This window comes from Telopea speciosissima, chromosome 3 (genome assembly GCF_018873765.1).
Source record: "Telopea speciosissima isolate NSW1024214 ecotype Mountain lineage chromosome 3, Tspe_v1, whole genome shotgun sequence".
Taxonomy (NCBI): domain Eukaryota; kingdom Viridiplantae; phylum Streptophyta; class Magnoliopsida; order Proteales; family Proteaceae; genus Telopea; species Telopea speciosissima.
The window spans coordinates 64,067,857-64,139,945 of record NC_057918.1 but is presented as its reverse complement, the minus strand read 5'-3'; the positions used below and the strand labels follow the sequence as shown (position 1 = coordinate 64,139,945).

General features: G+C 39.6%; 5 protein-coding genes and 1 long non-coding RNA gene across 6 annotated transcripts; 2 read left to right on the top strand and 4 right to left on the bottom strand.

Annotated features, from left to right (window-relative positions):
- Positions 1-8,238: 8,238 nt before the first annotated feature.
- Positions 8,239-16,413, bottom strand: LOC122653961 (F-box/LRR-repeat protein 3-like). The gene is made up of 8 exons (XM_043847924.1): positions 15,677-16,413; positions 14,530-14,655; positions 13,218-13,322; positions 12,731-13,124; positions 12,524-12,653; positions 9,036-9,330; positions 8,694-8,945; positions 8,239-8,547 (listed from the first exon to the last, which is right to left on the bottom strand). The coding sequence occupies exons 1-8, from the start codon at positions 16,319-16,321 to the stop codon at positions 8,530-8,532; spliced, it is 1,965 nt and encodes a 654-aa protein (XP_043703859.1). The 5' UTR covers positions 16,322-16,413; the 3' UTR covers positions 8,239-8,529.
- A 14,759-nt stretch (positions 16,414-31,172) lies between these two features.
- On the bottom strand, positions 31,173-31,630 carry LOC122656683. The gene is made up of 3 exons (XR_006332140.1): positions 31,606-31,630; positions 31,430-31,505; positions 31,173-31,291 (listed from the first exon to the last, which is right to left on the bottom strand). It is a non-coding gene; the product is annotated as an uncharacterized LOC122656683 (long non-coding RNA).
- A 3,475-nt stretch (positions 31,631-35,105) lies between these two features.
- Positions 35,106-52,143, bottom strand: LOC122656682 (solute carrier family 40 member 2). Its single transcript, XM_043851297.1, has 8 exons — positions 51,941-52,143; positions 51,207-51,357; positions 50,909-51,105; positions 49,613-50,095; positions 49,105-49,276; positions 48,085-48,222; positions 47,696-47,806; positions 35,106-35,278 (listed from the first exon to the last, which is right to left on the bottom strand). The coding sequence occupies exons 1-8, from the start codon at positions 52,063-52,065 to the stop codon at positions 35,162-35,164; spliced, it is 1,494 nt and encodes a 497-aa protein (XP_043707232.1). The 5' UTR covers positions 52,066-52,143; the 3' UTR covers positions 35,106-35,161.
- A 1,239-nt stretch (positions 52,144-53,382) lies between these two features.
- LOC122655406 (protein TRANSPARENT TESTA GLABRA 1-like) lies at positions 53,383-53,934 on the top strand. Its single transcript, XM_043849602.1, has one exon. The coding sequence runs from the start codon at positions 53,383-53,385 to the stop codon at positions 53,932-53,934; it is 552 nt and encodes a 183-aa protein (XP_043705537.1).
- A 2,217-nt stretch (positions 53,935-56,151) lies between these two features.
- Positions 56,152-56,448, top strand: LOC122656437. The gene has a single exon (XM_043850957.1). The coding sequence runs from the start codon at positions 56,200-56,202 to the stop codon at positions 56,407-56,409; it is 210 nt and encodes a 69-aa protein (XP_043706892.1). The 5' UTR covers positions 56,152-56,199; the 3' UTR covers positions 56,410-56,448.
- A 6,010-nt stretch (positions 56,449-62,458) lies between these two features.
- On the bottom strand, positions 62,459-63,259 carry LOC122655405. Its single transcript, XM_043849601.1, has one exon. It carries the CDS (start codon positions 63,257-63,259, stop codon positions 62,459-62,461), a length of 801 nt encoding a protein of 266 aa, XP_043705536.1.
- Between the last annotated feature and the right edge of the window lie 8,830 nt (positions 63,260-72,089).

Sequence of the window (72,089 nt, the reverse complement as noted above, 5' to 3'; positions counted from 1 at the left end):
GCCATGATTTGTCGCATTTCGACCATGTCTACTTGCAGCCTATCCACTCGATCTTCGACGTGACTTTCAGACAAGTGATCCTCTGGAGGATTCATGTTACTCACAAGTGATATCTCAGAAGATAAACTAGAGGAATGAGAAGGAATCAGGGATCTTGAGAAGAATGGTGGGTTGGCTCGAGTCAACCTTCCACCGCGTCGGATCCAGATGGGCAAAGACGGAATTGTGCTTCTACGAAAAAGAGAAGAATAGTCTAGTTCAGGTCCTAAGAAGGAATAAATCTTATTCAACAATCCTTTTTTTTTTTTTTTTTTTTTTCCTTTTGTTTAATATAATTTTTTGTATTTCATCATTTTTTTTCATCATTCTTTATTTTTATGACATTTTTTTTATTTTGTTTGGCTCAAGTAATTGAAACCATCATCAGAGTTTCGGTTGGGCTTGTCTGAATGCGGGCTTCAAATGCCGTCATTACCCAAGCATGTTTGAACAAAAAAAAAAAAAAAACAAACAAAAGAAAGATCCTAGTTACCGAGTTATTGACGATTATGTCTGGAGTCAAAATGAGATGCCCTTATTTTGAGGGACATGTAAGGTTCCATCATATGGAAGTGAGCTTCCATTCTTCTTCGAGGGACCATCGCGGGACTATGGAATTCCTTACCTTCGGTGGCATCTCATATCAAAGCCAGGTTAATCATCAAATGACCCTAAAACTTGGTCTCTCTTACAGCTAACAAAGGTTAGTTTGTGTCGTACCCTAGTTATATATGGTCTATTTTCTGACATGATGCATGTAATGGGTAGGCTTTCATAGGATAGAACAAGGTCACCCTTGACAGAACCGATATACCTATCGCTCGTGGTCGCGAATTGTGGGCATGTGGTTCTTTTGATATACCTGGAGAATAGGTCACACAAACTCAGAGTAATCGAGCTAGTGCCTTTTTTGAGTGGCAAAGCACTCCACAACACACTAGTGAATACCCTCGCTGGTGATTCTAAACTTGTACAGTAAATATCAAGGGCTGTAGCTTCGCCGCGAATTACCCATGACTACTCATGGGGTCCAATGACTAACTACGGGGGTAAGAGGGGTTCCCATGACAGGGAGTACCCTCGCCGTTTGATTTCACTTCAAGCACTATGCATCATGCGGTTAGTACACACAGGGGTTGGTCAGACAAACATATTATGGTATTTATTTCTTTTTGTATTTTATTTTGTACATTTTTTTTATTATATATATATATATATTTTATGTTTTTTTTTTTACATAAAAGTTTGGAGAGAACATTCTGTCATTTATTGATAGCACCTATTTAGAAAGCTTGACCTCGAGTGGACGTTTGTCCACCTCTCCCCAGTGAAGTCGCCACTGTAAGTACCGTGGTCCTCGAGACGAGGGTTCCCCAGCCTTATGGCGACAAGGGTTTGAGTATGGATATATATATATATATATATATATATATATGGATAATATTGTCAATGTATAATTTGGATAAATGGGGGGTTGGGATCATGCATTAAAATATGCTAACATAATGTGAAGTAGCCACCTAGGGTTAGGGCCTAGGACCCATTAAGTGTAGCCCTATCCGTTGTGAGCGGAATCGGGCTACGTGACTCCATATGGTCTGACCAAAGGTTTAGGTAAGGGGTCAGGTTAGGAGTGTGGGAAGGTGTAAGGCACCCACCTCGCCCGGCCGAAGCCGGTCTCTCTGTAGTAGATGCTATATAAAGACAAATGTTCTCTCTCTTTTATTACGGGGATGGGGGATATTATGAACTACATTCAGATGCTATAAATTGAACTAAAGCATAAACTACCTTACATATATGAAAACTACGGACTCAAACGATGAAATATGAAAGGACTACATTGAATCAACAAGAATGCAGTAATTATACATGTATGGTTGTATTCCCCTGGCTCAGGGGAGATAGACGAATGGACGGACGCCGATTCTTTCTGGGCAGAGTAACGACTCTTTCAAATGATTTAGAGAGGAGAAAAACAGACAAAATAACGTCTAAAATAAAAGGGTTTTGATGGTTATCCGTGCACTAACAGGATAACAACGCCTAGGAGCAGGAGCGCTCTATGCTCGAAGGGATAATCGAAGGATCTATCCACGACCAAGAAAATTTCACTCACTCACACTCTTATAAGAGAAAGGAGAGAAATGAGGGTGTAAAAATGAGACAAAGAGGATGGAAATCACTTGGGGAGGGTCTCTCTACCCAAAATTTTCTTGGAAAATGTGGGAGGGGACCCTCCTATTTATAGGGAGGGACCCCCTCTCTCTCCTGGCCAGATAAGTCCTCCACGGCATCGAGGGGACTTTTCCATGGCGCCGTGGGTGACATCAGCAAGCTGATGTCACACCCCCTCATGGCACCGTGGAAATCCGGTACACATCCCCACGGTGCCTTGGGAAGGAGTCTACGGCGCCGTGGGAAGGAGTCCACGGCGTGGGGGCACAGTGTCATTTTCTTGTTTTTGGGCCTAAAAATGGGTTTTTTTTGTGTTCAACGGGTCACGTATCTTGGGTCTAGAAAGAGGGAGAGTGCGTCGTCCATCATCCATGTCCCGTTATCATCATCGCCAATTAGGGGGTGACAAAAATCAGTGTCTACATATTGTTTTAGGTAATCCCCGATAATATCCGAGACAAATACTCTCACTTAATCTAATCAAGATTTTGGATGAACATAACTAATTGGTTCTTAACATCGAAATAGAAATCCTTGAACTTTTCATGTATTACCATTCTCCGATACATTAAATAAATGTATCCAAAATGTAGTTATCCATTGATGAAAAAAACTTTAGCACTCATACCCTCGATGGGTTTGAGTACTTACTAGATCTAAGGGTGTTAATTCGGTACCAAAACCGTTTATTGAACTGATACCATATCAAATTACCTATATCATATCAAATACAATTTGGTACGGTACTAGTATGGGAAAATGGTATCGTACTCGGTACGATATAGTATCGGTATGGAGGTTGATATCAGCGGTACATACCGATATCGTACCGAATTACCGAATATCGGTACTGTACCATATTACCGACATATATATATGTGTGTGTGTGTATATATTGAAATTGTATAACAAATTCCGTATACCATATTGAATACATACCGAATAAAATTGTATACCAAATCAATACTATACGGTATAATGGTACAGTACTTGGTATGATACAATATCGGTATGGTGTGTTTGGCTTCGGTACCATATGGTTATATCCGCACCCAAAACCGTACTAATTTAAACTTTGTGAATGTAGCGTAGCTTGGGCAGCCGCCTACATCATCAACGTATGGACCGCCACCATCAAACCAACATTCAAGATCATCGACCGGACGTCAGGAGATGTTGAGGAGAGATTCATAAATAGAACATGGGGTAGGTTTGTAGACTGTGGAAGATTCGTCGACTATCCACCCCATGTTTGTGAGTGGATAGAAGCAAGTATGAGGAGATACCCAAGACCTGCTTTTGAGAATGACCCCCTTGTATGCATGTGTGAAGACTACGTGGAAGAGAGAGGATTGTTTTTGGCATTGTCTCCAGATGCGTGAGGCGGGTTACTATTCTCATAGACCATATTTTATTATGATTAATGAGTGTGTATCTAGGTGTAATCAAGCTTGTTATGGGCGTTAGATACCCATTTCTTACCTAGTCATACTATGGGCTTGTAAGTTTAAAGGATTAGAAATGGGATTGTGGGCCTAAAAGGGTAGGAGGCCCAATAAGTTAAACCAAGACTAAAGTGGTGCTTAACCAAACAAGACCTAGTCAATTGAACCTAAGGACTCATCCTTCATCCAAAAACACCCCAATAGCCAAATGGGTAAAGTAAATAGGAATCCAAAGATTCACTATTCACTTCACCTAAGAAACCTAAATTGATTTGGAGAGGAAAGGAGAAGAAGAAGGATACAAGAGAAAGAAGGAGAGAAGAGAAAGAAGGAAGGAAGAAGGGGAGGAGGAATCACTCATCTCTCCACGCCCATTTGGTCAGCCCCTGCCCTAACCACTAGTACTCCTTCTCTTCTCCATTAATCTCTTCACCCTTGGGTTTTATGGTAGTGACCTACCATTAATGTTTCACCAACCTATTGAAGGAACCATTAATGGAAGGTATTAATGCCTCTTTGATGGATTAAGTGAACCTTGGATGCTTCCATTTTCACTCCATTGAATGACCTAGATCAATAATGCCAGATCTAGAATGAGAATGGGTAGGCTGGGGTTTATCTTTGGGGTTGCTAGCAAACCCTACTTGATTATGTCTTAAGCCAAGCTTGTAGACCTTACAAAAATCCTTAAACCTTTTTATACAACTCCATGTACTCATCTTTTGATGTTGTGTTGTGGATTCCATAAAAAAATAACCTAGGGTTTGGAAACCAAACTAAGGGATGAGCATGTAACCCAAGTTAGAGGGGGGAGCTCCATGATGTAAAATGCTTAGAAGATCCTTAGGTAGGCCCTATTTGAGCTAAAAGTTCAAGCTCCAAAGTCCTTGGGAGAAATGTGCAAGAAATGAAAAAATGGAAGATGTTGTCAGGTAAAAACGGAAGATGTAACCCAGAAGTTGCATTTCCTGTTTCTACTCTGCCCAAAAACGGTAGATAGATACGGTAGATACAGCCCAGAATTGCATCTACCGTTTTATCAGTTTGCATCTACCGTTCTTCTAGTTTAATCTTTAGAACCCTTAATTGGTTCTCCTTCTTTTGGGGGACCAAATTAGTTTGATGTTTGACGATTAAACCTACACTAGGGCACCCTATTACATGCAAGGACATGCCAGTGCCTTAGGTTTCTGACCGAGAGCCGGACATTTGATTGAAAACACAAGGTGAAGAAATCAGATACCCCAATCTATCTTAAAAATGTTATGCCTTGTTGTGTGATTGCTGCATAAGTACTTATCTGTTGAATGGTCGTGATGGTTTGGTAGAAGTTCTTCTATGTTGAGTGTAGATGCTAGGATGTATTTTATTTTTGAATTTCTATTGTGATGAGATTGTGAAATTGATTATGATCATGAGATAAGGATGAGAATGTGAATGTGATTAAATGATGAGATATGCATGTGTGATGGAAATAATTATAGTAACATGTATTGCGATTGAATATGGTTGTGTGTGTGTGGGAATATGGACATGATTGATGTTATGAGATATGCGAGAATGATGGGACCCAAGTGTCGTAGTATGCGTCGAACTTGGGATCGATAACTAAATTATGATCGAGTGTGTACGTGTAGGCTAGGGGGGGCAAGATGATAGCGAGCCCGGTGGAGGGACTATGGACTCGACGTTTGGCCTAAACGTGTGCATTCCCTATTAGGCATTAGATGTTGTTGGTTAGGTTGATACCCTACCCAGTGCTACGATCCTTGTCAATAAGGGTTTACTTGTGGGGGAAAACCAACAATTTCGATTGAGGACTAAGAGCGTTGAATCCGATGAAGGACCGGAACCATGGCAATGGGATTAACTCGGGGGTTTGCTGGGTAAACCAATGATTCCGATTGAGGTACTGGGACCGGCGAGTCTGATGAAGGACCGGGATCGGCAGGCTCTCTGCGCAACTCGGGTTTGACATCGCCGAATAGGCCATCCGGGTGGGAGTGATGAAGGGTCAGGGATGTTACCTTCGGTGTTGTAGTAGCACCATACCTGACTTAGAATTAGAGTTAGGTGAACAGTAATTATTGCATTCATGCATCATGATATTTGTCATCCATGCATGTTGTAACTAATAGCATGATTCGATTTGCTCATTGGGCTCAGTGGAGCTCATTCCTCATGTAAACATCTTTTTAGATGATGGTGCAAGTATGGTGGAGTCGAGTGGCTCATAGTACGTGGCCCCTAAGGGCGGTAGTGGCGAGGACTGGTAGACCTTTGAGGAAGGGGAACATGGACCAGACTGTTGTTGTGAGGTGTGCTACCAGGGAGAATAGCGATATTGGATATTGGGCCGGGTGATCCCATTTTAATACATTTAGTATTCCTTTTTGATTCCTATCATAAATGATGTATGAATTAAATATTATTTAATACATAAGTCCTTATAGGAATGTAAAGACTTTGATCAAACATTAAACAGTTCTGGTAATTACAGTATAACTTAACTTTCCGCTACTCTGTTATTGGTATTATACTATATATTTTCCTCTGATTAAAGATGTGTGGCGTGGATGAGTTAATTTAAATACTGCATCTGTGATCCAAGGAGTATGTTGAGCATATGTGTATGCTTTGATCACGTATTTCGGTGGTACATGAATCGGGTCGTGACACATACCGAATTGACACCTAAACTAGATCACTCGTATTAGTATAAATCAACTCTAAAACACGAATGGCTCTCCATCCTTTAGGTAAAAAGTTTATTGGTCATATTTCCTCGTAAACAAGACTTACTGATCAACAAAGGATTTTTCTTCAGATAATCTAAAGTTTTATCCCTCACCAATTTATAAGTTCCATTAACTCTATATAACCTTATTTTTCAAGTGGCATTAGTGTTTGAAGTCAACAAAAGCACATAAACTTTTCAAACCCTTTTGAAAATAATTGTGCAAAAACTGACGTGATTTGAAGAAGCAAATTTTAGAAACCACTTTTTAAAATATTGAAAAAAACATAATTATGTGTTTCAATCATGGAAAAACATTTCATTTATAAAATCTTGTAAATCGAAACCTCAGTTAAAAAAATTTCATTACCATCAACATGATAAGAACTCCCATCCCAATAAAAGACAAATTAGCTTCCACGAAAACATCATTGTCGCATTAAAACATTGCAATTAATTTGCAATCATGCATGATGGAACTAGAATCTACATATCATGTGGTGGTTAGTCACACCAACACATTAAGTTCAAATAGGGCAAATGTTTCGTGGCTACCTTCATTCAACTACTTTCTCAAAGTGGCTAGGTAAAATTGACAATTTCTTTCATTTTTTTTTCTTTAAAATTTGAATTAATTGGTCCCACCAACGCTTTCATTCTTCTTCTTGTTCCTACACTTTGGCCTAGTACATGAAGAGAAAACTACAGATACCATTACTACACCATTACTACTGCCTAATCTTTTCAAGATACATTTCCGCCATTTACATTAGATGTAACCGATGGCATGACTAAGACATAAAATTGTACGTCCGTGACTGACGTGAGAGATCCCAATTCCATGGTATCTATCATTATCATGGCATGATCACAATCTGGAGAACCTTCAGTCATCTGAGGTAAAATGAGAGACGTTAGTTAATGATCAATGAGCATTAAAAGTTTACTTATCTGTAGAGATGTAAACGGATATTCGAAAATCCGTATTCGATCATCGTTCGCATCCGTTTAGGAGAATCCGAATCCATCCGAAACTAATTGGATACGAATATGATAATCCCCCTATCCGATCGATTATTATCTGATAAATTTAGCAATCTGAGGGTAATAAAATATCTGAAATATATATTTGTGTTCGTTTATCCTTTAAGTTACCTAATTGAATTTTGTTATCTTATTTTTATAATTTTATAAGTTAAGATAATGTGATTCTTTTTCTATATTTTCTATTTGATTATATATACTATTTTATGCAATGTGATACATGGAATCAAATATATCTATGTGAGGAAATCAAAAACTAAGAAGAGTAGAAGAAAGGATAATGGTTGAACTCTCAAGTCTCAACTCTAACCCTCATCATCAAAACGGTAAAGATGTCAATGGATAATTAAAAATTCGTATTCAATCTACGTTCATATTCATTTAGGAGAATCCATATTCAAAAAATCACTATTCGAAAACTATCCAAATCCGTCCGAAAACCGATAGGATATTATCCGAATCTATCCAAATATAAACGAATACGAATATGATAATGCCACTATCTGACCGAATTCGATATCGAACATCTCCATTAGTATCATCTCATCATGTCTATAGCTCTTGACAGTTTCAAAATGACATCATAGTGTGAGCTACTAGAGAAAGGTTGATAACAGGTGAAATTTGGACTCTAAACTGACTTATCACATGGAAGATATGAAGTTGAAAATACATACAAAATAAATTAGACAATTGGCAAATCCACTAGGAAGTCTATCCTACGAATAATTTGAATGGGCCACGTGATCCCTCTACGTGGGTTAAAAATGGGGGTATTCGTTCTGATTGTTTCTCTACTCCACGGATGAAGGAAAACTTAATCCTAAAATTAGACAGAAGGCAACTTTCCTTCTTGGTAAAATCTTTTCTCAGATTCTTGAGATGATAACCAGCTGTTGAAAGGACCACCATGGCAAATAAAATGAAGCCAGCCGTCCACAATTTTGAATGAAGAGGGAATATAACCCAAAGAGACACCTTACAAACTTGCTTTATATGTACAGCTTGGGACCAACTCCCTTTAAGGAGTTCCTATCCTTCCCACGCCAAAACTCCTCAGACCACTTCTGCCAGCAGTTTTCATCCCTACTCATCTTCTTCACACTGCCAAGCACACATGGCTCAACTCAGTACCAGTTAAGGTTCCACATAAGAACATTGTGTGTGTGTGCGAGAAAGAGAGAGAGAGTTTCTAGAAGGTGGAGGCAAAGGGGGTTTGTTGGGCTTGTAATGGAGAAGCAAACATTTACCTGGAATGGCTTATCCCTCCATTGGAAATCACAACCACGGGCTTCAATGTGTTTGAGAAAAGGTTTGGAGAGCAAGGGTCTGAAGGATGCGTGGAGCTTCACTTTTGTTAGCCCACCACATGCCAGTAGTGCTGCTGCCAAGCCATTTGTAGTCAAACCCCTTAGGTACAAGATGGTCATGCTCTGCAAACAACTGATGCTGGCTACTGCTAAAAGTCCAACATCCGTTATGGAACAATATGAAAAGTTTATCTGCAAAGCATCATGAATTACCATGGTCAATGGTTAAAGTTTAGTACCAACATCATGTGATCAAGGTAACAGAAGTTAATTGGAAATTACCACTCTGAGGTTTTTGGAAAAGTGAGCTAGAGGAAGCATTCCCGCATCATCAATATTGTAGCACTTCTTTATGTCTAGCTTTTTCAGTTGCTTACAGCCCACGGCAATGGCTGAAAGACCCAATGATGAAATACGAAGGCATCCTCGAATTTCAAGCGTATTTAACCTTACACATTTTGACAATGATCTTAAGGAATGATCGGTTATATCTTTACAATAGGCTATGTTAATAATCTCCAGCCTAGAGCAACCAGAAGCAATTGCTGCAATGCCTAAATCAGTTACTCCCAGAGACCTGAACAAAAGAAATATGATGGGGTTATTTAGGAACAGAATTTTGTGGCAATACATGAGTTGAACTAGTGTGATGCTTAAAAGATGAGAAGCTAGTGCGATGCCTAAAAGAGAAGGAACAGCAGCGACGGAGAGACCATCCAACCCAAACATCGCAAAGGAAATGAACTATAAACTATTGAACAAGATCAGCAATTTTAGAACACTTCCCATAACATACTGATGGTAAATAGAGCACACCATATAGGAGATCTAGATCTCAGAAGTATATATAGTCATGGCAAGGACATTGAAAAGTAAGACACAAAATGCACTAGCTCCAGTAAAAGTTCGGTATCAAATTGTTCATTGTCCAATGCTGACCATGGAAAGCAATTCTTGCAAAACATAACATGAAGACTTCTAAGTTAGATGCCAACACCTATCATCACTTCAGAGACTTTTTTTTTTTTCTTTCCCATACTAGTATCCTGAAGTAAAAGTGAGAGAAAGCCATGGACACAAAAGGAATAGGTTTTGCCAACACTTCTCATAGTAATGACATATGACTGACTGTGCATAACGGATAAGGGTGACCATTCATATTCAATACAGTGTTCTAAAAGGGCAATGAAGGCCCAATGTAAGACTAGGTTACTAGTCCCAAAAACCCACAAAATAAAAAAATTGGAATAAACTCAGAATTAGTAACTTAGGGTTTCAAACCAAACCAGCCATGTGATGGTGATCAAACTTGGATCGAGTGTAGAGGTTGGTAAGAGAATCCTTGGCTCCAAATCTCATCCAATAGTGATGATTGGATGTTGAGATATAAGAGAAACACCAAATTAGAAGGTTATGGAAAACCCCCAAAACAATGTTGATCTTGGACTCCAATGATAACCGAGTGTAGGCCTTGATGGTAATGGGTTTGCCTGCAAGTTTGGTTCAATCTTGATGGGCAGAAGTGGATATAGAGGGTGGAGAATGAAAATAGAAGGTTTGTGAATATGGAGGTTCCAGCCTGTGGAATGGAGTGGGGATGAGGATCAAGTGGAGGGAATGAAAGGGGGATGATGTGCTTCAAAACCCAGCAGGGTTTGTTGATGGAATAGAGTGGGGGTGAGGATCGAGTGGAGGGAATGAAAGGGGGATGATGTGCTTCAAAACCCAGCAGGTTTTGTTGATGGAATGGGTGGGGAGTTATGAAATTAGAAGCTTGCAGCCAAAGGGGTTTTGCAGGGGTGCAGCAACAGCTTCAATCAGAGGATCAATTAGCAGCAGCAACAGTTGAGGTGGAGGATGTCTTCAGCCTTTGGGTGGTGATCTTCAGTAGCAGCAAGAGTCACAGGCAGAAGCAGGTACTCAAACAGGGAGGAGGAAGAAGAAATAAAGAGAAAGGATAATGGGATTTGGCTCTCCCAGCCATTCTCCTAGCAGCCCTTCAAGTCATGCTCATACTTGATAAAAGGAAACTATTTGCAGCAAGCAAATTTTCATTCAACAATAAATCGCGCGGGAGGCATTAACAGCCTTTACAATATAAAGAGGGCTATACTTGCACCTCAAGTAAGAAGAGAAATAGAAACTACTCTAATTAACTAGGACTGAAATAAAATAGAAACATAATAAAATCTTCACTCCTCCAAGGTGATAGCTGAAATCGTCATGTGTCCCCACCAAGGGTAATATCGGCCAGCAATTGAAGCCCCAAAATATGTCAATAAAGATTGGCAATAATGCCCCCACAATCTAGGTTTGAGAGACCCAGCAACTCCCAGCCCTATTGGGCTGGCCCAACACAAAGTTGGTTGACACTATGGCTCATTGGGTTGGTCCACCAATTGGTGAAGTGACCCAGCCCTTCTCCCACGAGTTCCTTTAGTGTATTTCTTGCCAAACAGCTTGGCATCTGCATCAAGGCCCTAAGGCTTACCTCGAGCTGAGGCTTAAAGAAAGCACCGGAGGCACAGCCATAGTTCTAAAACTCGTCTCGACTCAGCGAGATCTCGGCGAGTTTCTCGGTTTTCTGAGAAACCGAGACGAGATGGTATACGGTACATAAAAGTGCAATATCTCGCCGAGATCTCCGATCTCGGGTCGAGATCTCGGGTTAACCCATGGAAATGACCCTTCTACTATGTATTTACTTACCTAACTCGACAGAATTCGACATATCTTGGCGAGATCTCGGATCTCGGGTTGACCCATGGAAATGACCCATCTACTATGTATTTACTTACCTAACTCGACAGAACTCTTATATGCTTGCTGTGGAGCACTATATGCAACATTACAACAATACTATGTCATGGGAAGACTATGTGACACTAGCGGGGACTGAATACTTGATTCAAAGTCATTTTATGTGATGATAGTTGTAACACTATTAAACAGTTTGATGTATCACTTTAACATTTCTAATTCTTATTTAAGTTGTTTAGCTATTAATTCAGTGTTTTGCCTGCTTTTTATTACTAAATTATGTGTAGAGTAGGGAATTTTAGTACGTCATCGCCTACCAACCTATGGTAGAATTGAAACTCATATTTGGACTTTGTTTTTGCAAAATCTGATAGTGTCATTGTGTTTAAATGGCCTAAAATAGGCTAAATACCAAGTTTCAGACCCAACCTAGGTCTAAAACCCACCAAGTTGAGGCTTCCAGTCAAAAAAAAAGAAAATGCACTGACTCGGCGAGATCTCGACTCGACTCGGTTTTTCCAAGGGCCGAGTTGGTACCAAGACCCGAGTTTTAGTACCTTGGGCACAGCCTCATAAGCTCAATCCCCAAACTATGAGGTTCAAAACATATCCAAGGGCATGTATTTTTGTCTTGTTACAGGTTTAAGACAACAGTATCCTCTTTTCTTAGACTAAGAAGTAAAAACATTTATTATTTAAATTGCTAGCACATGTATATATTTTTAGATCTATTCCATGTTAAGAATTTTTCAGTTGAAGGCTTTTGGAACCACCAGTAGTGGAATGTGATTATCTCAATATGAAGGTTGAATCACTTGTGTGCTTCTAGTTTATAGACCATCCTTTTCTCAATTTTCTGGACATATCTCTTGTTTTATATTAGAAAATGCACAATTATGAAGATCAAGAATGAAATGTTGGGGCATATAAACCACGCACCTGTAGATTTCTTCGAGCAATAAACTAGAAATAATATGGAGACAAAAATTAGATGGCAAAAATTCACAAACCTGTACAAATCGAGTTCTTTAAGTTTTGGACAAGACATGCCAACACGAGTAAGTCCCTCATCGGTAATGTTTGGGCAAATCCCTATTTTTAAACTACAGAGATTTGAACACCTTGAGATGGAATTTAGACCTGCAAATATGAATAATATGAATTGGTCATATTCATCACTTATTAAGCTACAAGTAAAGGTAGGTTCTAACACATACCTTCATCATCAATTCTGTTGTCTGTCACATCTAGTGCCTCCAATAAAGGGCAATGCTGTCCAATCAAAACAAAGGCTTCCTTTGAAACAAAGCTACAAGATTCCATCCTGAGGGAAGTGAGAGAGGTGCATGAAGTTGTGATGCTGGAAATGAAGGCACAAGTTATCTGGCGGCAGCACGTTATGTCCAGCTTCCTCAACTCTTTGTGTTTTGTCACGATGGAAGATAGACCTTCATCTGTCACTCCTAAGCACCTACTTAAGCTCAATTCACTCAGTGAGATGCAAGAATCTCCAATGGCTTTTAGCCCATCAGTAGTGACTAGGCAACCATCAAATTTGATGGACTGCAATTTTGAGAACTTTTGCAAGGTTCCAGCCAGAGCAAGCGTAACCTGAAGAAAACAAAAACACCGGTTCTAAATAATGAGCCATCAGAGACACGATTCAGATATTAGGAGAAATCAGCAGAAGATCTGCAGACTTACAGGAGAGCCATATGCTAAGATAAGTTGACGCAGACTTCCGGCTCCATTTGTTAGGGAAAACAAACCTTCATGTGTCACATTTTGACAGCATGACATGTTGAGTGTCTGTTGCAATCAGAATAAAGGGAATTCTATCAACATGAATGAATCGGTAAACAGAGACAGGATATAACGTTTCTCTTGAGCAAATATAACTCTCTGTAGCTCCCCTTTAGTGGGCCATTTCATTTGTATACTGATGATTAAACATTGTGCAGGCTAACAATATAATCCCATGCATGTATCCACCATTGATGGTATACAGTATGAGACTGATATATACCACACCAATCTGTGTTTTTCTTTTCTTGGGTATCAGTTCATGCTATATACTACATACTACATATTAGTGATATGCGTGGTTTCGAAACATTTAAGAGCACCATCCACTTTCTTCCATGATCCATCAACAGGTAGAAGAAAATCTTATGTATATCAGCTCACGGTTAAATATGGATTCAGCTGGAGATCAGAAAGCTGGATAACAGTTTGAATTAACCAAGAATATGTTATACTGTACCAATGATCCAGCTGTCTCATTAGCATAGTTAGAAATTGATAGGTTTATGACTTAACCTTTCTAGAAACTTTTTGAATCTTAGATACAGTATTGCGTATGAGTTATGGCCTACATATATATTTCCCAAGAAGCATGAAAATTGCAAATAACTGCTATGCATCTGCTTTCGTTAATTTACTTTTAACATTCAGATATTATAACCATCCTATAGTTGAATGCTCTCGAAAGCCTGTATTAAGACGCCTCATCGTCCAGTCGTCCACATATGAGATCACTGACTTGGTAATAACTGTTATTACATATGCTATATCTAGTCAGTTATTGAGAAAGGCTGTAAACAGGTTGAACTCAGAGCAGACCACAGTGGATCCATATTGAATTCCGTTTTCTAATCAGATTATCCAAAATCCAATTAATTGTCAGAGATGAATCTACACCATGCAATTCATGTAAAGGGTCCAACAATTGATCAAGTTAAGTTATAATTCCTTACAGAGTATCACGCATATATGTCCACATTATATCTTTAAATAATAAAAATGTATGTATCATATCATAATATAATATTATTTTATTTTGCCTTAAGTGGGGTGGAACAAGGTATATTTGCATCGAGTCTGGCCATTATATGAATCTGCCATAATCAGGCCGGATCTTAATTGGACTGGATTATATGAATAGATCTTTTGTCTTAATATGAGAAAGGTAGATGTATAACAGAGAAGCCAAAATAAATTCACTAGTTACAAGTACCTGTAGTGAGGTACATCCTTGTTTGAGGGTTGCAAGGTCAGCATCATCAATACCAAGGCATCCCATAAGAACCAAATCTTTAAGCTTTTGTAGTTTCAAGATAGAGGGAAGGCATTTTTTTGTGATCTGCACAATATAACAACATTATGATTCAACCTGACAAATGCTTTCTTTGAAGCAGAAAAAAAAGGAAGAAAGAAGATAAACAAGATTTTTTTTTCTCACTTGGTAAAACAAACAGTTTAACCCTAGTGACTCAGTAAGCATAATGCAATGTCAGAGAACAGGTTAAAGAACAAGGGATCAAGAATTTCCTGTTACCTAAATAAAAGGCCAATTCTATTGATTCCACAAGTTCAACTATGTTTCAAATCTAAATTTAGCTCATAACTTAATCAATGAATTTGGTGCAGACACAGTTCTAACAAAGTCCTGACCCACACACAGGAGACTCGGGAAAAAAATTAAAATAGAATGAAAATAAAGTGTTCATAAAACACTTCTTTGCAGACACATCTGTTTTATTCCCAGTCTATTCAGGTCTATCAGAGTAACCCTGTTTCAAGTTTTAACTTTCAAAAAGCAGGTCTTCAGATGTACAACTAAATTAAAGAGGTTAAGCAACCATAATACATATTCACTTGTGTAAAAGATTCCATGCACTACTTACAACTCACTCTGCCTTTCAGACAAATTATTTCTTCAACTAAACACTATTTGGCCATTTCAACACAACACATAAGATTATTTAGTAAAAGTTACACCAAGAAATTAAAATCGATTCACATATGTAAATACTAACCACAACTAAGGATAGTGATCATACACAAGCATCCATCCAACTCCAGGTATGACCCTAGCAAGCAACCCATTTGATCTTAGTAAAGACAAAGCTACAGGAATCACATCAAGCTAAAAAGATATTCCAGCGGAAAGAAAAAGAAAATGCATTAAGGATCAACATAATTTACCATATGTGAAATAAATTAAACATCAAATCAAGTTGGAACCTTAAACTCGCATAGAAGAAGATAGGGACTCCTCAGTCCTCAAAAATGGCGCATCAAAGAATCTGAAAAGGTAGGGAAACATATTTTCCTTCCCCCAATAAAAATCAAAGAAGAAAGGAAATTTGATGAAGAATTACCGGAACGTAAGAGAGATCCAGACTACAGATGTCCTTGCATTTGATGGCAAGCAAACCCACCCCCAAATCAGTAACACCCAAACACCACTTCAAGCTGATCAATTTCAGCAACTTGCATCCAACAGCAATACATCCAATCCCCAAATCAGAAATCAATTTACACCTCGCCAACCACAACTTCTCCAAATTCCGCGCCTCAGCTATCGAAGCAGCGGCAAAGTCCGTGAGCTCAGTACCGTTAGACAGGTCGAGCTCGACCAAAGACGAACAATTTAAAACCAAATTGGAAAGCCCAACATGGGAGAAACACTTGGAGCTTGAGAGATCAATGGAACGCAAAGACGAGTTACAGACCGAAGAGATGAGGATAAGTGAGTTGTCGATAATCCGAGGGCAAAGCGTGAGATCGAGATGCGTAACAGACGGATATCGTTCAAGGATTGTGGTGAGTAGCTCAGAACGGAGAGGCTTCAGAGTCTTCCGGTGTCGAGCTTCGGCGGTGTAAAAGGATTTGCAGACCAGAGAGAATGATTTCTTGTCGAGAGGGTTTTCATCGAGGAAGTCGAGAATCAAAAAGAGAATTTCTTCAGTAAGGATTTCAAAAGGGTTGAAGCCCAAACCTTCCATGTATCTGGGAGTTTTCATAACTACCAAATCCAAGCTCTTTTCTCTGTTTCTTTTGATATTATCTCGAGAACGATAGAACTTCCGATTAAGATTCGTTGTTGGGTTGATGATTCTTGCAGAGACTGAGTAGGAATCCATAATAGGATCTTGGGAAGGCAATGTGGGGTGGGAAAGGAGATGAAGCTTTTGGAATGCATCTGAGAATCCATTATAAGTAATAACTTTTAAACTTAAAAAAAAAAACAGATAAGAGCATTTGCAGTTCTGGTTTCAGTTATTGGTTCTAGCGAGGAAGTTAGCACCCAAGGCAGAAAGCACTAAAGATGTTGTTGTTTATGTGATGGGGACCTTTCTTTATTCATTATTTTGTATTAATTTTCTTTCCTAATGGATTGACGAAATGACCCCTCAAGTTTTCCAGAATTTTTCTATAGTGAGAAATCTGAGCTAACCGGTTGCACGCCTAGCGTGGCTTCCATGCCGAGACACAGAATCCACCCTGTCGTCTAGAAATGATAGCCTTGCCCCCATGTTAAAGTCAGAAATCCCATGTTTGCAAGACGGTCATTTTGAGGTGGCAGGATGATTTTTGTGTCTAGGCGTAGGAGCCACGCTAGATGAACAATCGATTAGTGTTAATAAAGACCATTTACAACCGATTAGCATTAATAAAGACCATGGTTCGAGTAATTAGAATCGGTTTCGATCCAATTCTAATAATGTGAATCGTGATTATGCATTGTTGACTATGATAGGAAGAATCTTCCATGTGATCTTACAATTTCGAATTTTCAATCACAACCTTGAAGGTGTGTCGATGCATAATGATAGGATAGAGTTTTCCTCCACCCACGGTGAATGGAATCTCATTCACCATGGGGATGGGAGAGGACTAGAAAAGGCATCAGGAGGGTATTATGGAAACATACTAAAATCCTAATCCTAATAGGATTTGTGAACCCTAGGATGGTGGATGAACCATAATCATACATGGAGGAGGAAAACATTCTCCATAATGATATATGAGAATATATCAAATTGATTTGAAATTCTGGTCATAACCCAATTTAGACCCAATAATTAAGGTCGTGCAAGAATAGATTCTTCATATATTCTCTTATTTTATTTAGAGGAGAAAGATTGATGTTTAGTCACATTGCCCCTATGCCCAATCACAGGACCACATAAAATTACCATCTCATCCCTATAAAATAAAATTTTTCATTAATTTTAATGCTCTTATACATGTGCATGAGTTATGTGACCAGACAACAATCTTATTTATTTATTTTTGGTAGAAAGATGCATACTTTATTGAGTTAAGATGTATTACACACGGACGGAGTTGAGCTTAACCCCAATATCCATGGATCAGAATTTGGCCAAATTGTTGTACATCTAACCAACAGAGCCTTCCTTACTAGAGAGTCAGCAACACTGTTTATCTCTCTTGGAACATAAGAAAAAGTACATGAAATATAGTAAGATGACAAGTGAACAATATCCTCCACTATAGGTTTAATTTCCAATGGTGGGTGGCAGTTTGTTTGCACAAGATAAGTGATCAAGTCCTTGTGATCAGATTCCACCTCTAAACGTTCAAAACCTTCAGAAATCCCTTCCAACAAAGCCGATAGAACAGCAATAGCCTCACCCACAAGAACTATAGGAAAAGCAAACGGCATTGAGACAACAAATAGTGGCATGCCAGTAGAATCTCTAAAAATAAAACCAATCCCACCCTTACAGTCCTTTTGGCAAAAACTGGCATCACAATTCACCTTGAACATGGTTACACGGTGGAGGTGACCACTGAGATCTAGTTGGCATTACTACCAATCAAAGTAGTAGCAAAAGACATCACATTACCATAAAATTCCTGATAACTTTTAGTTTCAAAACGGATAACATCCTCTGGGCTCCAAGTTTGTTTACCAAATATAAAATCACAACGAGCAATCCATATATACCATAGAATAAATGAACATAGTGAAGATAGAGCCTTACTCCGTTCCTTCCCAAGACTTGCAAAAGATTTCCAAGCCAACAGAAAATAGGAAATATGAGATGTCTTTGTTGGAATAGAAGCATACCCCAAATCAATACCAAACCAGACGGCCTTTGCAAAATTACAGTCAAGTAAAATGTGAGTAATGGTTTTAGTACCACCACACTGCCCACATAAAGGATTAATATGACAATGTCGTCTTGCCAAAGCATCACCTGGCGCAACACCATCAACACAAAAACGCCATAAAAAATGTTGGATCTTACAAATAGTTTTGCAAGACCAAATAGTCCTCCAAACAGAATCAGGAACATCGTGTCTAGATGAAGATGAAGATGTAGAGGCACGCTGTTGCAACAAATTATCCCTATCATTGATTAGAAGATAATAAGCATTTTTTCACGGTGAAAATACCATTCCTTGAAGCAATCCACACTTGCCTATCTTCCCTTGGAAAAAAGGCGAAGATTAACTTGCATAATCTTCAACACATCATCTTGCCATTTATTTATTTATTTTATTTGGATTTTTATTCTTTCATTGGTCTCAAATATGAAAATTTTGGACAAATTATGGGTATCAATCAAATAGTAAGCCCAAAGAATTGCATAACCTAGATTAGTAAGTAGAGGGCAATATAGTCATTTAAGAAGGGAAAGTGGTACCTTCTCGTACGGAGGACACCGAACGAGAAAGGGTAGTTTGGGAAGTGGATAAAATGGAGGGGAGGTCGTTTTCTGATCCACAAAGACAAGTCACGTTAGAATTAGAAAAACGGTTGGGAATTTGAAAAGAGAGAAACAGAAGCAGCAGAAGCGAGGGGGACTCATTTGGTGAAGATAGCATCTGAGGACGTAACACCTATCGTCAAACTTATGTGAGGAAGTACAGATTCCAGTGCAGGTAGTACTACGATCTCTCTCTCTCTCTCTCTCTCTCTATTTTATTTGACAAAAACCTTGAATTTCTACACCAATAAAAGTGGTGGGGGATCGCTCAGGTGGGTTATAGGTGACATATAAATTGAAAGGAAAAGTTTGATTAATTTAAAAATTCAATCAAAATTCCATAAAAGTATAGATTATGAAAAAAATAATATTTAGAGTAATTTAAGAATAAATTTGTTTATGTATGAAAATATAAAATTCTTTTCAATATTTTAAATTTGGAAGAGAATACCTTGGCAAAGAGGAAAAAAAATAGTAGATGGATATTGATATATAAATGGAGAGGTCATATCATGACTAATGAGAGGGGAGGGAGAAACTCTCCGGCTCAGCTACCCACATGGGGACAGGTAGGGACAGATCTGACCTCATCATGGGGTATGGATCCTACACCCTAGAGGCGGGTCTCATACCCCCATAGAGGGTTCAGATCTGTCCCCACCCATCTCCATGTGGGTAGCAAATCTGAACTCGAAACTACGAGGGGGCATATACATGGTTTTAGTGCACGGTATCGGAATAGGTATCGGTAGGACTGCAACAAGGTCTGGTTAGGCCGGGCTTTATAGAACCCTAACCCAACCCTAAGTCCCCTTAGCTAGGCCCAGGCCCGACCAGATCCTGGCTCAGGGCTAAAATAATCCAACCCTAACCTGCCCTCAGGGTCGGGTCGGGCTGAGCTTGATTGGCCCTGATCATGGGGAAGGGGAAAGAAATGCATGGGCTGGAATGGGCCGGGGAGAACATTATCAATTTTTTACATAAAATAACATTATAATAAAAATATTATATACTTATTGTTTTCATATATAATATATTATATAAAAAAATGTGGATGACATTTAAAATTTATAATGTATATATTATATCAATATATATTTTATAGCATGACTTAAATTAGGGTCAGGCCGGGCTGGGCCGGGCCAAGCTTAGCCCGAAGCCTAAACCATGACTAGACCCGACCCTAACTCAGGGCCATAAATTTCCAGCCCTGACCCGCCCTCAGGGCCAAATATCTCAGCCCAGGCCCTGTTCGGGCTCAGGGCGGGCCAAGGCGGGTTCGGGCCGATAGGGTCAAACTTGCACCCCTAGGTATTGGTATCCTGCAAAATCGATATGATACCAAAATAGTATCGGACTGGATTCGAACAAAATTACCCCTGAATCTCATAAAAAAATGAGTTTTCTGACCATTTTACCCCTTTGTCCGTACTATGCTATCGGTACAGTATCGGCATGGTATGACTAGCAAAACTGGTGCCTGCTTTTTTCCCTTAGATTTTTTAGGGAGAAAGTTTCCTCTGACGCCCATGTGTAGTTTTACACCAATGGGTGTCGCAGATTTTGAAGCATCAATGAAGGGTTTCTTTAATGAAGGACAGAGTGTTTGAGGCCCGTAGTTTTGTGAGGGGGTGCAAAGGAATCACACGTTGAGGAATTCGTATATAGGGAATATTACAGGATTACTTACTTTTGAGTTTTACTTTACAAAACTAACCAGACTTAACAAAATTATACAACACTGAGTTTATGTTTACAAAACTATCCATAATAGTGTTTCTCCCTCCCTTACTTATATTTTTTGACATTTTTACCCCTAATCGTACCCCTGCCTTCCCGTCCATTACCTTCCACCCCTCCCTTTCCTCCCCTGCAAGTCTACAACTCCACCCCACCCCCCGCACGGCCTTACCGGATTCACCAATGAGAGCTAGATTTTCATATTTGTTCTTAACGAGAAGACGTAACTTCACCACGACCAAGCTTTTGATAGCAATGGATGGATACAGGAGACCTTCAGTACCTGCCTTCACAATTGGTTCAAGATGTTTTGGAGGTGATGGAAGGCAAGCTAACCTCTGAAACTCTGTTACGATTGGAATAACTCACCCTCATAAACCGATCTACAAGAGGAGGGAACCTAATATTAAATATACCCACACCCAAGCCCTTACGGGACCGAACCCTACTTCAGGATTCTGCCCGATGGCAGGTAGCCCTTTCCTAGCGACTCACACTTTGGCACCAAGTCACCCCTCCCAAGTAACCAACCGCCAAGGACAGGTCAATGAAAGCACCAATGTTATGATTGGAAGAACTGACCCTCATAAACGGTCTACAAGGGAAAAGAACCCAATATTATATATTCCCACACCCAAGTTCTTATGGGACTGATGTGGGACTATTGTACATAACATTCTCTCTGGAAATGTCACTAATTCAGCTGGAGAAATTGCTCCAAGCTTACAATTGGTTGAAGAGATCAGATTCGGGAGCAAAGAGGGGTAGGGGCGGGTGGAGTAGGATTGCAGGAAGAAGAAGAAGAACAACAAGAAGAAGGGGGTAGGGACGTGTGGGTGGCAGGAAGAAGAAGAAGAATGGGGGTAGGGGGTGGGTTGGGTTGCAGTAGCTGATGGGCGTCATCCTCTTCAAACCCATTCATTCTCATTGTTGGAATCTCATCCGCTAGGGTTCTGAATAATCCTGGTCACTGATAGGGTTCTTGATTAAAACCCAATCGTATCTCAGCTTGAAACCATGGTTCTCTTGGTCGATTCACTGATCCACAGACATAGGTTTGCAATTTCGTTTGTTCTATCTCTTCTTACATTCTCGAACCTTACGTAGCTTTCCTTGCCAACTTCTTCAAAAATTTTGTAATGGAAAAGCTATGTCGTTGTACATAGATTTACTGAAAGTTAAACTTTAAAGGTATCTTGAAATTTAAATAAAATAAATATTTCCCTGGTTTTAAGCCAGAATCTAAGAGCACCTTGCAATTGACAAAAATCAGTGACCCATGTCTGGTCTAATATGGTTAGAGACTATGCAACTTGAGAAAAGCTTAGAAATTCACCATCTGTTTCAACTGAGGGATTCCCTTAATTCAACGTTTGATTGAGTTCAAATTGAACTTGTCTACAGAAAGAACCATGATTGGAGAAGAGGAGATGGGGGTAAAACAATAAAAAATAAAAAAAAAAAAGGTCTTTAATTGAGGGAGGAGCACTGTATTAGGTAGTTTTGTAAACTTAAATCCAAAAACAATGTATTTTTGTTAAGTGAAACAATGAGTTGTTAATTTTTTTTTGAGTAAATTATTTTGACCTCCCTTAACCTTTCTGATAAATATGCAAACCTCCCCTGCATTTCTAACAATTATTCTAACCTCCCCTACTTTTCAAACTTCATTGCACTTAACCCTAGTCCGTTAACGGTGTTAGTAAAAAACCAGCTATGACCAATATACCCTTATAAACGACCAAAACTTGGTCTTTTTTTCATTAATTACACCATTTCAAATGAGCAAAGGAGAGGAGAGAGGGGTTGAAAAACAAGAGACGTCTGCAACTTCACATTCGATCGACGACTGGAACTTCACCTCCAATGAATATCTCTCCCTTCCACTACCTGCTGCTACTCTCATTCTAGCAAAACTTCAACCCATCTAGGTGAACATCACTCCCTACTTCAAATTTGCACATCTATTTTGCTCATACCTGCACTCCCTATTATGAATAAGATTTCACACATCATGCTTGCATCTCCTAATTAGTTATGAAACTAGGGTTTTTTATCCCAATTATTTTGCAAAATTCCTTTCAAATTGCAAAATTGTATGATTTCCATCAGTTAAGTCGAATCAAGTTACCCTTATCTAATTTGCATGATTTATGTAGATTAAATGTCAACCTCTAGTGTGAATGAGAGCAGTAGGTAGCTGAAGTTTGTAAACATCAGATGCAAGTGTAAAAAACAGAGTTGCAATGAAGATCTCACAGTCAGCTCAAAACCCAAACAAACTTTACTATGTATGTCCAGATGACATATGCGGATTGTGTCATGGTGTATGCCCATGGATGCACCAGAGGAATATGGTTTGACTATGAATGCCCCAGGGGAATATGATTTTACCATAAATGTACCAAGAAATGTGGGAGAAGTTATTCCATAATATTTCAAAAATCTGAAGAGTAGAGTAAAGAAGCTAAAGAAGTTTAATGAAACACTAATGGAAGGTCATGTTAGCTTTATTTGTGGTTATGTTTGTTATCATTATTGAAATAGGCAAGATGAAAATCTTGATGGAACTTTTGTTTGTTATTACCTTTGTTATCTTTGTTGTGGTTTTAAGTATGTAAGAACCCTTAATTTCTTAATGGAATGGTTCATTGATTGTGGTCAAAAAGTTATATTATTAGCATTATTTCTTACTTATTCTACTTATGAATGAATGGTGAGATCCAATTAATGGTTGTACACAAGCATAGCCAATATACCAAAGACATGAATCACAAGAAAATTACCAAGTTAAAAAATATACCAACAAGATAATCCAAGGATCTTAAACACTGTTGTGATATATTAAAGAGATGAAACCTGATGTCATATGCCAAAGACATGAATCAAGGGTAAAAAATAAAAAATAAAAAAAACTGTTGTGATATATTAACATGAACCTTGATGTTACATACCAAGGACATGAATCAAGGGATTAATATTCACAAATTAAGGATATTGGATACCTGTGGATTAAGGACATGAACCTGTTGATAACATTCACAAATCAAGTAAACAATTGGATATGTGTTGTAATGACACTATTTTAACATTCACATTTCATAAAGGACACCATATGAAGTAAAGACACTTCTGCATAAAGAAATTTCAAGTGCTTCAAATACTTCAAAGTCATAAAGACACATCATTTCAAACCTAAAACCATAAATAAACCAGCCGTTTCATCAGCATCACTTCTCACACCCATAAACAAAACATCAAAATCAATTACACATCATCAACTCCCTACTGTTCCATAAACAAACCACACAAGACCTATTGTTTCGAATACACGTCATCACTTCTTAAATACACACCAACATAACTTCAATGTTCCATTGTTTCAACTACACAAACATAACTCAAAAAGAAAAAAACAAGTAGCTTGGGAGCAGCAACACCACCACCAACACAACAACAACACCCTTAACACATCAGCAACACCACCAACACAATACCAACCATTAGCAACACCTCCAACATAGCATAATGAAGTCAGTAGGATCTAAGCTCATGAGTATATTGCTCAACCCTCCTCGGCTTCTTCTTAACTAATTAGACAGTCATTTTTAACAATCTCTTTTCTTGTGCAGTGCAAACCGAGGTTGTAGAAGATGTTTGTGACCTTGTTACCCTTTGGGATGAGCCGGTTTTACCATGTATTTTATTCTTTTTCTTTCTCAGCAAAATTTCATACTCAATTAGAAGCAACTAAAACAATTCCAAACAATTAAATAAAAATAACCTAATTTGAGTATGTTTAAAGGAGTGAGAATGATGGAGGAAGTGAGGAGTGAAGAGAGAGAGAGAGGTGGTGGTACCTGCATATCCGTTCTAAAGCGGTGGTGGTGGGGGTGGGTATCTACATTGTAAAAGAAGATGATGATTTGGGGAAGAAGAGGGTATTTTGGTCTTTTCAAATTTTAGCAAATAGGTTAGGGCAATTAGGTCTTTTCAGATTTTAGAAAAGATAGAAGAAATGATAGTTTGGTCATATTTTAGCATTTTGGACTTAAATGGCTTTAGGGGGGTAAAGTAGGGGTGGTACGTGGAATTTTCAGGGGGTACGTGTGGACTTGTCAGAACCTTAAGGGGGCATGAAGAATATTGGGTGCATTTTAGGGGGGTATGTGTATTTAACCCAGGTATTAAATACCTGTTTACATTTAAGTAACTAAATATAACTCATCATTATGTCTACAAATTACTTACGGTTTCATACAATGATACAAGTAAAACCTTTGAAAGAAAGAAAGACCTTGACCAAATCTTACTTCACCTACACAACTCCATGTTCTTGCGAGTTAGGTAATTAAGTTTAAGGGGAGTAATCATTATCCAAATGCCCCTGCGGTGGGGTTTACTCCCACATCGGGTGAGTGGTGGTGCACTCCAAGATATGTTCGGTACAACCCAGCCGTTGGATGCCCCCTAAGCACTCCTTGGGTGTTGGGCTCTTTAGAGAGGAGCCGGATCCACCAAGGTATGATATGTAGGAATCCATTTTCCATTCACTTATCAATGTCATTCTGGCCCCTCAATAAACCACCCCCACATGTTTCATGTTGGCATATAAACCCTACAAGGCTAGCACTGATGCATGCATGTATCCCACCTAAAAAGATTTACATGCATCATAGTCTGCAAATATTTTTTAGGGTGATGCCTCTACTTTCCTTAACTAGCCAGTTAAAAAGTCCTTGTTCCTCAATTTTGTGGAAGCTAAGGCTCAGACTTTCCTACTCATATTTGAATTTTCAACTTCAATAGAGTTTGCCACATGGCAAAATAAAAATATAGATGATTGAAAATATAAGAAAAATACCATTATATGAAACATTAAAGGGGCGTTGTTTTTCGGGTGGGACACAGGGGCCACGTCGCGTGCACCAACCAATGAGAATGCACGTAGTGACACAAAAAGGGGGCGTAATTTACGCTATAAATGGGGCATGACAGTCATTCCAGCCCCTGTTGTGCGTGGGACTAGCCCCTCCAGCCCACGCAGAAAACATTCTCCCAAAATGAAATGATTGAATTTTATTTTTACATCAACCACATTAAAAAAGCTTTCTTATGTGGACCATATAATCAATACAAAATAATCTTTTGACCATGAAATCTATTGTATTATATATAAGGGAAAATTTTGATTGAATCAGTCAAAATTAAAATAAGCATATAAATAAAAAGGAAAACAATTGAGACTATGTGCTTAAAACTAAGTTTTGATCTATATAATAAAATCCCAAGTTGGACCCATGGATTTGCATCCTCCTTTCACAAGGCACGCCGCCACCAGTTGCAAGGGTACCAAATCTAATCTCAAGATTTGTAACCTTATTATAAGAGTTACTATTGCCTTGGATAGTACCAAATATGTCTATTAGAAACATATAATCCTGACTTAATTTTTTATTTAATACATAAGGCACTTTCACCAAATAATAAACATGCTAAAAAAAATATTAGTTATAGAAAAAAATTCTATATATAAGCAATGTTTTACATATAAATGTAGATTAAACTAGATTCTTTGCCCATTTTATACACTCAATTAAACTTGAAATTATTTTTGTTTCATTAAAGATCTCTACTTGGTGGTGTTTTCTACGTGCTCTCACAGGGCACCGCTTATATTTATCAGAAATGTGCGCTACTTATATTGGGGAAAGCCAGTCGAGTTAGACCTCTTCAGGATGTAGCTATCTATGCATGATATTACTTATACTTCAACTAATTCAACTAATAAAGACAAATCCTATTTTAAAAACATTCAACTAAATAGGTTAGTCTTCCCTAGCTACTTACGAAATGATAATATGATATAATATTTTGGAATAAAGAATTATATTTTTTAGAAATAACTCACATTTACAATTATATATTGATTTGGATCACTTTAGGTAGCTACTTATAATATAATGATATTGCAAATTTTTTAAGCTATCCGAAACAACCTGTCCTAATAAACTTCGCACGAACCCAAATATACTATGGAATGGTGGATCTAGGGTCTTTTGCTACATGTCAAGGTTTAACCAAATAGAGTTTACTAAAAGTGATAAAATAGAGTTTTGAAAATCTAGGTATTACAAAAAGGTGCATGGACATATAACAATAGAAAAAAAAAATTATAAAAGAATGCCTGAATATATGTGGATAGTTCTTCGATTGTTGAGTTTGAAATTTGACATATGATTAATCTACAGGGTGTAAAACTAATCTAATGTACAGTTGACCAAAACCAATTGTCCCTATGGTTCAAAATGGTGGACAATCATGAGAAGCTTATACTGACGGATTATTTGAATGAACTTTCTCTTTACAAAATATTATATTTTAAAGAATTGAGAAAAGTTCATCTAATTGGTCGTCTAGAAAGGGAATCTCTTGGCGGATGCTTCACTTTTGCAATATGAAAGAGTAATATGTTGATCCTGATGGTTGGATATCTATGGAATATTCCACATATCAGATTTCAAAGTCTAATACAATCAAATACCCTCCAGTGTACTTGGCATATATCTCTTACATGTTCATGCACCACTACTATGCACTCTCTTTTAGTCCTTGATTTTTCAAAACCCTATTTTGCCATTTGACAAATTACGAGTTGGGTTGAAACTTTACAGTTGAGAAGGAGATCCTAAGATCTACAAGTTCACAAAATTTGGTCCCCACCTAAACTACTACATACCATATATTTAAGACTTGGCAAGAGATTCATTTCCAAGTTGATCACTTAGAAAACCTCTCAGTGTTTTCCATTTGCTAAAGTGGTGGTTTTCCTTCACCTAGGTGAATATGGTATTCCTTCACCGTGGGTCATAATGGCCCATCGTATGAGGGTCAAAAAGAAAGAAGGCATTTTCAGAATTCGTCCTCCAAGGGGATTAATAATGACCATAGATTTATGGGTTTTATGTTAGAACTATCTTATTAGTACACACTAGATTTTATTCTTGGGTTCAATAAGAAAATCCATATGTAAGGTAAATCTCCAATTTGGGTCTAAAGTATATTGTGAGTATCTTTAAGGATCTTATAAAAAATTGTCTTCCTATAATGGGTTTGGGGGGTTAAAGGCTATTTATGAGACTTGTCTCTACCCTAGCACTAACACGGCAAATACAGAGATCCCATCACTCTTGCTATCAGGTTGCGTAAGATAGAAGTTCCAGTTTCGATCTAGAGCTTTGTTGGTGGGCTCCTTGACGTTTCCATGCTTGAAGCCCAGTTGGGATATTTCCCTCCTAAGTTTTAATGTTGGCCGTAATACCCCAAGGGGTCAGCTCAGTTGGCAAAAGACCAACTCCTCAAATAAGAGGTCAAGAATTCAAACCACCTTGGGGCCTATCCCCACCCCACCCCACCCCACCCCACCCCACCTCACCTCAATTAAAGCTCTCCAATTCCCAAAAAGTTGGCCATAATAATTATGGGCTTTAGTTTTTATCCTTATATGTTAATGGGCTTAAGTTGTTTATTTTGAACTTAATCTTATGTTTAAGTTGTTAAATAATGGTTTTATTATTGGGCCAACCCATGGTTTGTTCCTTGGTATTATTATACACTTTTTATTGATCTGAAAAAGAACCCTTCTCAGTTTTTCTACAATTCTAACAATCACAGAGGCATTATTTGTTGCTGCAGCTCCAAAGTGCCATTACCTTGGAGTTGGCTTATTGATCTGAGTTGTTAGTAATATGAGTCAGCCAATGGTTGGTTGAGGAAGAAAGAGTATTTCTGGGTTTCTGTTTCTCACTCTTAAGCTGGCTTAGAAGCTTGGCCAGATATGCTCTTATGGTTCTCAGAATTATCAACACTGATCTAATCCCTCATTTCTTGATCATTAACCTCTGAGGTAAAGGGTCGATTTGGTTAATCGTTAATGTTTTGCTCCTTATGTTTAAATCCTATGATTGCCTAAACTCTAAATTTTAGTTGAATTTGTTATGTGTGTCAAATTCTTGTACCCGTTTTGAAGATTGACCCACTCTGACATTTTTTTGTGGAGACCCGATGGAGGAGCACTTATATTCTTTACCCATCTTGTTGTAAAGTAAGTGAGATTTAAGGGGTTTTCATGTTAAGGTTTTGAGAAGAGAGAGCAATAGTGATGTCAAGGGTGTTCTTGAGAGATCTTCATTGTAACTTTCTTCCATTACATACTGAAACATCCTCATTATAATAATAATTAGGTGATTCCACCTGGTTGGTGGATAGTGATCCTCATTTGAATGGTGATATAGCCATTTGATTAACTATATATTCTTGGATAAAAAGAAACCACCAATGGAGGTGTGGCAGACGAAGTCCTATATATGCCCACTTTGATGTTTGACATTCGGAAAAGTTTGGATTCTTTCCGAATTTATTATGATACTGGTTGGACACTTTAAGCTATAATTACACCAGATGGATACCAAGATTGGTTTTTTTCTTTTTTTCCAATGAAAATCTTGAAAAGAATTGTATACGGTTCAACCTAAGTGTCCCAACAATGGTATCTTAAATTTAGAGAGGCAAGAACCTCGGGTAAATATGATACTTTTGTTTTATAATGAAATGAAGCTTTAATCAAATCAATAAAGTTTATTTTGTTTTCTATTTAATTATGCATATAAGGTTTTAAGTAGAATTCAAAGTTGGATTGGATCGGGATCGTCCAAACTCGGGTAACTATGATACTTTTGCCCCTGTTTTTTTTTTGTAAATCTAATTTTTTTGACCTTTTACCCTTGTCTATACAAGTGGATTGGATTGATATCAGGATCAATCTCAGCCGATATCAATCTGAGATTACAAACCTTGGTATGGCCCTCTAACACGTTTTTGTCCTTGACATGTGGGCCCCTTTGATACCACCTCTTTCGTGCTTCCATTAGCTTGGTGTGGGAGATTCTATTCCATACCAAGAGCGTGTAGATCCCCAACTCTTTGCACAAATAATCCAAGATGCTCCTTCAATAGTTAATATACATTTTTGGAAGAAAGTGTCTCTGAGCCTAAGACATTTTCTACATCCTCTCAAATGAATTTTTATTATTTTTTTCTCTTCAAAAATAAATTAAAAAATATTTTCTGAGAAGGTGTAGGAAATGTTGTAGGTTCAGAGAACCCTTTCCCTTTTCTTTTGGGAAAAAATCCCCACGCTTTAGAGTGGAGATGCACCCTCTCACGTCCCTAACACACACACACACTCTCTCTCCCTCTCTTCTTTGATTATGTGGGCCTCTCTATAAACGAAACCAATTCTAGTACCCCAGTTGGTCTGGCATGGAAGATTCCTCCAACACTGGCAGCATCAGAAACCCTCTCCTCTCTTTTCACCCAGTTTTCTAATATCTCATTTATGCTCTAGTAAGTAAATAGAAAACAGCAAAATTTATTTTCTATTCTTTTTGGGCAAGAAAACTAACATATTGATGAGATTAAAATATTTTCAGTGCAATGTCAATGTCACACCAAGTCTCTCAATTCAGATTTTAGCATGTAATAACTTCAAACCAGGTTGCCACCCACTAATACCTCTGCAATACTTGAATTTACACAGAAATTAAATGTGTCCATCTATCCATTGTGGATCAACGTATGACCCAATGCCTCTCCATCCTCTTTGGCCTTTTTTGCATCAGGATCTTAATATATGTTGTAATGCCCCAAGAATACAGCATAGTACAAAAGGGTTTTGGAGATCGGTGAGGGAGTGTAAATTTAGTCCCACATTGATTAGGAAGGGAGATCTTAAGATATTGATAAAGAGTAGCCTCTTCTACTTGGTATGATGTGTTTTCAAGCCATGAGACCCATTAGGTCAAAACGAATAATATCATGCCAAGGGAGGGACTGAATCATTACACATGTCATTTTAATCTTACAAGAAGGTGTTTCATTTTGTTTACCCAAAAAAAAAATGTTTCACTTTCAAGGGGCCTAGTTTAAACATCCAGGATTTTTCTATCTTTTCTTTTAATAAAAAAATTGTGTCCATATGGGCTTAAGATCGCCTACAACAATTCAAATTCCTAGCAGATTCATGGCCCAATTGGTGAAAATTTAAAGGACTAAATGACTGAGTTCATGTCCACCATTGGCAATTAGAACAGTCATGGTTGCTTCAGGACAAGTTGTTGCTAATAATTCTTATAAACACTTCAATAGCTCAGCATAAATATTTTACTTGACATTGCAAAACAGAGCATACTTAAAAGAATCATGATTCTCTGTGATTTTTACATTCCCACCTGACAAATGAATTCAAAAATAGCCATTTTCCCTCAGTTCTGACCAAATCGTCATGGAATGTGATCTCCAGTTATGATCCAAATGCAAAGTACCTCTACTCTTCTTCCCAATTACTTGATGTCTTCCCAATTTTTTGGAGAACCCTCATCACTTCTTCGGTTGTTACATTACCAGTCACAGTGATTTTGTTCAGCTTTGTATCAATATTGTATGTTTCAATATCTGTCACCCACAAAATTCAACTTCTTTTAATAGAAATTAATGAGACACAGGATTAATGAGACACAGAGAGAGAAAAATAAAGATATATTACAGAACATAACAAGAAAGAAAATAAATGATAAGAGATATGAGAATAACCTTCAATCTTTTTAATGGCTTTTAAGATCCTCTTGATGCAGTCTTCACAATGCAAACCTACCTTCAGCTCCACCACCTATAATCCAGTGCAAGAGATTATATATATACACTAATTAAACTTTTTTTAAAATTTTCTTTTATAACTTTTGATTGAATGACTAAGGAGAGAAACTTACAGTAGCCATTGAGATTAATTAATGGCTTCAATGAGATGAGCTGCAAATCTTGAAGAAAAACCCTTCGAAGCTAAAGGATTTTAGAAAAACTGAAAGAGAACTCTTGTGTTTGCTCGAGTCTGGAAAGATCTTTACCACATTAATTTTTATATAAAACACAAGAAAGAAAGGAAACAAAAGGTATAAGGAAATGCCTTTTAGATTCGTTCTTTTTGGTGATGGGACAAAAAAAGTAAAGTAGTTCACAATTAATTTCATAGGGAGAAGGTAAAGTCCTAAAGGGGCACCGACCTACCTGGTGCCCACTTTGTTGTGATATTAGTCAATATGATGGCTTGGCTCTTGACTCCAAACCCAAGCTTTAGAATTGCATTAGCTGCCTAATGTATTCATATTTGAAAAATCTTTCTTTAGGGTATTTTCACATTTTTGTGAATTATATGTGTTGGGACTTGGGTGTTGGTAGGGATGTAAATGAATAGTTAAAATTCGTTTTCGTATCTATTTAGCACCATCAGAATCCGTTCGAAAACTAAACGGATAGGCTATAGTTATCCGAAAAGCTATATTTACATGTAAACGGATAAAATATCCAATCCGTATCTGTGTCCGTATCCATTTAGCACTATCCGAATCCGTCCGAAAGCTAATCGGATGCAGATATAGCACTATCCGAGCCGAATCCGATCCGTTTACATCCCTAGGTGTTGGCCATGTTGGGTTCAGCCATATGTTTGGTGTTGGACCATGTTTGGTCCAACCCATGTGTAGTTGAGTGCCAATGAACTAGCATGTACAATTTTTGTTTACTGATCTTTGTAGGATTCAAAGAGTCACTTTTTAAAAAAATTTCTTCAAAGACAAGAAAGTGAGAGAGTGAAGAAGAATGGCTTAGCTTGGTTGAGAAGTTAAGGAGAAGGGTTTCTTGGAGTTCTTGGAGAAAGGTTACAGATTTTTCTTCAGGAAGTTTACTCTCACGGTTAGTCATTCTTGAAGCTGATTATTCTATATTTTACATTCTTGTTCAGTTGCTCGACTACAGTTATGGTTTGTGATTGTTGGTTGAAAACTCCGAATTTTGGGAGAAATCATTGGTGGATCTTCAGAGGTGATTTAGTGGCATCTTATTGGTGTGTGTGAGGTAACCAAAAATGTAATCTCTTCAAGTCTTATTGTTTTCAAATTTCTCTCAATCTTGTTATAAACTCAAGTTTTGGGCATAAACTTTATAAATGAAACCTTATGATTCTTATTTGATGTTAGTGGATTGCTCTCGGAGTTGTCTCGTGACTTTTCCCCTTCAGGTGAAAATGTTTTAATTTCCACATTATATTTGATGTTTGATTGATTCTGTTGCATACGATTTCGTGAGCAACACATGTTCTTGTGAGCTATATAAGCCATGTATATGGCTAAGCCATGAAATTTGATCTTATCCAAATTGTTTATTCCTTCAGCTGTCCCTTTCTATCACCAATAGTCACTCTCTCATGCTCTTGCTGCCAGCTGCAATGCTGAAGAACTCTCTCTCTCTCTCTCTCTCTCTCTCTCTCTCTCTGTTTGTTTAATAAAAGCTTTGTAAAAGAACGGCAGGTGAGGCTTCATCACTCGCTATCCCAGAGAATCAAAAAGCATAGCATGACATTTTCTTTATGTGGCACTTTCTGTGGTTTCAATTTTCAATCCCAGCTCACACACAAAACCAAAAAACAGCAAAAAGTAGTTTCTTGCACGGCAAGATGGCCGCGTAATTTCAACTTTTTAGCTTTGCATTGGCCGACATCAATACTAAATAGACATAGATCATGGTTTGAGGAATCGATATCGGATCGATCAATTCGTATTATACTCAGATTCTTCTTGTTTTTCTGCTTTTATTTTGTACTTTTAATTTTTATAGGGCGATTTTGGTAAATTTAAGTTACCAAAAAAAAATTATTGGTATCAGTTCTTACTGATGCCGATTTGTAGTCGATCACATATCGGTGGATCAATACGGGCAAATGGTAAAACGCTTATTAAAAAAAAATCAATTTTTAAATGAATCTAAGGTAATGCTGATCTGGGTCGATATTGGCCGAGAAAGATACTGTATCTGATACCAATTCCTAATTCCGTATCGATGATACAATATGAATAGAAAGTAAAATAATCAAAATATAATATGATATCGATATCTTTGAGGGAAAAAAGCCTGATACGGAAACTACAGACCGATAAATATTGGTATCAATATCGATATCGGAACTGGCTTATTTATGGATAGAAGAGAAGCAAAATGGTACTTTACCAGGCGAATCTGCTGTAGGACTTAGATGGACCACACCAGACAACCCTAATGACCGACCTACCTTCTTCTTCTGAAGGAAAAAAGAATAAAAACTCCCTTGAAAAATATATGCACATTCATCTCAGGCCTTCCAATGCTCTGATTAAATTTACTCCCATGTCTGAGGTGGAGTTGGGACCAATCAGTGGTTACCACTTGTCTCCATTTCTAGAGGTCGAAAATATCTAGCTGGCCCGGCCACTTTTGTCCGAGCCCAACCAGGACAAGACCAACCCCCCCCCCCCCCCAAAGGCTGGTCATGGCATAGATTAGTGTCCAATCTTATGGGCTTGGGTCTTCAAATTCGGCCCATCCATTTTTAAAAAATTTTCACACTAATATTCATATTCTATTGTTAATTTATAGTTAAGGAAAATACCCTCATTTTCAAATACTTTTTCTAGGGTTAAGTCCAACAGCTCTTTCTATTCACTGTAAAGGAATATAAACAGACAAATCCTATACATCAATTCAGAGGGGGGTGAATGTTCACGTACGTCTCACAGCTGTTCAAATGGAACATTCCCACAGAATTGATTCCATCTGAACGGCTGTGAGTTGTTCATGTACGCTCACGTACGTGAATATTCCCTGCACTCATCTCAGGTCTATTCCCTATTTAGTAATTGAAACAGACATGTTAAAGTAACCCTTCATTTCCCTTGCTAAAACAAATCTAATGGGTATTTCAGTTGAAGCTCTACTCTCCATTTTTTTTTTTTGGTGGGTGGGATGAGAGGAGGGGTAAGGGTTGCTGAAAGCTCTCAGCTTCCTATTATTTACTGCAGGAGGTAGGAGGTTAGCAAGGAGGACATTGGTGAATGGTGACCAAAACAGAGATCATTGACATTCAATAGTTTTTTCAAGTCCATACAAACCATTTGATACACAAAGACTTGGACTTGGATCTGTGGAGGAATAGCATTAGGGTTTAGAGAAATGGAGGATTTCTTTAATGGTGTTTAGGCCTTAATTTGGCCGTATTTTACTGTATTTTTTGTTACAGTTATGGATTTAATTTAATAAAACCTGCATCATTTGCCAGAACTTTTAAAATTTTCATCAATTTTCTTCTACATTACAGATGACAACACAAATCTACTATGCCCATACTTACATGAGGAGCTACACCAATCGACTGGTCTCATCCAATCCATTTTCCTTGAACAAAAAGAGCTTTCACAAATGCATCTCATTTACCTTATGATATCATTACCAGCGGATCCTTCAAAATAGCTTGTCAAAATGAAAGAGGTGCTTCCGAACACGATAGATATGCAAAGTATAGAGTACTGCAGCTAGTGTTACTAATACAAATGACAAGATTATCAAGTCCCCAAAATCCTGGTCAAGAAATCAGTAATAGAACCAAGATTAGCATATATATTTCAATATATGTAAATAAAGCTTCTTATTGCAACCAATTGTTCCATTTGTTAACAGTGTACCACACATACATAGATATCGAGATTTTGTTTTTCTACCTTCGCACCCCCACCCCACAGTTATTCTTAAACTCCAGTTCATACATTGTAGGTCATCACTGTTGAATCAAGAAACTCAACCACATCTTCCACTGGACAATGGTGGTAATTAAAATACTAATTCAGGGAGTGGATGTGCTATTAGTTGATGCTTCATCAATTTATTGTGTTCTTTCACAATAGCTTGGCTATCTGACAAAAAAAAAAAAGGGCATACCCAGTGCTCGAGGCTCCCGCCATTGCAGGGTCTGGGGAGGGTCATAATGTACGCAGCCTTACCCCTGCTTTCCCAGAGAGGCTGTTTCCAGACTTGAACCCGTGACCACTTGGTCACAATGGAGCAACCTTTACCGTTGCACCAAGGCCCACCTCTAGCTTGGCTATGTGACAATATATTTCAAAATGATACAGGATCAGTATGCAATCAAGAACCAATTGTTATTAAGGAGTGTGCCTATGTAACTGATGCACGTCATTGTGCGCCTTGCGCTTTTGTGCGCTTGTGTGGTTCAATTGCTCTGTTCAAACAAACAAATAAAGCTTGCTCTATAATTTTGCAACTTTGTTTTGTTATGAAGCTTAGGTTTTGTCATCATCCCCATTGTGTTTGTCGCTAATTACTCATGGTTTTGGATAGGAAAATGATGTTATTGTCATATTTTAATAAATGTTGCAAGTAATTGTTGTCAACTGTAATATTGTGTATGTATATTTCCCTGTATCTTTCTTTCCTTGTTTAGATATTGCCGGCACTCATGTATTTATTCCCATCAATGCAATGAAGTTTGTATACAGCTTTTACCAAAGTTAACATGGTACATAATTGTAAAAGCATCGCCTAGGAGTCCAAGCGCCTTGGTCGACATGGGCGCCTAGGTGGGTGCTTTGGACGCCTTGGTAGGGCTGTAAATGGATAACCGAAAATCCAAATTCAATCCGCATCCGTATCCGTTTAGGGACATCCGTATTCGTTTAGAGATATCCGGAGAAAAATCCGAATACTTAATAATAAAAAAATTAAGTAAATAATGATCTTAAGGGTTTTTGAAGATTCAATAGGTTCTAGAATACGAGGAAAAGAGAATCATGATCTAAGAGATATGGATTGAGAGTGAATTGTATCCGCTAGGGGGAGGGAGGTCCGGGTTACACAAGGCAGAGATGTAAACGGATGGTCGAAAATCCAAATTTGATCTGCATCCCAATCCATCCGAATCCGTTTAGAGGTATCCGTATTCGGTCAGGGTATCCGGATCCGATCACATCCGATCCATTTACAGGCCTACGCCTTGGTCGCCTTGATTTTGGACCCTCTCCCATGCCTTTGGTTGCCTAGATGCCGTGACAACTATGACATGCTATCAGAGCCTTACCTATTCTACCCTACTCTGTTATGCCCTGTATGATCCATCTCTGGAAACCCCAGTGGTTCCGCTACCTTCCTATTGACCCCAGCCATCGGCAATCTAAACCTCTCAACGATCTGGAAACACTCAGCGATCAGAATCCCTCTGTCCTCGCCTCATTACCCCCCATCTCCTTCACGTAGTCCATCACTGTCTCCAATAGAACTTGCAAATCAAACACCCTACAACTCCATTATCAGACGCCAATACACCCACCCGATCACAACCTTGTCCAAATCTCAGAAACACAAGCCTTAGACCCACGCTTGCAAACCCCAGTTCTACCCCTTTCCCTGATCTCTCCCTCTACTCACCCTCTCTGTTCACCCTCTTTGCCCACCCACCCATTCGTCTAACTAGGCTCTTCCTGTTACCCCTCCTCCCCCTCTGGAACCCATTCATCACCTGAACCCGCCAACCACCGCACCACGAGCCCCCCACTCCTACTACCCCCACCTGCACCCAGCTGCAACCTCCTCCCTTTTGCATGTCCTCTCCCCCACCTTCACAAACACCACCGCCTCCAAAATCCCAACTTACCCCTCCTTTCACGAAACCCGTACTTGCCCCTTATCCCACCGTAACCCTTGAATCCAGCCCAATCCCACACAACCCCCAACCCTTGACCCCTTGCATCCAGCCTAACCCCTACTTAAACCAAATATGACCCAATCCAACCCACTACTTGAACCCAGACCATCCCCCAGCCCAATCCGTTCACTACTCAAACCGAACTCGTACACCCTGTCCCTACACCCTGCTAACACCTGTTGTTGTTCGATCCCCTAGGATCGCACCTACCCTGTTGAGATGTTTTTTATTTTTCATCGTCGTTGCTTGTGACATTTTGTGAGATCTACTATTCCTTGTTATCTATTTCCAATGTCTATCTAGCCTGCCATTGTCTACACTTGTACCAATCCCAATGTCTCGTCATCCGAACCAGAACATGATTCACTATACTACCGATGTTGCAGTTATAGCTGACTCTTCTTCACCATCCACTTGCTACTCCACTGTTGATGTTCAGGCAATGATCGACCATGTTCTCTCTCATTCTAGTACAACCCAATCTGTCACTGCTTTCTCAACCACATCAGGCAACTTCTCGTGGTTCATTGATTCTGATGCTTGCAACCACATGACTCATGACCCCTCTTTATTTAGTTTAAAAACTATTTCCCTTTCTTTACCATCCATTTAAAACTACCAATGGGTCCTCTCCCCACATTAGTTACACTGGTCAGGTCTCCATGCCTCATTTATCTATTTCCAATGTCTATCTAGTACCTGACTTAATGCGCAATCTGCTTTCTAATAGTCTACTGTGTAATCTTGGTTATAACATAATTCTTTCTCAATCTGGTTATGTTGTGCAAGATCCACAGACGGGCTTGTTGGGGGTACAATGTCTTGTATTTTGGTAAAATTCATGTATATGGTTTCGCTATAAATATGTAGTGAGGGTTCTTTCTCTGTAATGCAATTAGAGAGAGGTGTGAGGACGAGCGGGTGTAACCTTATTCTCCATTGATAGTGAAACATATCTCATCACACCGTGGACATAGGCAATCTTGCCGAACCACGTAAATCCTTGTGTTCGTTTGTTTGATTGTTGTTTGCAATTTCCGTTCTTTTATGCATCGTTTTAGGATTTGTTTTTTTAACAGGGCCAAACCATTGGGACAAGCCATAAAGTTTGTCTCTTGTTTGAGCTTTCCTCCCTTCACCTTCCCAAAAACATCGTTGCTGCTTCTATCCAATCGTAATGGAATTCCCAATTAGGTCTTACGTCAATTTCTCGTGTTCATTGTCTAGCTTCCAGTGGGGTTCTGTTTGGATAGATGATTTTGACTGTCCAGATTGCATTCTTGCCAAACAACCTGCTTTACCTTTTAGTAACAGTACTTCTGTCTCATCTTCTCCGTCTGGTCTCATTCATTCAGATGTTTCGAGGCCTAGCCCAATCCCCACCAAAGGTGGTTCGCCTTATTTTTCTATATTCATTGATGATTATGCTTGGTTTAGGTGGAACTCATTTCATTCTCACTCTAAGCTTTTATCCATCTATCACAATTGTGCTTGTATGGTCCTTCATCTAGTCCTCCAAAAACATACAAGTTTCAAAACAGTGTCTCTGAACAAAAACACCGCCACATTTTAGACACTACTCATACCCTTTTTTTCTTTGTCAAACTTACTTCATCATTCTAGGGATACTGCATTAACTTCTCTCTTCACTACAAATCGTACTCTATCTGCGGTAACTCAAAACTTCTCTCCTCATGAACATTTATATGGAATTACTCTAAATTATTCTATAGAGGGCGGGCCCTGGTGCTACAGTAAGGTTGCTCCATTGTGACCAATAGGTCGCAGGTTTGAGTCTGGAAACAGTCTCTCCGCAAAACAGGGGTAACGCTGCGTACATTATGAACCTCCCCAAACCCTGTAATGGCAGGAGCCTCGTGTACTGGGTACACCCTTTTTTTTTTACTCCAAATTATTCTATCCTTCGTGTTTTTTGTTGTGTTTGTTACGTTCTTCTTCCTGACAAAGAGTGCAACTCTCTCCTTACACTGCAATGTGTTGTTTTCTTGGCTATGGCATCGAACATAGGGGTTGTCGGTGCCAAGACCTTGTTGCTGGTCGTCTTCGCATATCTTGTCATGTTGTCTTCTAAGCAAACAGTCTCTTCTGCAGTATCTCTCATAGGGTTGCAATAGAGTTGGGTTGGGCCTGGCTTTATAAAACCGCAACCCAACCCTAAGTCCCCTTGAATGGGCCAGACCCAAAAAATCCAATCCTGACCCACCCTCAGGGCTTGAGCTGGGCTCACCTTGATGGCCCTCACCATGGGGAGGGGGAAGGGAGATGCAGGGGCTAGGCCAGGCCAAGGAAAAGAAGAAGAAGATGAGGCCAAGTTGGGCTGGGCTGGGTCGGGCTAAGCCGAAGGCCTCAACCCTGCCCCAGCCTAGCTCTAACTCAGGGCCAGAAATTCCCAGCCTTGATCTGCCCTCAAGGCCAGGGTATCTCAGCCTAGGCCCTGTTTGGGCTCAAGGCGGACTCAGGCCAACAGGGCCATACTTGCACCCCTAATCTCTCATGTCTCAGACTTCCCCTGAATTTTTCTCCCCTTCCACTTTCTTGCCTGAACCTATAGCAGATTTTGTCCTCCCGCTCCGCCGGCCAGCTCTCCTCCCTTAGGAGTTCCTAAACCTGACAATCCTCTCATCACTCCACCTGCTCTTAACTTTCCTCCTGCACCGGCTCTTACCATTGCACCACCTGCTCTTGACTCGTAGACTACTTGTCTCCTACCCAATGGTACTAATCCATCTGTGGTTTCCTCTACCGTCCCTTCTCGTTGATATCTTAACCGAGTAAGAAAACAATCTATCCATCTTTATGATTCCCATTGTTATTTTTCTTCCCTTGTTTCTTTACATGAAGCTACCGCCTTCTGTGAGACTTCTACTAATCCTCACCGGCAAAAAGCAATGGCAGATAAGCTTGATGCCCTTCACAAGATTCATACCTGGGATTTGGTTAATCTAATCTTTGACAAAACTGCAGTTGGACGTAAGTGGGTATATAAGATCAAGACTCGATTTGATGGATCAATTGAGCGGTACAAAGCCTATTTAGTTGCAAAAGGATACAATCAGGAATATGGCACTGACTATAAAGATACTTTTTCCCTTATTGCTTGATTGGCCTCTATCCGGACTCTCATTGCCGTGGAGGCCGTCCGTCAATGGTCTCTTTTTTAGATGGATGTCAAAAATGCCTTTCTGAAAGGTAATCTATAGGAAGAGATGCACATGAAGCCACCTCTAAGATATCCTATTCGTCCTCATCTGGTGTGTCACTTACAATGTGCTTTATATGGTGTCAAACAAGCTCCTTATGCATGGTTAGATAAGTTTAGTTCCACAACCTTTGAGTTTTCTCTCTCGGTATGCCTGCATGATACTGCTCTTTTTATTTGGCGTACTACCTCTGAGACTATACTTTTAATGCTATACGTGGATGATATTCTAACTACAGGGGAAGATAATGCAGGAATACAGTCCTTAAAACTTTCTCAGTTAGCATTTAGAGATGAAGGATCGTAGGCCACGACAATATTTTCTTGATCTTGAAATTTTCTCTGCCGTTAATGGATATTTTTGTCACTAGCCAAATATGCTTCTGATTTATTATCCCATGCAGGGATCATTGATAACAAAACTGTTGACACCCCCCTTGATTTCAACACCAAACTAAGAGCAACTGATGGAGAACTTCTGGTCGATGCTACCCTTTATCGTCAACTTGTCAGTAGCCTTGTGTACTTGACAGTTACTCATCCTGACATTGCCTATATTGTCCATCTTACCAGTTAGTTCACGACTTCCCCTCGATCCCTTCATTTTTCTGTCGTTCTTCAAATTCTTTGCTATGTCAAGGTCACACTATTCATGTATTACTATACTCCCCAGCTCCTCTCCTTAGTTGAGGGACTATTCCGATGCTGACTGGGCAGGTGATGCTATTGATCGGCGTTCTACAACAGGCTATTGCTTCTTTCCTGGTGACTCTCTTGTCTCTTGGCGTAGTAAGAAACAAATTATTGTTGCTTGTTCTAGTACTGAAGCCGAGTACCATGCTCTTGCTGATACAATTTATGAACTTACCAACCTACATATTTATTTGCCAAAATACATCCTTCTGGTCGTTTTCATTCGTTGGTGTCCCTCAAGTTGGTTTTCTCCGATCAACCTTGAGTTTGAGATGGGCGTTAGTTGTAATATTGTGTAAATATTCTATATATTTCACCTGTATCTTTCTTTCCATGTATTTAATTTCCTTTTTTAGATATTTCCATGTTATATGGCACTCTTGTGTATTTAATCCCATCAATGTAATGAAGTTTATCTATAGTTTTACCAAAGTTTATAATTCTATATTATATTTAGCATTTATGTGAATTACACAATACTTTTAAGTTTATTTTATGTGTATATAGTAACATGAACTTGATTGCTGTGCTCAAACTTCAAAATGGTGTATCTCTGTTTGAGCATATTTATCCTTTTTTCCCTTAATTTACTAACAAAGTAAGATCTAGGTTATTTTCTTGCCTTTTAGCAACTCTATTTGTACTTAGGCCCTTTATTTGTGCCAATTTCTAAATAAATTTGTGAATTATTTAAAATGTACATGGAACATAGTGTGTTGAGATGTGTTACCCGATATTATAAGGGTATTTTTGGTTTTTTATTTATGCTTTATTTATGTACTTTTGAACAAGGGTAGGATTGTACTTTGGGCTGTGATACTATTCACGTGAACAGTGTCATGAACAGTGTCATGAACAGTGTTTCCCTTTGTAATCTCTTTTATTATTATTATTATAAATAGAGAACTTGACTGATCTCATTGATCATTCAAGCCATTCACGAAATTCCTGTTTTGTTAACATGGCATCAGAGCCAAATACACTCTGATCTAGGTTTTCAAAACCCACCTCCCTCCCTTCGATTTTTTTCTCCTTCCCTCCATCGAGCTTCTTCCCTTCTTCTTTCTTCCTTTCTTTTGGTTCTTCTTCTCCCATTAGGGCAGCACTACTGAGGTGATCGTAATGATCTAGCTGCTGCCCCAATATACCTCCTTTTTTATACCTCTTTTTTTTTATCGAGTGGAGCTGAAGCACTATCTGCGATTTGAAGATTCCTATTTTTTTTTTGGAGATCAGGCCTCTGCATCTGTTTCGGCTGCATCTTCTATTGTGGGATCTTTATTTGATATTGTTCTCAGCCCTTATTCACTTCATCGATTGGTTGAAGACCCCACCCTTATCGATCTCTCTTCTCGGATTTTTTCAAAACCCGACATTAATCGATCTTGGGGTTGGGCTGTTGGTTCTCTGCATCTGATTGGCACCCTTGCTGCCTTCATTCGACATCATTCCCAACCTACATATCTGAGATTTTTTGCTCCAATACATGCCTTTTCTATTGGGGGTTGATTCCAGAATTTTTTTGGATATTTTTTGGCTGTTTGCTGCTTCATTAAAGATTGGTTACCTGCTGCAATGATTGGTTCAGATTCTTCTTCGGCCTCTTCTGGCATTGATGGCCAGCCCCGCACTGATTTTCTTCCCCTTGTTGTCCCAATCAAACTTGATGGCTCTAACTACCTGAAGTGGTCTTGGTCTACCTATTTGGCAGTAGCTGGCCGTGGCCTCACTGGCCATCTTCTTGGGACAACAACTAAACCAGTGGAAGAGGGTTCTCAGCTCAACAAGTGGTTATCGAATGATGCGATGGTGATGTCCTACTTGATCCATTCTATGCAAAGGGATATCTCAGATAATTTTCTTCTACTGGACACTGCCCATACTATTTGGAATGGTGCCAAAGAGACTTATGGTCGCACGGGGAATGATGCACTAGTCTATGAGATTAGAAAGAAGGCTAATGCCACTACCCAATAGGAGCTCTCTGTCTCCAAATACTATGCTGCCCTCAAGAACATGTGGCAGCAATTGGATCATTACTCCGAATATGAGCCCTCTACTGCTACTGATCTGGCTGCCTATCGCAAACACGTTGATAAAATACGTGTTTATGATTTTTTGGCTGGACTAAATATGGAGTTTGATCCTATTCGGGTGCAAGTGCTTGGGCAGTCCCCTTTTCTATCCCTAGAGCAGGCCTTTGCCTTGGTTCATAATGAGGAATCTCGTCGGGCTGCTATGCTGCATTCCTCTACTGTTGATCGCTCCGCCTTGCAAGTTGCTTCCAGATTCCTTCTCTTACCACTACGATGGTGGTACTGCTGTCCCTAAAGGTCTGTCAAGTGTGAACACTGCAACAGGTTCTATCATACTAAGGCTCAATGCTGGAAGCTCCATGGGAAGCCTGCTGATTTTGAGGAAAAGAAAGCCCGTGGGAAGTTTAAGCCCAAGGCTCATATGGCTGATTCTCCTACTACTGCTGCTGCTGCACCTTCATCTGACATTGGGCTTACCCAAGATGAGCTTCTAGCTTTCCGTCGCATGCTACAGGCCTCTTCCGCTGCCTCCACTACAGCATCTACACCTGCTGCCCCTCCTGGTTCTAATTTTACCTCAGGTACTCCAGTCAGTAGTCTGTGTGCATCGGCTATATCTAGTCCTTGGATTATAGATTCTGGTGCCACTGACCACATGACTGGCTCCTCCCATGTATTTCATCTTTATTCTCCATCTTCTGGCAAAGTTAGTGTTCGAGTAGCTAATGGTTCCCTTTCTCCTATTAATGGGAAGGGTTCCATACGCTGCTCACCTACCCTTTCATTAAAATCTGTTTTGCATGTTCCGTGCTTTTCTACCAACCTTCTCTCTATTAGTAGTCTAACTAGAGATCTGAACTACAAACTGACTTTTTTTCCTTCTCATTGTGTCATACAGGATCTGGAGACCGGGCACACGATTGGGGGTGGTAAGATGCAGGGTGGTCTCTACTTACTTGACCCGGGTCAGCCTTCTACTTTGCATTCGGCTTCCTCTACGGCTCATCATTTACAGTCCACCTCGTCCCCTGACCTTCATCTCTGGCACTGCCGACTTGGTCATCCATCCCTTAGTACTTTGTCTCTTTTGTTTTCGAGCTTGATTAAGCATTGTAATAGGAATGAGTTTTTATGTGAGGCTTGTGTTTTGGCTAAACAGACTCGTTCCAGTTATTCTTCATTAAATAAAAGACGTGAGTTTCCTTTTGCTTTGGTTCATTCTGATGTGTGGGGCCCTGCCCGTTGTATTTCCCTTTCTGGTCATCGATGGATTGTCTCGTTTATTGATTGTTATACTCATGCCAGTTGGGTGTACATGATGAGCCATAAAAGTGAGGTCTTCCGCTGTTTTCAGTTATTTCATCGTATGGTTCAGACCCAATTCAATGCCACCTTGTGCATTTTACGCAGTGATAACGACAGAGAGTACATGGAGGGTCAGTTCCAACTTTATTTGGCTGCACATGGTATTGTCCATCAGACCAACTGTGTTGACACACCTGCCCAGAATGGGGTTGCTAAAAGGAAAAATAGACATCTCCTTGAGGTAGCCCGGGCCATTATGTTTGCACGGCAGGTTCATTCTCACTACTGGGGTGATGCCATTCTTACCGCTGCTTATCTCATCAACCGTGTGCCTACCCGTGTCCTTGATGGTCGTTCCCCCGTTGATCTCCTCCAGGGTTCCCCTTCCTTTGTGGTTCCCCCCAAAAATTTTGGTTGTGTTTGCTATGTCCGCAATCATCATCCTCATGGGAAATTTGATCCACGGAGCATTCGGTGCATTTTTCTGCGCTATTCTGCGACCCAGAAAGGATATAAGTGTTACCATCCACCTTCTCGTCGTACTTTTGTCTCCATGGATATTGTCTTCCATGAGTCCTTATCATATTATTCCCAGACACCTCTTCAGGGGGAGCAGAATCAGGGTTTTGAAGATGTGTCTGCTATTCTTCTGGCTTCTATTCAGGGGGAGCCCTCTGTAACTTCAACTCCTATAGTGGCTCCTATTCAGGGGGAGCGTAGACCAGACAGTCAAATCCCTGTTGATAAGGTATATACCCAGGAGCGCACATGACAAGTTGAGACTACCACCACCACCATACCACCTCCACAATCATCTGCACTTGATCCAGATCCAGACCCTACTACATCATCTGGTAAGGATCCTTCCCTTGACTTACCTATCGTTGTTCGTAAAGGCGTTAGGTCATGCACCTAACACCCCATCTCCAATGTTGTTTCCTATGATGCTTTATCTCCTTCCTATCGTGCATTTGTTTCTTCTCTTTCCTCTGTTTCTATTCCTCATAAATGGCAGGAAGCGATTGCAAATCCAAAGTGGAAAGCAGCCATGATGGAAGAAATGACGACCTTACTTAAAAATGAGACATGGGAGCTAGTTGTTCTTCCTTCGGGTAAGAAACCAGTCGGGTGCAAATAGGTATTTGTTGTCAAGCAGAAGCCAGATGGAACAGTGGATAGATATAAAGCCAGGCTTATGGCCAGAGGCTTCACTTAGACTTATGGGATCGACTACCAGAAGACATTTGCCCCTGTTGCGAAGTTGAACAGTATCCGGGTCTTACTGTCTTATGCTGTCAACTTTGGCTGGGACCTACAGCAGTTGGATGTAAAAAATACATTTCTTTATGGGGAGTTGGAAGAGGAGGTTTATATGGATGTTCCTCCGGGTTTTTCCTCTGACAAGACCCATGGGAAAGTTTGTAGGCTCAAAAGGGCACTCTATGGGTTGAAGCAATCTCCATGGGCATGGTTTGGTAGATTTCATAAAGCCATGGTCTCCTGTGGATACAAACAGAGTCATGCTGATCACACTTTGTTCATCAAGCAAAAGGCAGAAAGGGTCACTCTTCTCATAGTTTATGTTGATGACATAGTTGTGACTGGTAATGATACAGATGAAGTTTCTCACCTGAAGGCTTTCTTGGGACGGGAATTTGACATAAAAGATCTAAGACAGCTAAGATATTTTCTTGGGATTGAAGTTGCCCATTCTCCAAAAGGCATTTTTCTCTCCCAGAGAAAGTATGTTCTAGATTTACTATCAGAGACTGGTTTGCTTGGTTGTCATCCTTGTGACACTCCCTTAGAAGCTACTACCCGTCTGCAAGAGAAGGATGGTGAACCTGTTGATAAGGGCAGATATCAAAGATTAGTGGGCAAGCTGATTTATCTCTCCCACACCAGACCAGATATTGCCATTGCTGTGAGTCTTGTGAGCCAGTTCATGCATGCTCCTTATTCCACTCACATGGCTGTTGTTCTTCGTATTCTCCATTACTTGAAGTCAGCTCCAGGTAAGGGGATCCTTTTGTCTCCTCGTGACCATCTTCGCATTGAGGTTTACACAGATGTTGACTGGGGTGGTAACCCTGACAGGAAATCTACCTCCGGCTATTGTACTTTTGTTGGAGGAAATCTAGTCACATGGCGGAGTAAAAAGCAAAATGTTGTGGCAAGATCTAGTGCTGAAGCTGAATTCCGTGCTATGGCCCAAGGCATATGTGAGTTACTGTGGCTTCAGAGTTTACTCTTTGATATCCGTGGTTCTGTTCATCTTCCAATGATGTTGTACTGTGACAACAAAGCAGCAATTAGCATTGCCCACAATCCAGTGCAGCATGACCGTACCAAACATGTGGAGATTAACAGACACTTCATCAAGGAGAAGTTAGAGAGTGGGCAGATTTGTATTCCTTTTGTGAAGTCTGGAGATCAACTGGCTGATGTCTTCACCAAAGGGTTGAGTGGGAAGCTGTTTTATCCTAGTCTAGTCAAGTTGGGCATGTGTGATATCTATGCCCCAACTTGAGGGGGAGTGTTGAGATGTGTTACCCGATATTATAAGGGTATTTTTGGTTTTTTATTTATGTTTTATTTATGTACTTTTGAACAAGGGTAGGATTGTACTTTGGGCTGTGACACTGTTCACGTGAACAGTGTCGTGAATAGTATCGTGAACAATGTTTCCCTTTGTAATCTCTTTTATTATTATTATTATTATTATTATAAATAGAGAGCTTGACTGATCTCATTGATCATTCAAGCCATTCATGAAATTCCTGTTTTGTTAACATAGTGTTTAAATTAATTATACATTTATTTGAAAAACAGTGCACCTCAAATCCTTCAGGAGTGCACCTTGCTTTTCTCCTCGAGCCTAAGTTTTCAGGAGGCCTTTGTGCCTTAAGGGTGTCACGGGCTGCTAACAACTTCTAACCAGGAGCTATTTGCATGTGAACATATTCATAAAACCATATTTTTTAAACAAGCAGTACACTACATTAATCATGTTTGAGGATGTTCACCTGTGGGTTGGAGATGATTATTCCCATGACATAAGTCAACAAATCCAACATAGACTGAAGTGAGTTCTGGACACCTCCCACAATACAACGATCAGATTCAGGAACATGATCCTAAGAAGGCACACAAAAAATTAGATGAAGCAGCTTCTGAGTTGTCCCTTAAATAAATTTTGAAAAGAAAAGAAAAAGTAGATCAAGTTTTTAATGAAAATCGAGTCAATTAGTCAATGAGACATAAGACATAGCTGAGGAATTCAGTCAAACTAAATCTAAAAGTATTAAATTTTAATATACAGAGCTATTAGGGTGAAAACAACATTTTGGTTCAGAAAAAGAATACTCGTCGATAAAATCTATCCCAAATCTTAATCTTTAAGATGGATGCTAACCTGCATTTGCTGTATAACAGCTAAGTCAAACATCCACAATCCAAGACGAGATGCTGCAACTCCTCCCATCAACATCCATGCTGAGATGAAGCTGTTCTGTACCCATATTGAAGCAACACATACAAACAGCAAGGTCCACTGTCCAAGAGCCAGGTGAGTGTAAGACTAAGAAATATGCAGACAGCAAAGGGATATGAAAGCAGACTTCCTTAGGGACATAGTTAAGATGTGTTTGGCAGTGATTGTCTAATAGCCATAAATCTAAAGATTGTCCCTGGAAGGATCTCCTAACTTCATAGATAAGGGTATGTGAGAAACAGAATATTCCATAGCACTTAGCAGTTGTCACATAAAAGTGGGACCCTTTTTTGCATTAGATTTGTCATTGAATAAAATCACCAGTGGCAGAATATGTGCCAAACTAGAACCTCTGTACTGCATTTAGCATCACCATTGGATAAAGGAAGAATTATGAACTCAATTTTCATGATGAAACAAAAAGAAAAAAAATATATTGTTTGAGATAAATATACCAGGCCATATAAGCACAGCTTTGTGGCTCGGTATGTGTGTGTGTGTTTGGGGAGGGAGTTAAGCACCTGTGCTGTTTTATGAACCAAGAAACACCCAACTTCTGCATCTCTGCATAATATAAGCACATGCAGGTTGGGGGAATGGAGTTGGAAACAAACACCCCATTCGGCGCTCCATCCTAAATAATCTGCTCTGCCAAATTCAACTATAGTTGTTCTCATGATTCTTCTGGTCATTAAATGGCAATTCCCTTTCACCAGCAGGATTTAAACAGCATGCCATGCTTCGAAGTCTAGGTGACTAGGACCTGAGGTTTCTACTTAATATGCATTATGAATGTTGTACATAAATAACCATGCATTTAATTAATCCAAGGAAAAGTGATCATATTGATTACAAATATTTGGGATGAGAAAATGATAGCTCAACTTGGTGCAAAAACAACTTGGACCTTTTGCACCAAGTTTTGTAAAATGATGTTTGTACCTGAGTCCAGATTGACCATAATCCTGTTCGAAGAGTTGAAATACGCGATTGTACAAGCGGGTACAAAACTGTTGCAGCTATTCCAACTATAGCACTCACTCCACGTGCTATACCAATAACATAAGCAGGTATCCCTTTCCATTCCAGAGCAGCCGTCATTAATGTTCCGAAGCTGCAAGAAGAAAACAAAGATATGAGTGCACATGTCAATGATCTTGAAGTTCAAAGTAGAAAGACAATAAGGAACAAAATGTCTAGAAGAAGTCTATGGTACTTCTTCCTACATAGAAAGGATAATGTAGCATATAACACAATTTATGTGACCGACATGAAATTAGATTGTGCCATCTCATAGACATCCAAAGCCAGGAATCAACCCTGTAACTTGAACAAATCATCAGTCATCTTTATTGCTTTTTTCCTTCTTTGTTTTATTCCTGGACTTAGAACACAAGGCCAAATATCTTATTCTCTTTCTAATGTAGCATCAATATCAAGCATATCTCACCTTAAGACAGTAAAATACAATAAAGCTAGTGCAACTCCGGGAAGCACCACTTCTTGCTGTAAGTATACACTCCATGCGTCTATGTATGGGATCTTTGAAATCTGTTGAATTATTTTACTTTTCCAATTCTGCTCTCTCATTTCTAAATCACTTTCCGCATAAGAAAGCAAACTCTGTGTGTCCTCTGAAATATATGTACTCTGTAATGAATCACTTGGGGCAAGTCTCGCCATCCTTTTTTGATTGCTTTCACCTAGAGCCGGAATTCCATTAAGAACAGACTTTAGAAGCCAATACTGCAACCAAACAGATATAGAATTCCACAGTGCTAAAGTCATTGCAGATGCTTTCAGTGATACGAAGCTAATAATTAAGCCACTAAACACAGGGGCAAATAGCTTGCAACTCAGATCGATCCTTCTGATGACTGAATTCATCTTTGTCAATACTTCTGGAGATTTTCCATTTGAAATCACCACCACCCTGTCATTTCAATATAACGTAAACACTGAGAGATTCCCAATTAGATAAATCGGAACTTGATCCATTAATGACAGCACAGAGGTGAATTGCAAGAATAAATTTTGTTCATATGAGTAATTCTTAGGTTATTTTTTAAGATAATGACATAACTATTTTAAATGTCATTATAGAAACACAATGTCTAGGTCTTTGAGAAAAAAAATTGAACCTTTGTGAATGCATGCACAGAGATGCATAGTATTATATTGTGGTCGTATTCAACTAAATGGATTGAGCTTTTGTAGAACTGAAGTAGGATTGCAGTTTTAAACTTCAACCAGTGGAACAAATTGATTCTGCATGATAATTTTCAAATATTTCAAAAATAGTTTTCAGTTCAGCTTTTGTGGTTCTCATGGGGATTTTGAGAAAGAAAAAAACAAATATGGAGTTAAGCTTGGAAAACAGAGGATGAGAGGAATATATTGAAAACTGGTTCTTCAAATTAATATCATTAGAGCTTAAAGTTTGCAATGCCACGAAAGGATATTACAAAATGCTTTTAGCTACCTAGAATAAAAAGTTAACATACAACCAAATACTAAATTCATGACCACATGACAGAAGAAACATTACTAACTACACATTGATATAGCTTTGACAACACAAAGCCCAGAACTTAAACAACAGCAGCAGATTATTAGAAAAACCAACACAGTAGTAATCTGCTCTAGCCGGGTATTTTTCTTGTTTTTAAGAAGACAAATCATAACTCCATAAAGTTGAAGAAATTCTATTTATTATTGAACAATTCAAATTCTGCATCAGGGTTACCATTCTCTTTCTACCAAAATGGTGCCAGCTAGAGTTGAAAGCACACCAACTGCTCCAGAAATATTAGTTAAAACGACAAGTGATAGGAATGCCGGAAAATTTGTCAACTTCAAGCTTGAGTAGACTAGTAATACTATGACTGTGCCTCCAGCAACAATAAAGGAAAGATTTTGGGTCAACAACCAGAGTCTGAGAACCTGCCAGATAACAAGGTTAAGACGTAAAATTTCTTTGGCAAATGTTTGATTTTATTGTGAATGTCCGGAGTAAACAGTAGGAAAAACCAAGACTAGCCCACCTGAACATATGTCAACCTATCCACCCACTGCCCAACAACAGGACCAAATATTGCAGTAGATGTAGCTTCCACAACACCATAAATAGCAGCAAAGAGCAGAGAGTCTGGCCAAAGGTTGATCATGTATAAACCAACAGAGAATTCCCACATTCTGCAAGAAAGAACCTGAATGTCAAACAACAGAATAAAGATGGAATCCACAAAGAGAAAAAAAACCACCATCACTCAAACTGTTTGGGTCATACAAACTCACAAATAAGGGACCCTCTGGATTAAATTTTAACCCAGTTGAATGGAGGATCTAAATCATTCAAACTGTTTGATTCAACTGGGCTATCTGAAAATTTTTATGGTGGGTTTTTACCCAAAAATCAAGTTTTAGTTTTGGGGATACCACAGGGCAGTTTTGAAGAAAAAAAAATGTCAATCCATCAGTTAATGCCAAACCCACTAGAGTTCAAACCAAAGAAAGGGTAACCGAGAGAGATCGAAATCTAATTGTTTCCAAATAGAAGATGAAAAGTCATAATAACAAACAGTCCATAAACTCTCAAACCCAACATTTCAAAAAGAGAAGTTTACATGCAGAGCTCATCAAAACGTTTTGCAAACTGTCATAGTTAATAAGCAATCCAACTTCAGAAGAAAACGCAGTTGAGTCCAAAACAGTAAGTCAGGAAGAAAATTTAAGTAATCAAAGCCTAATAGAGAGAGAGAGAGAGAGAGAGAGAGACCTTGCTCCCCATCTAGCCAGAAAGTGGCCAACATACAAGCGTTTGATAAGAGAAGGGAAGTTGTTTTGCTGTGAAGATTCAGCAAGAAGAGATTGGTTCATGCCTTCTTCTATTTCAACTTTCATTCTCTGCTCCCACCAACTCTTCTTGAGTTTAGAGGCCTTAGGGAACAACGAGATTAGGATTAAGGGGAGTGTGTTAATCTGGTTGTTTGTGTTCATATTAAGGCTAATGAAGATGATAACATGATAATGATGAGCATGGTGATAAAAAATGATGATGATGATGATGATGATGATATGGATTGGCAATGTCAGTGACATCCATGCATGGTGCAATCCCCATGTTTCTGTTAGATACTAAGGAAGAAGCAGTCAAAAATTCCCAATAATAATACTAATATGGGGTCCACTTGTTTAGCCACGTATACAAACATGACTGGGTTACTAAATACATTGTGGGTCCCACTCACTGTTAGCAGTCAGTTTCCTAAAATGGTGCATTGTGTGAAAAAGGGAAAATCATGTGAGACGTGAATTGTTCTAACTTCTAAGTGCTTTCGTAATAAGAGGATCTAAAAGAGACATTTCAATAAACAAGTGCACTTATTACTCTAATAACTGACATATGCCCAAAAAAAAAAACATATTATAATTAGATTAATTTTTTTAATGATAGTAAGGGGAACACATAACAAATATTCGGTTTTGAACTTTGAATTTGGTTAATTAACAATCCGGGCCTTAGGTGAATTGGCATCAGCATTTCCTCACCAACCATAGAATTAATTAATAGACTTTGGTTTGACTTCATTTTGAGTCTAGCATGACTATATGTCGATCATTGTTTGGGAAAATTATCTCCTCCAGTTTCTTGCCCAGTCCAGTTCCCCACTCTCTCTAATAAGGAGGGTGGATCCTACCCAAGAAGGGGTAGGTTGGTCATTGTGCCCCTTGTCAGGGGGACTATGTTGGGGGTGAATGTAATGACCCCTTATGGGCATTGTCTTGTTAGACATCCTCCTCCCCCAAGTTTTTGTTTTTTTTTTTTTTTGTAGGTTGAACTACCCCTAATTTGGAAATAGGGGTATGATGGTCATTTTGCATGGTCATGTGTCTAAGCACAGAGACCGTGCACCACATGCAACTAAGCAGTGTTCGCTTGTTCAAATAATAATTAATAAGGAAGTACAAAACAGTGGTCTATGCAGTCTGCATCTCCATGTTTAATGGTTTAAATGTTACGTAAATTATCAGTTTTTTTTTTCATAACATACCCACGGGTCCACGACGCCTAGGGGGTTGTTATGTGCACGGGGTGTCATAGAGAATTATTCGGATTGGTGAAGTATTACATGGTTATTTGACTTTTGGAGGATTTTTTCTTCTTCTCTTTTTTTTCCTTTTTCTCCGCTGTGAGTAGCACCGTGTCCGCCGTCGAGCATGAATCTTGTCCGCCTCTGTGCATGTTCATCTGTCCACCTTGTGCGTGTTATTTCCTTTCCTCCCTTTTCCTTCTCATCTCCTCCACCATGCTCATTGGAAACCCCGACTGAAAAAGACGCCGCTGCCGCCGACGATGCCGACGACTGGTGCATCTCTGACGGCAATGATACAACCTGCACTTCATTCGTCTGGAATGAAGCCGAGCCCAAGCGCTTTGATACCTTCGGCAACGATAACCCCTGCATTCTCTGGATCCTCGAGCGCAAGACCGTGGACACCCAGCCCACTGCCCTCGACAGGGAGCTCTACATCATTGCCTGGGGCGATATCGGCATCTCTGTATTCGTCTCCACCGTTGGCGCCGGTAGAGATTTAGACCTACGCATTATGGAGGTGTTTGTGTTGGTGTTGGGTGTCCTCACCTCATTCATCTGGACCGAAGCAAAGCTCAAGCACATCGGCACCTCCGGATGCGATAACATCTGCCATCGATGGTTCTTCGACTGCAAGGCCGTGGAGGCCCACAGCCTGTTTTGCGACATCACCTAGGGCGGCGTCGATGCCTTCGCCTTTGTCTCTACCGTTGGCTCCGGTTGGAGTGTCGATATGCGCAAAAAGGAGGAGACAATGCTTGGTGGGCCCATTCTGTGGGTGTTTAGGGTTTTTGGTGGGCCTGGTGGATGGGTGGTGTATTTTTTGTGCTCTAAGGATATGTATCAGTGTATGGGCCCTTTGTCAAGGGCGGTTTTTCTTTTTCCTTTTTTTGTGTGTTTGTAGGTGTTTCCGACCATGGTGCTTGTGGCACCGAGACTAATGTCGGCTTTGACGCTCCAGCCATCGGTCATGGATTGTTTGGCATATTTGGGTCCCTTCTATTGGCACGTATGTGCATGCGCTTCAAATTAACAATGGCTACAACCTGTTACCTAGGGAAGTGGTAGTGACCCAACCCATAGTCTAGATGACCCAGTCAATGGCATGTGTGACCGGATCAATTTTCACTCCTGGGTTTTGGATATCGTATATCCATATCTTGTGTTTATCATGCTCTCTATCTATTTTAAGTATTTCATTTTCCTTTGTTTGGTGTTGGGCGTGCATGAATGAATAGTCTTGTTGTCTACCCAAAAAAACAGTTTTAACTATTTGTAATTGTTATTTTTATTAGATAATTGAAGAAGAATAGATAGACTTCAAAAACTAAACAATGCCCTAACAAGTAAGAAGTAGATTTCCTCAATTAAGCCAAAGATTTCGAATTTTTATCCGCTAGTGTAACTGAAGCGCTGTTGTACGCATCGTACGACGCAGCCCATGTGTGCACAACAGGCCCCACTGTGCGCACATAACCACTACTGCGCTGCACGATGCCCCAAACCTCAGGACATCACCATCACGAACGACTGCCAACAACCAAGCTGAATACAACAATTGAACCTTTGAAGGTTGGTTGCCAATTTTGCAATTAAAAAGAGAAGGGAATCAAAAAATGCAGCTCCTGTGAAAGTGGAAGGAGCTAGCCAGTGGGGTAGACGGATCTTATCTTTCGCCATAAAATACAAAGCCAGGAGAGCCTCATACTTTCATTCTATGATATAAACACCCCCATAATCATATAACTGTTACATTAAAATACGAACTGTCTGTTGATTGTTTGATATTTACATAAATTTAAATCTTAACAAAACTCTCTCTCTCTCTCTCTCTCTCTCTCATATTCATGTCCTTCCCATCTCACCCTCTCACATGTCGAATAATTATCACCTCCAATTCGTGGGCCCCTCTAATTCCTTCAATTCCTTTAATAAGGGGGAGTGGACTCCACCTTGGACAGTGTTTTCGAGCAGGGGGTAGGATGGTCATTTCTACCCCCATGTGAGGAATTGGAGGGGACAACGAATTGGAGGGGATAACGATTCCTCACATGTCTCTCTTTGCTAATACCTCTCTCTTATGTCTCTCTCTCACCATGGATTGAGTTATTGATATCAGATCGGTCGAATCGGCATGGTACCGACCAAGTTTGATACCAATCCTTAACCAAACTTGAGATGGGAATGACCGAGTCTGATATCGATTCTTAACTGATCTTGGGATGGGAATCGGTATCAGTCGATCCGACCCAATCCAGATCACAAATACTTTGGTTTTTGGTGAATTTTTTAACCAAAAGATCCACACACACCCAAAAAAAAATAAAAAAATTTGTAAACTATTTCTAAGATTATTACATTTTTATTAGGGTAAATTACATGTCACCCCCTGGTTTTCAACCGAAACTTAGATCACCCCCTGTTTTTTGAAAAAACTCAAATCACCCCCTCTACAGTAACTGTGTTAGTTATTGGTGTGAAAGGACTATTTTACCTCTGTACTAAAACATTAGAATTAAATTTACAATACTACCCTTCTTTCATCTTCAACATTGGTCAAGAGTAGTTTAGGGATTTAAATTTATTTAACTGGCTGACATCATCACTTAAAAACATAAAAATAACAATAGGGACTAACCAGAGGGTGATTTGAGTTTTTTCAAAAACCAGGAGGTAATCTGAGTTTCGTTTGAAAATCAGGGAGTGAGGTGTAATTTACCCTTTTTATTATACGTTTTTTTTTCTTAATTTGTCCATTATTGATTTATTTCATTAATTTTAGGAAATTTTCACTTTTTCTATTTTTTTCTGAATTTTGTAAAAAAATTAAGAATTGAGACCCACACAGTTTACGGGTAAGATAAGGACCCGTCACCTGCCCGGTTTCTGGGATAAACACCACAGTAGAGGCCAGAGGGTTTCGAAAGATCGATTGAAGGAAATGGCGGATTGGGGGCCGGTGCTGATAGCGGTGGTGCTGTTCGTGCTGTTCACGCCTGGGCTGCTGTTCCAAATACCGGGCAAGAACAGAGTGGTGGAGTTTGGAAACATGCAGACCAGTGGGATCTCCATTCTTGTCCACACCATCATTTACTTTGCTCTCATCACCATCTTCCTCATCGTCATCGGTGTTCAAATCTACACCGGCTAATTTTTTTTTTATTTTAATTATGTTCTCTGTGTTTTTTTAGGGTTTCCCCTAATTCTGAGTGTGAGGGTTCTATGTATGTAAGTGATTTGATAAATTGGGTTTGTTAAAACTGATTGATATTTGAATAATCTACAAATCGTTATCACACTTATGCTTGTTTCTTTTCGTTCTGCGCCCTTAGAGTTCAAATTCTCCATCTGTATCGTGTGGGCGGCCGGAATCTCATTCACGGCGGCGCCACCGACCTGCCAAACCTGGTTAATCGTGGTCATGGTGGTGGGCATGAGTTCTCTGCTTCCATCTCCATATCTCATAAGCGATCTTCGATGGCGCGATCTTGTAAGGGCTCAAATTGAAGGTCTTCACCGTCGTCTTCCCGTCCACCTTGTAAGCAATCAACGCTTGGGAACCGATCATCGCTGGCGCCTTAGGATCGCCCAAGCAACCCATCCATCGCTTTTCGCTGGGGGAGCCATGAACGCTATCTTCAACGACGAATTCGACGAATCTTAGGTCTAATGCAGGTAAGACCTCAGTTGGAGAAAATCATTACACTGGTCAAAAATTTTGTTTCCTGTGACTTTCTGTGATGAGCAGGTGAGGGAATGCGAATGGTGGATTTGCAGAAACAGGATTGAAAATAGTAGAGTCATAGGAAGCCGAGACGAATACGCAAACGGACAGGTCCGATACCTGGACAAGGTTCAAAATTCTGGTATCGGACTCGGGATCGATCGGTCATGGCCGAAACCTTTCCGGATCGGGATTGGATCGGTCCAAATCGGTGATAAAACCCCCCAAAATCGTTTTTTTATGGATTGGGTCATGTATCGGCCAGGGTTGGTGGGTTTTGTGATCTCAGGATCGGATTGGTCAAAATCGGTTAGTATCGGTTGATATCTATCAAGATAATATAAAAAACTAAAAAACAACTTAAAAACGTTGAAAAAAAAAAAATTTCAGTTGGATCAAATCAACCGATCCAACCAAGTTGGGCGATCCAATCAAACCTTGTTGTATTGGTCAAATCTCGAGATCAGCCTCGACCGATACAGATCCGATCCAACCAATATGGTCCAATCCGATCCGATACCTCAAACCATGTTCTATCCACAAGAAATGGGTCTCAATTCTTGAAAGGGATCAATCAATCCTGGGTGTTGGATTTTAAAATGACACGTGACTAGACCTCATTGGTGGATGAGGACGCTGTAGGGATTAAAATCCTCTGCAATTTTTTCATCTAATTTTTTTTTCTTTCTTCTTGAACTCACCACTATTGGATGTCGCATCTTCCACATGTCAAGTTCTCAGGCCAAACAGCAAGACACTGCAAAGGATTTTTTGGAGGGACTGGAGATGATTTTTATCCGAATATTCCTAACCAGCAAAGGGTTGACATAAGATCCAGAAGGAATTTGGTGTATATATAAATAGAGGAATCTTTCACTCCTAACCAAACATAAGATCCACAAGGAATTTGGTGTATATATAAGTAGAGGAATCTTTCGCTCCTAACCAAAATTTAATATCCTAACGGGCGTTATAATTGATTGTTCAACTGTTCACCTTCATCCATTACAAGGGTCTCAACATCTTCATCATATACCAACTCTGAATTTAGTTCGTCTACAGGGAGCACAGCACACCCAGGGTGTTGCCAGCCATTGGGCTGTGCCACACACATCCCTAGGCATGTGCCGAGATGTGTGCAGCACAGCTCGACCACTGGATGCTCCCTGACAACACCTTGGGTGCTAGGCTCCCTAGAGACGATTCTGATCCACCAACTCTTACCCACTTGGGCAATACTTTTTTTCTTTAGCAAGTACAACCAGGTTATCCATGTCAACCTCATTATTAGATGTTATCAACCCAGCTGAAATCATCTAAGGATTGTGGTTCTTCATCAACTTTGTCAAGTAGGTCCTCATCTTCCTCCCTCCCAATAGCAGATTCTCCATTAAATTCTATTTCTAATCCAATATAGTTTCCAAACTCAATTTATAATTTTTACTAATTTATATATATTTATTGTATTTAAAAAAAAAATAAGAAAAAACGTGACTCATCCTGACCAGGTTTGAAAAGGCTAGATCATAAGGGATTTTGAAGGACAAGTCAAGTCAAAAAACCTGATTTTCCAACTATGACTCATCTATCATAGGGACAAAGCTTTCGAAATCAGATCAGTAAATGACTACTCTTCCTCTAGGTGTTGACGTTAGCAATGGGTGCTGCACCATTGGTTGTGGTTGGGAAAATGGCAACGATGTTGAAGGGAATATATTGCTACCTCATTTTTACCTAGTCTTTGCTTGTGAATGCTAAGCGAGGGATTGAGGAGCTAATCTATGTAACCAACCGAGGCCACAATCGTCGACTCTGATTCCAAAAAAGTAGAGGCTCAGGGTAATTTGATTATGACTAAGAGGAGACTAAGGGCAACTCGTGATGTGGCATTGGGAAAAAACTCTCTAAGCCTAAGGCGTACACTACACCTCCTCACATCATATTTTTTATTGCTCCGAGAACCCTCTCTCAATAAATTATATATAAGTAAACAAAGGCAAAGGGCGAGGTCTTTTAAGCAAGATTTGAACTGATTTCCCTATTTTACCCTTTTTCTAATATTTTCTTCAAAATTCTTGTTCTCATTACTCAATCAAATAAAGACAGCAATGTTTGTTTTCTCTTTATTCCTATAGCTTCATATGACTCTCTAATCCGATCTACAAGAAGAGAATGGAAACTACTACCAAAAAAGAGAAGAAAATGGGAAGACTGAATACTAGCTTAGATGTTTGAAAATTTTTAGTGAACCTTTTATGTATGTAAAGGTTGTACACAAGCTATTGGGTATTAGAAGAACATGTGTGCTAAAGCACAAAATCACCTCACTAATCAGAAGCTGCCACGTGGCCGAGTCGAGGTCACCCCAAGAACATAACCGAGCTGAATCGAAAAACGGGCCGACCCGATCTCCGTCAGGTCGCATGGCTAGGCCGAGCACTCGGCCGAGCCCGCGACACATCATCCAAGTCAGCCTTAAAACTTCGGCCGAGCATACACAGGACGGCCTAGGCCGAGGTGACTGCCGAGGTCGACCTCCCATGCCGACCTCACTGGCCGACCTCCTAGACCGAGCCCTCTACCAAAGTCCTCGTAACGGCTTGCCGAGAATCGCGGAGTCACGTCAGTACATCCCAAGAATCACGGGATAAGGATCGAGCCACAATCCCAACGCGTTACGAAGTCACGCCAAGTATGGACTCTTAGCTTAACAAGAGTCCGACCCTGAAAATGACTCTCCACTCCGCTCTACGCGAGAGTGCCTTCCAAAAGAAGAACTCCTACCATACTAGGACTCTCCCAACCGCCTCACCTCATCCACACTCTATAAATACCCAGGTATGGAGCACAATTCCACATCTCACTTTTACTAGCTGTTACGCTATTGCACTGGAGACCTGACTTGAGCGTCGGAGATTCCTAGGCCTGAACCACATCGGCTCTCTTGCGCTCACTCGATTTTTTGCAGGCTCATCAGTGGGTGAACCGGGCGACGGAGGTTTTCACACGCAACAATGTGAATCTTGTATTTTTCTTTCTTTTTAATTCAATACCTTTGTAGAAGTATACTGATAGACAAAAGGGTTGTGCCATAATTTTGCTTCTCAAGTATTAAATAAAAAAGGTTGTGCCTTCATTAAAGAAAAGAAAAAAAATCTACCAATAGGTGTCCTCATCAGGGCACCAATTTTCATAACACATACTTGAAAATTGGATAAGCTTCGAATTCTAAGTTAGCCTTGAGGTGCCTATAGATAGGGATGTAAACGGGTACCCGAAAGTTCAAATTCAATTCCCATCCGTTTTTGTTTAAGGGTATCCGATTTTTTATTCGAATAGTCCGGGAAAAAATTATCTGATCCGAATAGATATCCAACTAATGACATAGAAGGTTTTTGAAGATTCAACAGGTTCTAAAGAATGAGGAAATGAGAATTATGAGACTAAAACATGGATTGAGAGTGAATCGTATCCGTTGGGGGAGGAAGGTCTGGGTTACACAAGTTAGATATATAAACGGATAGTCGAAAATCCAAATTCAATTTGCATCCGAAACCATTTAGGGTTATCTGTATCCGGGCAGGGAATATCCATATCCGATCCGTTTACATCCCTACCTATAGATTGTAATGTATCCCCAATTACATGTAGGGAGCGTCTAACTCTAGTGGTGAATTTAGAGTTAGACAACTTCATTTAATTGTCTCTTGTCTTATTCCCAAAAATATTTAATACAATTTTTTTAATAAGGATAAATTATTGCTTTAAATGAAGTTGAAAACTCATTTTTTAACCATTCATTTTTTTTTTTTACCCCGAACATTCTCTGGGACCCTGGACAGCCCCTATGCTTTTATTCCAATAATCAAATAGAAAAGGAGTACAAAAGGGGGGGACATTCCCGCCTTACCCCATACCCAAACTGCCCTGAGGCTCCTTCATTCACTCTCAAGCACTCTTATTAAAGCTCACACCCACCCTTACAAGACTAAAAAACTTAAAACCTTATTACTGGAAGACCTATGGCATCCTCATGAGCAATTTGCCGGAGCTCTTGAGGCAAATGTGATTCCCCCAAAAAAGCGGAATCCTTTTTCTATTCACAAGCTAAATTCGCTAGATAGTCTGCTGCCCTGTTCCCTTCTCTGTAGGTGAATTCTATCTTTGGGTTGAGAGATCTTACCAAATCTAGCACCTCCTGAAACCAATACCAACCCTTCCAATTCCCGTGTGCTCCCTTCTCTATGCACTTCACTGTTGTCATCGAGTCCGAATTAACATGAAACTCCTTGAATCCTAGGCTCTCACAAAGCCTAAGCCCGTCTCTCAAGGCTCTCAGTTCAGCTAAGGAGTTAGTGCAAACACCGTAGAATTTAGCGAAGCCCGCCACCACTTGACCATCGCTGTTTCTAATTACACCTCCACCCCTCCTATCCCCGGATTGCCTTTACACTCCCCATCTACATTTAGCTTCACTGACAAGGATGGATTCTGCCAGTACACAGGAATGGGTGCCTTAAGAGAACCTGGGCGGTGCGAAATACCAAAGAATTGCAGCGCAAGAGCTTCCCTGAAAGACGGCTTGCTGCCCTATGAGAGACATATAGGCAACTCCGCAACCCACCTCCTAATGATCTCCACAATGTATCTGGCTGATCGGCCTTTCTCACCATGCCTTCGATTATTCCGCTCTTTCCATAATTCCCAAATAATTAGTGATGGAAGAAGACCAATAATCACCCCCATACAACTTTCCCTCACATGCCTGACTATGCCAGAACATTATGCGACTGCGGGCGTCTTGCAACGGCACCAGTTCCACATCACAGAGTTGTGAGTAGAACCTCCAAACCTTCTTCGCCGTTCCCCCTTCTATTAAGACATGAGTTGCTGATTCACACCTGGGCTGGCCACAACAGTAACATTTAGAAGCAAGCAGTACCCCCATCTTCTTAATATATTCATCTGTGGGGATCCCTCCACTCAAAACCTGCCAAGAGAAGAAACCCTCCTTTGTGGGGAGGGCCTGGTTCCAACACCACTTTGCAAACGTCTTTTCAGCTGCACCCCTTCTCAACTCGTTCCACAGTGACTTCGTGGTGAGCTTCCCGTCTTTCGTCGGTATCCTCACCAACCGATCCTCCCGATCAGTCAGAAAAAAATGACCCTCCAACAAGCCTTTTCGCACTCTATCTGAGTCTATCATATTCAAAATCTCCATGTTCCATGCTCCATCCCGGCTAAGGACATCTTTTACATGGGTTTCCAGATCCAGGTTTAGCGCCCCATCAACAAAATCCATTAGAGCACCCTTTCCTGACCAGTTGTCCAACAAAAATAGCACCTCCCCTTTTCCAATGACCCATTACGATTTTGATAACAACCGCTCCTTCAACCGCAATGCCCTCCTCTAGACCGCTGATCCGCTCACTCTTTCCCCTGCCAGAGCTGCGTGTTCATTTTTGAAATATTTAGCTTATAAAAATTTGCACCATAATGATTTCCCAGTCATTGCTCTCCACAGACCCTTCAGACGCAACGCCCTTGTCATATCTTCTAAATTTCGAATTCCCAAACCCCCTTCAGCAACTGGTGCACACACCTTGCTCCATGAAACCCAATGATGCCTTTTACCCCATTCTGATTGGCCCCACAGAAAGTCCGAGTAGATTCCATTGAATTTTCTTTGAATAGTGGTGGGAATGTCCAACGAGGACACTACATGAATCGACATGGCTGCCAGCACATGTTTGAGCAACACTACTCGTCCACCTGAAAACAATGTTCTCCTTTGCCAGCCCGCAACCCTGTTACGCATCTTAGCCAAAAATTCATTAAAGAAACATATCCGCAGTCTTCCTGAGAACAGGGGCTCCCCTAGGTACGTAATTGGCAGCCTCTTCCTGGGAAACCCTGTAATCCCTTCCACCTTGAGGCTTTTGCGGTTTGAAGCCTTCTCGCTAATCACAAAGTAACTCTTTGATTTATTTACCAGTTGGCCCGAGAAACCTTCATAACTATTAATTAGGCCACAGATCTGCTTCAATGATGATTTCAAGCCGCTTGAAAAAATTATCGTGTCATCAGCAAAAAGACTGTGAGAAATTCCCGGACATCCCCTCGGGAGGCTGTAGTACTCTGCCCTACCCTCCATAAATAGAGCTCTCAATCCCCTACTCAGTACCTCCTCCGCAATAATGAACAGAGCTGGCGATAGTGGGTCTCCCTGACTCACCCCTCTCGTAGACTTAAAAAAACCAGTAGGCTCCCCTCCCATCACCACAGAAAACCAACAATTCTCTACTACCTTTTTAATCATCTAAATCCACTCAGTAGCAAACCCAAACTTTCCTAAAACCTTATATAAAAATTCCCATTCCAGTCAGTCGTAAGCTTTTGTCATATCTAACTTAAGAATCACATTTCCACCTCGCGCCTTCCTATTGATTTCATGAGTTACCTCCTGCACCAAGGCTATGCTATCATGAATGTCCCTGCCTTGAGTGAATGCTCCTTGCTCCTCTGATATTATGTTGGGGAGTACAGCTGCGAGTCTCGTGGAAATAACCTTTGCAACTATTTTGTAAGAGAAGTTGCACAAGCTTCTTGGGCAAAAATCTGTCATTGCTTCTAGGCACTCCTTTTTAGGAATTAAGGCCAAATTTGCTGACATGTAGCTTCGTGGCAAACAACCCCCCCCAAAAAGAATTCCTTGACCGTCTCCCAAACATCCTTCCCTATAATGCCCCAGTACGCCGTGAAAAAATAGCCTGTAAACCCGTCTGGACCAGGGGCACTGTCCGCTGACAAGTCAAACACCACCGCCTTGACTTCCTCTAACATGGGTGTGGCTAACAACATCTCATTCTCCTCCTCGGTCACCAACTGTGGAACGTACTGTAGGAGATCCTCGTCCTGGATACAAGCCTGAGACGAAAACATGTCAGTATAAAATCTAACTGCCTCACCTGCTATGTCCGTCGGCTCGGTGAGCTATTCATCATGCGCATCCTTTATTTTGTCCACCCCCTGCCGTAGCCTTCGTATCCTGACCATGGCATGAAAGAACTTGGTGTCTCCTCCTTGAGCCAACGTACCCTTGATTTTTGCCTCAAAAAAATGTCATCTTGTAATAACACCTCATTGAGAGCTATGGTGGCGTCCTCCAACTCCCCTTTTGCCGCCTCCGAGAAACACTGTTCCAACTCAATTTCTGCCTTGCATACTCTGTCTTCCGCCCTCCTGACATTCTGGTGTATGTTGCCAAACACCGTTTTATTCCAGCCTCGTAAGCACGTATAGAGGGCCTTCAACCGAAGGTAGAGAGTCTGGAGAGGTGACCCAAACACCGGCGTCGACCAACACTCTCGTACACAATCCAAGAAACCTGGATGTGACCCATTCATTAAATAACTTTTAAGAATAAAAAAAAAAAGTAAGATTACATATCTATTTACACCTTAGGAGATGTTAATATAAAAATCCCAATGATTAATGACTATTTATTTTCATAAGACAAAAGTAGATCTACAACTTTAAAGAAACAACCTTGATGTCACTTATGGTTATGGTCATATCCAAATATGTGATGTAACATAGTCATGTGGAATCCTGTAAAATATAGGGTGGGGGAGGGGAATAAAAAAATATGGTATTTTTTTTGTCCCTGAGATGTGATTAGGCTATGAGGTCCGTGAGGTTAGCAATTTTCTATTGATAATATGGTCAAAACACTTGGCATTAATGCCCTCTCCTAAAGAAAAATATTGGGCAAGAGATCGGTTGTCTGGTTGTAGGGGCCAGAGCATGCATGAGAGTATTAAAATGGATGAGGTTTTTGATTTTATGGGGCCGAGAGATAATTTTGTGCACTCCTATGTCTAGTCATAGGATCCATGCAATTAGGTAGTGTTCTTTTTCCTAAAAATATTAGATGATAATTAGGGAAAATGTTTTATGTCCAAGAGTGCGGCCTACACCAGCTTTCTTGTATCTGCATGTATCTCTCATCCTGCCTAAGAAATGACATATCTGCCCGCTATTAGGGGAGGAGATAGATTGATTCAGGAGATGCTGACGTAGGCCATGCTCTAAGACAACAAAAAAAAAAAAAAAAAAAAAAACCCTCTCTGTATGTTAGGATTGTTTGGAGAATCTTCTCCAAACGAGGCCACTAAAACTAAAACATATCTTTACATATTGAGTGAATAACAATTTATATTGGTATTCTAAAGGATTACTCTTACTTCTTCGGTTTTTTTTTTTTTTTTTGGATAAACACTCCCTTCATTAAAACAAACAAAAGAAAGACATTTTTTTTTATGAAAGATAAAATAATTGATTAAAACATGATGGATACAGAGTCATCTTAGGCTGTTTTAATACAGAAACTGAATTGAGTAATCTAAAAGAAAATTTAAGATCATAGAGTAAATGAAACAGGTCCCATGGCCACATCGGTTCACCATCATCAGTTAACCACTGCTTTAGTTCCTCTGAGTCAGTCCAGATGATTAGTTCTCGGCAGTTCAAAAGAAGTGCCCTTTCAACTTCTTCTTTGAGTCCTCTGAGCTCTGTTTCCTGTGCCGTTCATGTAGTTCCAAAGTTCATTGTAGATGCAAATAAGTGGTGATTAAAAATTATCACTGAGCCCTAACCTCCTTGTTTGGAAGCTGGATTAAAGCTGCCATCTGAGATTAGGAGACATTTTGTCTTTGTGTCTTGTTCGAAAAAGAAGGTTATTGGATAGGTCCTGGGGATGTAGGGTGTCAAGATCTTGTGAAAGTTCATCTCTGTCAGAGAGGTATAGACGGCTCTCATTCACCCATTCACCCATCTATTTATGAGCAAAAGAAAGACAATTGAATGCTGCCTTTTTTTTGTACTTCTCACAATGCATGAAGATCCAGCAGAGTAGCATGTTACGTAGTTTGGCTCATAGTTGTCACGGCGTCTAGGCGACTCAAGACGCTGGAGAGAGTCAAAATTAAAGGTGACACCAACTAGGCGTCCAAGGCGTCCAAGGCGCCCACCTAGGCGACCAAGGCACCTGGACGTCCGTTGCCTAGGCGACGCCTTGACAACTATGACTTGTTTTAGTTTGTTTATTTTTTTCTGGGGAAAGTTTTCATACACAACTGTGTAAACCGTGTATATGAGAGGTTGGGAGTTTCAAGGCATTAATTAATGGGTGGGGGTTTATGACTTTTCCAACTCTTTGTGAGAAGGGACACAACGTACATGCTTACACGGTCGTATATGAAAACTTCCCCCTTTCTTCACTGTTTATTTTTTATTTGCGAAAATATTGAATTTGGGGACAGAAGGCTTTTGGATCTTGTGACATCAATTAATAAAACCTAAGCAGTAAGTGCGAGGGAATCCTTGTCATTTGGTGCAGCTTAGATATCAATAACATTAATAATAGGGAAAAAGAACGTTACCTGATCACGTGATTCCTGTGCCAGCGTAAAATAAAAAATGTTGTGTGTTCAGTCATTGGCCCCATGCTGGTGCAGGTGCCACACACCTAGAGACAGGGATCTCCTCCCCTAATAATAATATGATAATTGGCGTGTAAACTCACACAGGAATGTCCACATCTGGTGCGCGCATCTCATGAAGAATACCACGAAGGAGGGCATATAACAACTCATCAAGCTCCTCCAACTTCGCGTGCCCCTGTGTCAGGGCACAGGGATGACATGTCTGGCACGACCGAGTGACGTTCTTTACCCCTACATTAAATATTGCATTAAATGACTTTCAACTTTTTGAAAACCTATTTTTTATCCATACATTAAATAACTTTTAAGAATAAAACAAAAGGAAACAACTTAGGAGGTGTCAATATAAAAATCCCAATGAATGACTATTTATTTTCATAAGACAAAATTACCTCAACAACTTTAAAGAAACAACCTTGGTGTCACTTTTGGTTATGGTCATATCCAAATATGTCATGTAGCATACTCACGTGGAATCTTGTAAAATATAGGGTTGGGGAGGGGATTAAAAAAATAAAATCCAATTTTTTTTCTGAGATGTGATTAGGCTGTAAGATCCGTGAGGTTAGCAATTTCCTATTGATAATATGGTCAAAACACTTGGCATCAATGTCCCCTTCTTAAAAAAAAATATTGGGCAAGGCATCATTGTTTGGTTGTGGGGGCTGAGAGCATGGGCAGGATGGTAATTTTGCATGCTCTAGTGTCTGGGCATAGGATCCATACAATCTGGTATCATTCTTTTTCCCAAAAATATTACAAGATAAGGGAAAAAGAACACCACCCGATCACGAACGCTGTCCCTGCACCTTGACGCAAGGGCGTGTGAAATGATCGTCGCCCCCCAAGAACCCCGGAATTGACCAAGGTGTGGTGATCATTTTGCACACCCCTATGTCAGGGCGCAGGGGCAGCGTGTCTAGCACGACCAGGTGGCATTCTTTCTCCCATAAGATAAATAGGAAAAATGTTTTCTATCTAAGAGTGTGGCCTACATAGGCATACCTGTATCTCTATCTCTCACCCTTCCTAAGAAATGACATCTTTTTCTCCTACTGGGGGAAGAGATAGATAGATTGACTTTGGGACGCTGACATAGGCCATGCTCGTGGACAAAAAATCTCCTCTGTTTATTGAGATTGTTTGGAGAATTTTCTCCAAGAGGGGCCACTAAAACATACCTTTACATATTGGGTGAATGACAATAATTTGGGAGAAAGAACGTTAACCAGAACTACTGTGTGTGGGCGTGTACCTGTACCGAGACACAGCCCAAAGCAAAAAGACCACCGCACCCATTGACCTTTCCATCTTTCTAGGGGTATATATGGTGGTCTTTTCACACTAGGCTGTGTCTGAGCACAGCCGTGCAAGTACATGCCCCCACACACAGATCTGGTTAGAGTTCCTTTTCCCTAATAATTTATGTTGGTATTCAAAAGGATTACTCTTACTCTCTTCGTTAAAACAAACAAAAGAAAGACAATTGAATACTGTCTTTTTGATTTTTTTTGTTTTTTAGGTTTTTGTTTTGTTTTGTTTTGTTTCTTCACTTGGAATAGGGAAAAAGAACTCTGTCCGGAAGTGTGGCCTACGCCAGCAATCCCATGAGTCTATCTCTCTCCTCCCCATATGAAAAGACACCTCTGCCCCCTTGTTTTGAGGAGGAAAGATATAGACACATATATGGGAGTGCTGGCGTAGGCCACACTCCCGGACAGAAAACTACTTCCCCTTAGAATATATTACATTTTTAATGTATATGTTAAATTAATATCCCATCCTTAGTCCTCACTCTTCCGCATGAGATTTCTACTTCTCACACTGCATGAAGATCCAGCAGATTAGCGTGTTACGTAGTTTGTTTTAGTTTGAAAAAAACGTTGAATTTGGGGACACAAGGTTTTTTTTGGATCTTGTGCCGTCAATTAATAAAACCTAAGCACCAAGTGCGAGGGAATCCTTGTAATTTGGTGCAAGTTAAATATCATTCACATTAAAAATAATATGATAATTGACATACAAACTCATTAAGGAACGTCCACATCTGGTGCTTCCATCTCTTATTGTAATTAAGGATGTAAATGGATCCAATTTGAATCAAATATTACATTAATCATATTTGTATCTATAAACAAATCAACACCGCATAGACGGAGATGAATGCAGCAGAAGAGGATCTTGAACAGAAATGGTTACAAGCTTCACGAACGTTGACGATCAATCTCTAGATATCTTGAAAGACTTTTCTACGGAAAACTCCACACTACAAATTCTTGGGAACGGATAGAATCCCACATACAACACACTAGTAACTTGGTGAACAAGATTAAGAGAAAGAGAGACTAATATCTCAACAATGGCATTAGGTTTATAGGGGTGACTTGATTATGTCTATATATAATCAATCCCCCACCCATCACCCCTCACAGTGTCCCACTCTAAATAGGAAATAGAAGAGAGATGAGACACAAAGCAGGAAGGCCAACTCCTTAAGGGGCCAACCTACCCAGGTCCACTCGGCTGCCCCATGGGTGGGTGCCAAACCCGAATTGGGTCTAGGCCCAGGTTCGGTTAATAGTATTTGATTAGTTTTCGAATAAATTACGATAGTTATTGCAAATTAATTTAAATAATATTTTGAACATATATTTTCCTAATTGATAGGAACATGAATCAGATATGGATTTTTGACTATCCATTTACATCTGTAATCGAAGTTGTAGAGTGGAGTCATGAGTGTAGAGAGAGCGGAGTTGGCAGCCTCACTGTTTGCATTTAGTAATGGAGAATTGGAGGAGATCAAAATTCGAGAAAACGAGAAGGTGAAGGGCTGAATCCACTAGCCCCTAGGGTTGATGTTGAAGCGTCATATCTAAAATTACATAGATGTCCTCATGAATCTTGTAAATATACTGTGAACTTGACAAGGGTATTTTAGTATTATAAAACTATTACTTAACCATATTTTTTATAATTGGATTTAAATGAATCAGATAATATCCTATCTGAAATTGAAATATCTGTATTCAATCAGATTAGCTTTTGAATTGATTTGGATAGCAGATGGAAACCGATTTTTCGAATACAACTTCCCCTAAACCGATACGAACATGAATCCAATACATATTTTCGACTATCTTTTTCAGTATAACATACTATTTTTTTCAATGAGAGTAAATCCTATAGTGACCTAATAATAAACCAATTTTCGAATTATTTTGAGAACTCTTTTTATCCTTATACAAAATAACCTTAGAGAATAAGACAAGCGGAATTCAAAAGAAGGTTCTTTCACCATTTTGTTTTTTGGTGACACTAAGATACAGCCATAAAGATTAAAGAGCGAGAAAGTTTTTCTTAGACCATTCTATCAGCTTCATTAAATCTTTCTGGATTTGATGTTGGCCCTAAAAAAAAAAGATCGAGTTTTCCTTCACACACGATGAAAATAAAATTTTTTTAGAACAGAAGCCCAAACCACTTAAATAAGTTGAGGCTTAGGCAGAGCTAGGGCTTGAAAATGAAAATGCACCCAGCAAATGTTTGTGACATACACTAGATGTTAAGATGAAAAGAAAAACTATATTAAGTAAAGGAAGAAATACCTACATTGTTTCTATGGTAAACAAAATTTTACCTTTCCTTTAAGGCATACTAAGCCACCTTTTTGGCCAGAGAAGTGATATAAAGATCGTTCTTTACAGAAAAGGAAATCCCTACGGGCAATTCAGTAATCTTCGAAAGAAGTGAGATAAGAGGCCATGGCCATGCTGCTTGAGTTGGAACGGGAAGAAAGCTTGGAATTGCCTTGTTGGTACACCAAACTTCTTTCACCATGAAACCTCTGCTTATTAAGTAACCCAATAATCCTTATTTGAATAATAGAGGAATTTATATAAGTGAATCTCTTGGAAAAAAGCACATCCTAGACACCAGAATCTTCAATTATTTCCTTCTTCCAAAATTTAAAATGCGAACACCTACAATCCTCCCTGTTACAAAACTGAATTGGCCATCAAGTAAAAGAAATTGCATGTTTCTGGCATCTAACCTAAAAAATTAACTTAGTTTTATTTGTGCAATCTTTGAATTTATGAGTTTCTCTGATCATTGGTACGATCTTATCAGTTATGTTATAGCTTATGTCTCTTATTCTATTAAGTTAAGAGGAGAGGCTTTTGATTTTTTTGAACCATCTCGAGGTTTCGTCTATGGTGTCCCTTAAGCCTTTACCCTTTTATTTTTGGCTATGGAAGATCTTTCTCGTCTGTTTAGTGTTTATAAAGACCTTAACCTTTTTAAATGTATTAAAATTACTCGTTTATCATCTGAGATTACGCGTCTCTTATTTGCCGATGAAGTCTTTATTTTTTGTTGTGTTTCTCTAGAGGATATTGATACGGTCCAAGCAATTCTTCACTTGTTTGAGGATCTTTCTGGGCTGTTTATCAATCGTAAAAAAAGTGAAGTGTTTTTTAGCAAATCCACCCCAACTTGTCTTAGATCTCAGATCTGTTCTTTGCTTGGAATGAAGGAGATGCCTTCCAATTCCCAATATCTAGGATCTCCTTTACTCTCTACGAGCAAAATGCAAAACGACTTTCCCTCCACTCTATTGTAGATAAGATTCAAGGAAAACTATCTTCTTGGAAATCCTCTTTACTATCCTAAGTGGGTAGATTAGTTTTTTTTTTTAATTTTATGAGAAATAAACATATATATTAAACAAGAAAGGTAGATTAGTTTTGATTAAATCTATTTTGGCATCTATTCCAACCTTCCTCATGTCATGTTATCTTTCCCCAAGTCTCTTTGCTCTAGTCTAGACTCTATTCATGCTCATTTCTGGCGAAGTCATTATGGACCTTCACATAAATTTTCTTTAATTCCCTGGTCCAAAGTGTGTACTCCCAAACCCTTGGCCGGTTTAGGTCTCCATCTTAGCATTGTCCGTAACCAAGGCCTACTTAGGCACCTTGGTTGGTATCTTATTACCAATCTTTGTGATCTTTGGTGTACGGTTCTAAAAGCTGAATACTTTCCTCACTCTTGTCCCTTTAGATCTTTAGATGTAGTATTGGGCAAAAGAAGGATTCTTGGATATGGAAAGTATCTCCTCTATTCTCACTTGAGTCGTTTGACTTGCTGGAAAGTGAGAATGGACTATTCAATTAATATTTGGGAAGACCCTTGGTTCCCTCGCTGGCCACCCGGTATTCTAATTTTTTTTTTTTTTTTTTTTTTTTTTTTTTTTAGGGGGTAATGGGCCACCCGGTCTTATTGGTTCTATTGCAACTCTAGCCTCATCAACCTCTTCTATATTTGATAAATCTTTTTTCCTCTCTGTTGTGTCTATTACCTGTTATTTTTTGTGGGATTCTAGAAACTGTTACCACTTTGCTAATGGTAAACTTGAACCTTTAAGAATTTTATCAGATATCAATCGTTGAATATTTTTTGTATCAAAATCTGCTCCCAAACCCAGCTTTGCATAACCAACCTACCCCTTCCCCTTCTATTCTCCCACATTTAGCTCTTAATACCTATACGGATCTGGTACTGCCTAATGCAATTCTCATTATCTGTGATGGTAGTTAT

Excerpts from the sequence above, each read along its gene's own strand:
- LOC122655405 (XM_043849601.1), bottom strand. The coding sequence starts at position 63,259 with ATGGGAGGGGAGCCTACTGGTTTTTTTAAGTCTACGAGAGGGGTGAGT.
- LOC122656437 (XM_043850957.1), top strand. The coding sequence starts at position 56,200 with ATGGCGGATTGGGGGCCGGTGCTGATAGCGGTGGTGCTGTTCGTGCTG.
- LOC122653961 (XM_043847924.1), bottom strand. The coding sequence starts at position 16,321 with ATGAAAACTCCCAGATACATGGAAGGTTTGGGCTTCAACCCTTTTGAA. Across the intron at positions 12,654-12,730 it reads CAACAGAATTGATGATGAAG|GTCTAAATTCCATCTCAAGG; the intron begins GTATGTGTTAGA and ends TCATATTTGCAG. Across the intron at positions 8,946-9,035 it reads TTTCCAAAAACCTCAGAGTG|ATAAACTTTTCATATTGTTC; the intron begins GTAATTTCCAAT and ends GATGCTTTGCAG.
- LOC122656682 (XM_043851297.1), bottom strand. The coding sequence starts at position 52,065 with ATGAAAGTTGAAATAGAAGAAGGCATGAACCAATCTCTTCTTGCTGAA. Across the intron at positions 49,277-49,612 it reads TTGTATTTTACTGTCTTAAG|CTTCGGAACATTAATGACGG; the intron begins GTGAGATATGCT and ends TTCTTCTTGCAG. Across the intron at positions 47,807-48,084 it reads CTGTTATACAGCAAATGCAG|GATCATGTTCCTGAATCTGA; the intron begins GTTAGCATCCAT and ends GTGCCTTCTTAG.
- LOC122655406 (XM_043849602.1), top strand. The coding sequence starts at position 53,383 with ATGAATCTTGTCCGCCTCTGTGCATGTTCATCTGTCCACCTTGTGCGT.